Raw genomic sequence first — 72,089 nt, forward strand, 5'->3', positions numbered from 1 at the left:
AAAAGAAAAAAAAAGCTAAAGAATCTAAGCTAATGTAGAATTATGCAGAGCAAACTGCAATTTTGCCACAACATTATAAAATTTGATTTAATTCCTCCACTGATATTGAATTCATGTTTTCATTTCCCTATGAAATATAGTAATCTTAATTTTTGATGTTTAATTTGAGTACTGAGTGGAAAATACATACACGATTTTCAGTATTCGAAAACGATTGATGCTTTCAGTTGTTAGGTATTTTATCATAGTTAAAGACTTTAGAGGTTTTCTTTCACTGTTTAAGACCTTTCAAAACAATTTGATGATCTACTAATTAATATTTTTTTATGCTGGTCTCTACAGAACCCTAAGGCTTTGGTATAAATCCCTTAATATTTTAAAACATTATTATTTGGCTTGAAAAATCAATAGCATTTATCAGAGATCTATCACATTTTTAAAATATTCATTTGCATCACGATATTTCCTTATTGAGATTCAAATACTTGAATAAATAGATTAAGATGTTCTGTACTCTTCATTCTTATCCATCTTCTCTTAATTCTTCTGGAGAGAAATGAAATACAACATTGAAACACCCTTTATTCCCTAACACAATGATAGAAAGCCAACATCTAATCTACAATGTGCTGGAGAGAAATGAAATACAACATTGAAACACCCTTTATTCCCTAACACAATGATAGAAAGCCAACATCTAATCTACAATGTGCTAGTATGCAGTTTTTGGAAAGGTGGTTGATTTATCTAACCCTCAGTTTCTTCATCCATAAAATGGTAAGAATTATGGCTATTTTATAAGTTGCTGTATTACATGAGTGCACTTGAAGTGCTTTGCATCCTGTTTGGCAAACAGTAATAACTACCCAGCACATGTCAGCTTTTTAATTTATTATGATGATGATGATAATTATTTTTAGTTGGTTTCTCTATTATGAGTACTTTGTTGGTAGTTTGGAGTAAAACATGTCATGCCATGCTCAAATACCTAGGGTTTAAAATAAAGCAGAAAGAACAAATGATTTATAAAGTATAGTAATAAAGAAGTAGCATGAACATGGAATTACACATCACACTGCCTTTGTTTCTGCTGGATAAGTAGCAATCATGTGCCCTCTGCTAGGGTAGAATTACTGCCAACTAAATTACAGCTGGCAGGGAGCTGCAGCTGCATTCATCCACATCGCAGGGAAGATGCCAAGTGCCAATGAAAGAAAGAGACCTACCGAGGCTAACAATCCCAAGACTTTTCTTTCTACTTTTCTTTAAATCCCATTCCTGCCTATATTTAACTTCTTTTAACGTGGCAATGTTCCTTTATTTTATATACACAACACACACACATATATATAATACATGCCTTTATTTGACATTAATCCCCCAAATTAAAGTTTTTCCTACTTTAGAAATGGTGCCACTGTGAGGAGAGAAAAGTACTTATTTTAACTCATTGAAACAGAGTAGTAATTGGTTAATACACAAGCCTCCCTGAGTACCTTTGGACACTCATACACATATGCTGTGGGAAACATCAAGTAATTATATTGATATCACTAAAAATCAAGTTTTTAGGGTGTTGAAAAGGAGATAAACTGAAAATTGATGACATCAAATAGAAACTGTAAACTTGACTTTGAAATGAAAATATCAGTAGTACTCAAGTTGTATTTTTATCTTATAAAAATTATACATTTTGGGGCTCTGTTCGCTGAAAAGACTTAGAAATGATGAACAATCCAATGGCAATAATATCTCCAGATTATAGGTTGTGCTCTTTGAGTATTATTTCCAATTAAAAGGAATTAGAACTCTGTGGAGAAATGTCTTACTTCCAAATCTCTGATAGGAAGTCTACCTCATAAGTGTGGATTCATTTTGTCATGCCAGAAAAAAATGGAAGTTATCTACATTTTGTGTGAAAATGACTCAAAAGCCAAACTGAAGAAACTGTCATTGGTTCAAGACAGAACAATATGAGCATCAAAAGTGTTTAAAACCCTAAGTTCATAATGATTCAAGTAAACAAATAAACAAACATAAGCCTCACTGATCACCTTTAGAGGACACTTAGAATCAGTAAAAGGAACGATTCAAACATTCAGCTGTACCTCCGCGTAACCAAAAGTTGCTGACAGGAAGGATCTTTTTATAGAAGTATTCTAGCCAAAAATGGAGAAGAAATCTGAATTTTCAGATTAATGGATCTGGTAGATATAATTAATGACTAATAAAATTACAAAAAGAGAGAACAAGATGTTGGTTATCACCTGTTGGTGATAAATCACACCATCTGTGAAATAACCTAGCCCCAAAAGAGCAAAAACTCAATCTGTATACATCAGTTTACAGGATATGTAAAAACGGGCTTCAGTCAAAAAAAGAAAAGGGAAAGAAAAATTAAAAGAGAGAGAGAGAGAGAGCAAAAGAGAAAATTATAAGTTTAGAGCAAGAGACTTAAAAGGCTTACCAATAAATTGCAATGTGTATATTTTCTTGGATCCTTATTCAAAAAAAACTTTAAAAACAAATCATAAATTGTTTAGATAAATGCAAACACTAACCACGTTTTGATGATTTTATCGTTAATTTTGTGGTATTGATGATTTCATGATATTGTAGTTCAAATTTAAGGAGTCCTTATGTTTTAGAGATACATGTTGAAGTATTTACAGACAGATAATGAGATATCTGGAGTTTGCATCAAGGGAGTTCATAGAGTGTGTGTTGAACAAGCTTGGCTGTGTGTTCAAATAACTGAAGTTGGATGATGAGTAAATCAGATCCACTGTTGTGTTTTTCAACATTTGCATGTATGTAGAAGTTCAAAACAGAAACACGAAGCATCAGCTTTATATTTGATATATATTTTCTCCCAAAACACAGATGTAAAATATGAGACAATTCTTGGCCACTTTACTTTCAAAATTATCCCAAATCACTCCACTTCTGCCAATCGCTACCAGTGCTACCAGCCCAAACTTCCATCACCTCCTTCTGGCCTTCCCCTCGCCTCCCTGCTTTCTCTCTTGCCCCTTGACAGTCTGTTCTCAATCCAGGAATCTAAAAATGTAAGGCAGGTCAGGCAGCCTGTTGCTCAAAACTCCTTAAGAGGATTTTTTTTAAATCATACTTGGAATAAACTTTTAAACAGAGCCTTCAGTGATCCTGCCCCAGACTCTCTCTCCCACCTCATTTCTTACCACTCTTTTCACACTGTGCTTCAATCACATTCTGATTCCCAAACATCCGCAGGCTTTGTGTTTGCTCTTGACCCTGGAACTCTTTTCATCTCACTGTTGGGGCGATTTGCCTTGTTGTGTCATTCAGTTCTTAGTTCAAAGGCTACATTCTCAAAGATGACTGCCCGCCTACCCGATCTAAAAAAATACTACCTCACACTCTCCAACCACTTAATACACTTCATTTTGTTGTATCACACATTGTTGTCATCTTTTTGTTTCTGAGCAAGGTCTCTCTTTGTTTACCCCGAGACTGTCACCTGACACACAGGGAATGCTCAACAAATTCCTGGTGAATAAGTGAATAAATGGGGGACTTTTAACTGATGAATAGCCCATTGATAGAATTTGCTTAAGTCCCTGTTGTGTATCACCTAAGCAGAGTGTTTGATATTTCACAAAAACATCTCATTTGATTTACATATAAACTGTGAGCTAGGCACTACAATACTTTTTATAAATAAAAATATTGAGGCCCATGGTGTTGAAAGACACACTCACATAGTTAAAAAAAAAAAACAAAAACAGCACAACACATACTCAAACCTAGGTCTTTTAGTTCCAAAACATTTGCTCTTTTTGCTGTATCTTTTTACCACATAAAAAGCACATCAGGTAGGTGCAGGCTTTCTGAAATAAATATATCAACCCTCTGTTATTACAAATACTAACACCAAGCTTTCTGATCAAAAGGAACAAGTGGGTCTGGCTTTACCCCATTAGACATTTGTCTGTTTATTCACCACCATTGAAGTATTCTTTTAAAGCTGGTCTCTTTGGGGACTGTAAATCTCCGTTTGATATGTCCTTTCTATAAACCCACAAAAGAAACCGGCATTTACCTGATCCAAAATAATGGAAGTGCAGAAAAATCAATAATGGGAAAAGAACAGCTACCCTCAGATTATGTTTTTCAGCAACAACAGCAGTGAAGAGGAAAAAGACATGGCTCACTAAGTTGCTACTACTTTGTACTGACCTGATATTATTAGAATTTGCTCTCTGGCTAAAATTGACCTATTTCATCATTAACTTGCTGTAAGATGTAACCAAGGTTCACATATGCCTGTCTTTGATCTAAGATCTATAGGGGCAAGACACAGAAATTTGGTGTCCTGGGTTCTGGTCCTAGATAGATTTTCTTGTACTTTCTGAGGAATGGTGTTGCAAAGCCTATTTTGCTAAACAATATTACAAGAATACAATTAAATAAAGGGCCAAGGTAAAGTTCAGAGAATGAAAAAGACCTGAGAATGAAAGAGAGCGCAGATTTGGAAAAGAGGAGGAAAGTATAATATTTAATTAGTAATTACTTACCTTGATGATTTTTTTTATAATTTCCTTCCAGATAGTCATATGCTTATCCCCACACTTTATGCAAGGAACAATGAAAAGTGGATAATTTCATCATAGAACTAGAATTTTCATTGTTTCCAAAATCATTTATTCATTACAGATAATCTGTCTATGATTGTGGATGAATCTTTATATTACCCAATTGTAAGGATTAAAAAACGACACCATGGCTTTCGTTTTCATTCTGAAGATGATGTTTTGGTACAGCTTGAGTCCTCCTATAGGCAGATGCTAAGACAGAATGAGTCACACTGCAAGCGACATAGGAGGAGATGCCCTTGAAGGATAAATGGGAGATGGAGCAGGATGAGGTGTGAAAGGAGAGAGAGAGGAAGGAGGACTGACTGGGGAAGAAGAGCCTCCACCTGCAGTGCAGCTCTGGAAAGTCTCAGCCAGGCCCATGAGGAGTCCTCAGGCAAAGCATGCAGGTCAGAGGGGTCCTTGCACCAGCCCCCTCCCCATGTTCAGTTCTTCAGGAGCAGTGGGGAGCTTGGGGGGCAGGGGACCTCACTGTGAACACTGTTACAGGTCCGAAGGCACAGTTACTGGACACTGTTAGCCAACTGTGTTCCTTATAGCAGGTTCTCTTCAAAGGAATCTGAGTGCCGTGACTCCAGAGCCACCAGAAGCCTCAATGAACATGTTAATATCCAAGTTCTAAAAGTGACAATGACACCTAATATAGAGTTTTGTCTTTAGTTTACTATTCTCCACATTCTGCATTATTTTGTTCATAGTGATGATTTGAAATATGGAGAACAGTAAGGAGGTTCCTTAAAAAACTAAAAATAGAAAAAAATAGACTTACTAATATAATCCAGCAATCCCACTCCTGGGCATATATTAGAAGAAAACTATAATTCAAAAGGATACATGCATCCCAATCTTCATAGCAACACTATTTACAACAGCCTAGACACAGAAGAAAATGTCCATTGGCAGATAATTGGATAAAAAAAGTTGTGAAATATATATGCAATGAAATATTAGCCATAAAAAAGAATAAAATAATGCCATTTTCAGCAACAGGAATGGACCTGGAGATTATCATACTAAGAGAAGTAAGCCAGAAAGAGAAGGAAAAATGCCATATGATATCACTTATATGTGCAATCTTAAAAAATGACACAAGTGAACTTATTTACAAAATAGAAACAGACTCATAGTCATAGAAAACAAACTTATGGCTACCCGGGGTGGGGGGTGGTGGGGGGCAGGGAGGAATAAATTGGGAGTTTGGGATTTGCAGATACACACTACTATATATAAGATAGAGAAATAAGTTCTCACTGTACAGCACAGGGAACTATATTCAATACCTTGTAATAGCCTATAATGAAGAAGAATATGAAAAGGATCACTATGCTGTACACCAGAAATTAACACATCGTGAACTGACTATACCTCAATATAAATAAGTAAATAAATACATACATACATACTATATTTTTAGGCTTTATCTGTAAAAATATGTTAAGATTTGATGTACTACATTAATTGTTTTGTTTTAGCTAAGAGTCAGTCCTGTTGGATTCAGATCACAATTCCTGATCTGCACTCTCTGGGCAATTAATCCAATACTATTTTCATCTATAAAGCCTTTGCAGTGCCATTACGATTTTCACTGCTTATGCACCTCCGAGGTGCCATCCTGAAACATAGGCAATGCTTTTCACTGTATGTCAAATCTCAAAGCCTTTGCTGGCCTTCTTCTCATTCACATCAAGCAGGTGCAGCTTTGTGGGATTCCCAGGACTTCATACAGTGATTGAAAGAATTCCTTCTCAGGATGCCTCTTCTCCATGGCCCACTCTTGACTTTCTAGTTTTCAGAGTTCCTCCTTAGTGTCGCCTCTAGAAAGCCAGTGATTTATCCTCCCCACATTGCCTCATAGTAACCATAGCTGTCTTCATCTTGTAGCAAAGCACAAAGCAGGGAGACTGGAGGACCATTCACAACTGCCACGATCTCTGACCAGTGTAGGATAGGGAGAGACAAAAAGACTTTGCCCTGCTGGGGCAGTTTCCCATGTGCAGCAAGGAAGGAATGTTGCCCCATTAAAAAAAAATCAATATGCTGTTTTCACAAGGTAGGTTGAAAGAAGGCATATAACTACGCACATAACAACAGTGCAGTTAGGAGTTAAGCTATAGATTTGTGATAAAGTCCTAAAGGAAACGTTCTACATAGAGGCACTGAAGTGGGGACTTCTTACTGGAGAAAAGAATTTCCTTGCCTAGAATGAGAGAATGAGAGCGTTAAGCCAGGAAGAAGAAAATCAGGCACACAATTTTTCAAAGAACATTTAGTGTTGAACTTATCATCATAACGAGGAACTTTTTAAAATATGTACTTATTTATTTCTTAATGGAGGTACTGGGGATTGAACCCAGGACCTCTGTATGCTAAGCATGCATTCTACCACTGAGCTACACCCTTCCCTCGAAAGAGGAAAATTTTGAATGGAGTGAAAGCTACCTTCAAATTGTGAGAGTGATAAATACATTATTTGTAGACTCAGTGAAATGTTTCAAAGCTTTTATTTCTTAGTAAAAATGAGATCAACACTCGTGAGACACAGTAAAAGAATTCCATTGCCTTTTAAGACAGAGTTTTAGAAAAACTTGAAATTTTGTGAGAGATTAGGCAGCATTGTAAAATGATAATTTAGATTAGGCAACATTGTAAAATGATAATTTCCTTATTTTGAACGTTTCAAGAAGATAGTCCAGCAGAAGCTGGATGACCACCTGACAGGAATTACGTGAAAGGGACCCCCGCTCTGGGAGTAAGACAGACGGTAAAATCCCTTTCAGCCCTGAGAGGCTAGAATGATTAAACTATCAGAACAAAACCATCTGCAAGGAGGTCAAATTCAGAACAAAAGTAGTAACTCAAAAACATGTAAAACATTGAATAAAGAAATCTTAAAGAACAGTATTCCTTGATTTTCAAACTTCAGATTAATAGTATAAGTGAAAATTTCCCCACCTAATCCCTTAAATAAAATACAGGTAGTATTGTCTCTTACAAGCCAATGAAGTTCCATTTGGTTTATGAATAATAAATAATAGAGCACCTAGCAGGCTAAATTTATGTTAAGAAGATAGTTTCCATAATACACAGATAAATGTATTGATGATTAATTAGCTTAAAGACTTCTTTAACATTGCTGATTATGTGATATGTGAATTAATAGACGTTTATGTCACAATTTTTAATATATGACTAATATTTTTAAAAGCATACTCATTAGCCACTTCTTTTTTTACTTGAATGGCAAATAAATAATAATGAGTAATTTGATTTCATTATCTATGCAAACTGTCCTAATTTCTTAAAATTCAAGACTCTTCAATAGATGCCAGTGAATCTACTTAGTCTTCGCATTCCCATTAATTTCTAAGATATCCCCCTAGAATGCACTTACTTGCAGTCTCGCAGTCTTCCTTCTGCCAAGACTTACTGGCCACCTAATATATGCCAGATACTTCAATAAGCATTGGAATATAAAATTAAGCATATAGTCACTCTTCTCAAGAAATCGACAGCCTAGAATAGGTAGGCACACAAGTAAAAGTGCAGTAGTCATAATGATAATTATTTTGGCTTCCTAATGTGTGGATTACACTGTGCTGAAATATTTTAATGTACTTTTTAAATCTGAGGTCGCAACAACACTACAAGGTAGAACTTTCTTATCTAAACCGATTAAAAATTACAGGGGTCCGACAGTAGTACTACAATCCTTATCATCTGCAGTGTGTGCTGTATAAAAATTACTAGTGAGCACAATGAAGGGGTGTGTGGCAAATTCACCGTCCACCATTTTGGGGGCATGCCATTCTTTATGGAAAAGACAGGGAGGTTGGGACACTTAGAAACCTGAGTTTTCTGCTCTACCATAAAACTGGGATACTGTACAAAATTTAGTTTCCACAAACCAAATGTTCTTAAACAAGTCTGAAAAAGAACTGAATCATCTGCGGAGAGAGGGAAGAGGCAGAAAATTTCTACTTGGATGATGTACATCAGCAGAAAACGTGTAGTTCTAACACTAACAGCTTCTCCATAAAGTACTTAGCTTTCTAATCTGGCAGCCACCCAGTTACAGCAGACACGGCTTGTCCTGGAGCCAGCAGCCACGGGGGCAGTTTCCTGGATCTGCAAATCACGGTAGAGGCAGCAGCTCCCTTGACTTTGCTCTGTGCCCTGATTCTGGAAGTTTTCCTACAGCTTAGCTGGGAGTCCTTTTCTTCATCCTTCCTGAAAATACTGTAATCTCTTCCTAACAATAATGTGAGCAGTTCATAAATTCCTTTCTGCTGAAACGAGAGTGTTTCTACTATCCTATAACTAAACGTTCTGGTTAACACTGAGCACTCAACCCAGTCTGACGACAAGGGAATAGATATAAAGAAGGGACCCTGGAAAAGGTGACTTCTGTGGTGAACCTTGGAGAGAGAATCCAAGAAAAGAGGTCATTCCTGTAGTACTAGAGTGTTGAAAACGTGCAGATGCATCAGAAGACACATCCAGGGCACTACACGCAGTGGAATATTCTCTATTGACAAGGTATTGCCTTGAAGTTTTATTTTTGACATGGTATTCCTCCTTAAAATAGATGCAAAATATCTTCACCATTTAATTAAAGCTTTCTCAGTTGTGCTGGCATCAAAAGACTCAACAATAGAATCTGATCAATGTAATTATACTTTGTTTGCTGTATGATTAAGGATATGTCTATTTGACAAAAGCATCTCTGAAGTCACAAAATTTCAGGTCAAAATGTTTTTTTTCTTCTGCTATGAATTCCATTATATACTATGCAGATTATCAATAAAATCAATGATTTGCCCAAATAGATGGCCTTTTATCGGTCAACATGTTTAGACACATGTTCAAATGTATCCAGTTTTGTTCTCTCTCTTTTAACCATGATTCCCTGCCAAGTTTTGCTCTCAGAGTTCAACAGTTTATTTCCCTATTCAATTAACTTCCCTAATCTCTGTGCCTTATAAAGCCAACTAACAGAAGCCCCTAACAGCCCCACTCTTTTCCACACTGTGGAACACGTAGTCCAAAGGGTTAAACAATTTGCCCAATTCATGTAGAGTCAAAACCAGCATGGTCTGCATGCTCCAGAGACCTGACCTTAACTACTAAGTTACATGGTAACATTAACATCCAGGAGAGAAAAACAGGAAGATAACTGAAGATCCCTACAAAGAAGAAGCATTAAGAATGTACGTATTAGTAGCTAATCTGAATCAAACTAGTTATTCTTCTCTGAAAATATGTTCAACCAAGGATATATTGTTCCTAAAACAAGACGTATCTGACCATTAGACCCAGCACTATTAGCAAATACAACATGAATCTTTACATGAATCTTCTTATTAAACATAGTTTTATGATTTAAATGTGAAACAGAATGGAAGGATGTGCCAAAGGAAAGAAAAGCAATTGTTAACGGGGAGGAAAACTGGTTAAGAGCAACAGAATCTTAGACTGATAATAAGTCTTAAAAGCATTTGAAAATATAAAATGGTTGCTTTTTACTCATCACTATTTTTTTTTAATTCCAGAAGCATTTTGTTTCATTTTGGTTTTTTGTAACTTGTTATCACCTCAAATTCAGTGAACACTGATTCATTTTATGATAGCTTAAAAGTGGGGGTAACAATGCATTTTAGTGCAGCTTTTGGAATTATTTTTTAACATCTACTTTTTTATTGTTCTGCAGTGAATGTAATAAGGCAAAACTCTTCTATTTTCAGAAGAAAATAACATGTGAATATCGTAAATCTTTTTAAAGACATCACTAAGAAAATTTAAGTGTTTTGGAGTAATTTGAGAAAAATAGCCTTGTTCTTCCATAAGGTATCCTTGGGAGTTACTATCAAAGTAGAAGTTATCACAAAGGCAAGACTTTGCTATGTTCTCCTCACAGCCAAAAGATGGAAATTCTGCTCTGTCAGATTTCAGGTCGTTATTGGGTTGGATTTACAGGTAGGTGTGGTCCTGTGAGGACCTGCATTGATGCACTACTTGTGGTTTTGATTTCCTGCCTCTCCACAGCAAACTTAAACAGATCTGAAAATTAGACCTCTCTCTCTCTGGCCAGCTCCTTCACTCCACAGAGCAGCATCAAAAGCTGAGACAAAGTCACTAATTTCTGTATCCCTTAAGCAAGTGCCGCAAACACATCAGAATAGTACTTAGCAAAGAAGGAAATTTGTCTTCATATAATATATTTAAAGTATGACTATTAAATCCAATATAAATATAAATTTGCTTGTCTTTGATCTGTATGTTTGTGTTACTAAAAATGAGAATGGCTTAGAAAATGTTTTGAAGGTCTACACCTTAAAATAAGAATTAAAGATAAAAAAACACATTTTTCTATATAGCACAGGGAACTATATTCAATATCTTACAATAACCGTTAGTGAAAAAGAATATGAAAATGAATATATGTATGTGTATGCATGACTGGGACATTGTGCTGTACACCAGAAATTAACACAACATTGTAACTGAATATACTTCAATAAAAAAAGGAAAAAAAAAAAGAATTAAAATGCAAGAGTAATTCTGCTTGTGTTACTCTGAGCGAACAAATTCATGAAAAATAAAATCACACCTGCAAGTTCATGACTGCTTAATCTAGAGGAAAGTTACAACCTTCCCTACTCATGGGCTGTTTGCTGTGAAGCTACTCACGCTCTGAAACTCTAGCCACACATCAAATCACATTACGTTGAACTGTCATTTAGATTATTCCCTGTACCAGATTACCTCACCCACTTGTGAAGATACCATTTCTGTATTATTTTACATAAACGATACATAATGCGTTTTGTGTGGCTGGTCAAAGAAAATTCTGACAGCTCCCACACTGCAGATAAGAAGAACTCACGGCTCTTGATCTCATAGAGAAAACTGTGAGTTATCATTCTCATTTTGTCTTAAATTACAATATTTTTGAACCTTATGTGCAGTGTTACCCTTTGTTCACACGGGCAGCTTTCCAAAGATGTTCATAATTGTTTTCCTGAAATAAATAAATAAATAACTCTACTTTGGTTTAACGGTGCCCTGTGTTGTTTATAAGGCAGTGCTGTGAACTCAAAAGGACTCTTCTCATCTTATACATACATAGTAAGCTGTTTAACAAGACAATGAAATCCAGTGGTTTTAGGGTAAAGGTATGGGCAGTGTTCAAACTCTATTTTGTGCAAACTCTATTTTGTAGGATCAGTTTCTTCTCCTAAATATTGGAAATTGTGCTTTCCTAATGTTTTGGTTTTTTATCCCCTAAGGTGCTAATCACATTATATGCTGTTAAGGAATAGAAATATTATAGGTGGTTTCCAGCTGGAGGGAGTTGGAGGAGCCTTTAGTAAATTGTGTCAGAACAATATATTTAATACCGTATGAAAATCCCCCAGGGGATAGCACAGTGTGGGAGAAAAATATATTCCATTATTTATACACGAAAGTAAATCAAATACATAAAGGAAACATAAACATACAGGGGTATTTTTAAAACAAACAAAAAAATAGATTTAGAGGTAAAAGATAGCAATCATTCTTACCACTTCCAGAGATTCTTACCTAGCAGTGAGTCTGGAATACAGTCAAAACTTAGATTTCCCACCAGCTATCACCCTCACTGTCTTCTGTCATGTTGATAATCAACACCATGAAAAGCGTCAAGAAATCTCCAGCGAAGTTAAATCTCTAGTGCACACTCTGAGACCTATTAAATGATTTTTTACTTAATAGAGATGGTATGTAATGTTTTTCCTTTGGTGCATCATGTACTGGCCAACAAGAATAACCAAGAAAATGCCTCTCTTCTCACAGTCCAAGAAAGTATCCCAGAGTAGAACAACACTGAAACAATAGTGACATCTAGCAGCAAACATAGTCAGTATGATTTATTTCACATAAGCCTCTTTCAAATGCATTACAATATAATTAATTCAAGGCACCTAGCCTTTATTCAAGGTGACAAGTACAATAATTATTTATCAAATGCCCCTTTAAATAAATGTCTTTTATAAAGTAACCAAACACAAATCATATTTGATTTCTGTCTCCCAAACTACACCTCGTTTTCAGTATTCAAATGAGGGCCATGATTGGCTTTGATTTTAAGACGCGTTTTTACAACAGGTGCTGTTGTATTATTGAATCTATAAGCATTGCAGATTAGCTTTCACACGATGCATCTTAAAAAATAAAAGCTATCTCTCTGCTAGCATATTTGACTTGCTGCTTCTAAAGTGTAATTTATTTCACTCACATGGCTTGGAAATAAACAAATTTGATATCTACTTTAGAGAAATAGGATGTAATGGGAAGCACAAAATTAAATTTAAGATAATTTTAAGTAGAAAAATAATTTCTTGACTATTAACTGACAGATATTTAAAGCTAATCTAAGAATTTTATTCTGCAGCGTAAGTGGAGCAAGACTGTCTCATTCTTTTCTTTACATAAAACTAGAGTTTGAGCCATATGAATTGCCTACAGACTGGACAGTTTACTTGGTTTTTATTTTGCTGAACCATAGATGTTCCTTCTGATTAGTGTAAGAATGTGATTCCAAGTTGCTTCAGTGAAGAAGAAGAAAGAAATCTGGAGAGAATCCCTGCACTTGTGCCACTCTCCACTGTTAAGATCCCAATGTCGACAACTTAATGTTGTAGAAAATCAGACCTGGCTGACACTGGAGTTTATGTATTACATTAAAATATTTTCTAATTATCCCTGTTATTTCTGCCCACTGAGAAAAAGAAATAGTTCTTTCCTGTGTGGCAGCAAACATTAAACTTTCTGTTTATCAATACTCCATAAAGATAATAAAATATATTTTATTCTGCAAAAACTCACCAGAATAGGATGGATGAACTGCCAATGCAAAGGAAAGAAAAGGAAGGTATGAGCAAGCCAAACAGTAAAATTACGTCTTGCTCTTTTAAAAAATGCTATTTGAGAAGTCTGGGCAAAATTAAAAGAAAGTCTCTCCCTTGCAGATGATATGATACTACATGTGGAAAATCCTAAAGGCTCCACCAAAAAACTATTAGAAAAAATGAATTCAGTAAAGTTTCAGGATACAAAATGAATATACATAAAGTTGTTGCATTTCTATACACTAATAATGAATCATCAGAAAGAGAAATTAAGAAAACAACCCCATTTGCAATTGCATCAAAAAGAATAAAAATACCTGGGGATAAATTTAACCAAGGAGGTGAAAGACTTGCACTCTGAAACTAAAAGATATCCATGAAAGAAACTGATGATGGCACAAATAAATAGGACCTCTTGTGCATGGACCGGAACAATTACTATTGTTAAAATGCTCGTACTACCCAAAGCAACACACAAATTCAATAAAATCCCTATCAAACTACTCATGGCATTTTTCACCTAACTAGAACAAGTAATTCTAAAATTTGTATGGAAACACAGAAGACCCTGAATAGTCAAAACAATCTTGAGAAAGAACAAACTGGAGGCATCACACTTCCTGATTTCAGACTATAATACAAAGTTACAGTCATCAAAATAATTTGGTGCTGGCACACAAACAGGCACATAGATCAATGGAACAGAATAAACAGAATAGAGAGCCCAGAAATAACCCTACGCACACATGGTCAATTTACCTACAACAAAGGGGCAAGAATATACAATGGGGAAAAGACAAACTCTTCAATGAATGTTGTTGAGAAAACTGGAGAGCTACATAGCAAAAGAATAAAACTGGACCACTATCTTGCATCAGACACAAAAACTCAAAATAAAGACTTGAACATAAGACCTGAAACCATAAAACTCTTACAAGTAAACACAGGCAGTCCACTCTTTTACATTGGTTTTAGCAATATTTTTCTGGATCCGTTTCCTCAGGCAAGGGCAGCAAAAGCAAAAATAAACAATTGGAACTACGTCAAACCAGAAAGCTTTTGCACAATAAAGAAAACTATCAACAAATCAAAAAGCCAACGTACTGAATAGGAGAAGATATTTGCAAATGATGTTCTCAAAAGGGGTTAATATCCAAACTATATAAAGAACTCCTACAATTCAACATCAAAAAAAAAAAATTAAAATATGGGCAGAGGACTTGAATAGACATTTTTCCAAAGAAGACATACAGATGGCCAACAGATACAGGAAAAAGTCTAAAGAGTAAAAAATTTTCAAAAGACTTTAAGACTCAAATAACAAGCACTGGCTAACATGTGGAGAAGGGGAACACTCATGCACTGTTGGTGGGAATATAAATTGATGCAGCCACTATGGAAAACAGTATGAAGGTTCCGCAAAAAGTTGAAAATACAACTACCATATGACCCTGCATTCCAAGTCTAGCTATTTATCTAAAGAAAATGAAAACGCTAACTCGAAAAGGTATCTGTAACCCGACACTCATTATTGCATCACTATTTAAAATAGTTAAGGCATGGAAACTACCGAAGTGTCCATTGATGGGTGAGTAGATAAAGGAAATGTGTGTATACATATATAATATACACCACGTTTATTATAATATATATGTATCATATATAATATGCTTAAATAATTATATATTATAATTACATATTATATTATATATAATTATATATTATACCATATAATATACCATATCATATATTATATAATTATTATAACTTAAATAATTATTATACATTGTAATTATTTACTATATTATATTTATATATTTAATATATTAATATATATTTTATATAGTTAAATTATAATAGTATAATTTACATATTATATATAATACATATATACATTTGAATATCATTCCAGCATATGAAATAATAAAATCATGCCATTTGTGACAACATGGATGGACCTAGGGAGTATTATGGTAAGTGAAATAAGTCAGACAGAGAAAGACAAACATTGGATAATTTCACTTACATGTGGAATCTAAGAAAACAAAACAAACGATCAAACAAAATAAAACAGAAGCCATCAACGCACAGATATGAAGAACAAACTGGTGGTTGCCAGAAAGTTAAGAGGGTGGGGAGATGGGCAAAATTAGGAAAGAAGGTTAAGTACAAACTTCCATTTACAGAATAAATAAGTCACAGGGATGTAATATATAGCATAGGGAATATAATTAATAATATTGTTACAACTTTGTATGGTGACAGATGTAGTTAGACTTACCGTGGCGAACATTTTGTAATGTATAGAAATACCAAACAACTATGTGGTACATCTGAAATTAACATAATATTGTAAGTCAATTATAGTTTAATGAAAAATATGTAAAATAAATAAAAAGCATTTTTTTAAAAAGCAAGTCTACCCCTCTCTCCATTGTTTTATTAACTGAAAAGTAGCAAAACCATGTGAAGTTTCATAGTGGTGTGGTTTTAATTTTCGTGAATTTGGCAAATGCTGAGAAGCTATTTCATTGGAGAGGAAAAGCTTATTTCAAGTCAGCTGAGAAGAAAAGAAGGAAATGAGACCTGAGACAGATTCCAGGCTCCACAAGCAGCTCTTAAAGACATACACCATCTGAAGAGCAAGGCTGAATGTCTTTCCAGCGAGACCAGTTCTTTTCCTTGATCTGTTAGAACAGATCTTCAAAACTAGTCTGCACAGATAAGAAAAATGACTACACCCTCGGGAAAAAAAACCAACAAATCAGCATTTGAAAGGAAATGGAGGGGACCAAAGACAAGCGAGAGAAAACAAGCAGACAAACACATAGTAAATAAGCCCTATGACCAAAAAAAGAAAAAAAAGGTGGAAGAAGTGCATGACACTGAGAAAGAGCAGGATAAAATCCTCTAGACTTAGTAACAGTGATTATTGATTAATAGCTAACATTTTGGTACCTTAATATGGGCTAGAAACTCTTCTGTGAACTTTTACAAACTTTTTTTTTTACAATTTACATTTACAAACTCATTTTCTCTCTATCACAACCCTATTAGCTAGATGCCACTATTAAGTCTATTTCACAGATCAGACAGCTGAGATACAGGGAAGTCAAGAAAGTGACATAAATACATTCAGCTATTAGGTTGTGAAGTTAAGATTCATACCCAAGCAGTGCTACACTATTAACCACTGGACTAGAGTACATCTCAAATCCATCAGTTATTTTTGTGCGCCAGGCACTGATATAAGCAGGTACACCTGTTTACCTTACAATTCTATGAGGGAGGCATACGTCTCTATCTTACAGGTGAGAAACTGAGGCTTAGAGAAGAAAGCCCCAAAGTCTGGTGGCTTAACACAATTGCAGTGTTTTCTTCATACTGCATTCATAAAGTAAAAACAATGTTATTTCATGATTCTTTGCTTCTGATAAAGAACTATCATTAAAGAACTGAAATCCATCTCTGTATTTCTTGTTGCCATCAAACAAAAATATGTATTATTAAAAAGAGATCCTGTAACTAATGGAGGGAAAACAGATTTCAGAGCCTGATCTCAGCTTGCCCATGTCCTGGCTATGTACTCCTGGGAGAGTTTGCTAACACTGTTGAGAATCAGTTTCCTTAAGAAAATGGAAAGGATTGATACCTTTCTCATAGTATTGCAGTAACTATTCAAGATCAATTATACAATATGTTTATCCTATAGAGAGTGCCCAGTAAATGGAAGCCAGTTTGAATTTTTAATTATTTTATTTATCTGTGCTTTTATTCTAAGGATGGCTGTAATTTATAGGAGATCCTTAAAGAAATTTTAAAAGTTTCCAGGAAGAGTATGAAAGCCTGAGACAGACTGGCTGGCTGGTTTTCTAGACAGATATTCATCCAGTAGAAATGTTACCCTTTAATAAGCTATTTTGAAAGGCAAGGGCTCAACATAGGGAAAAAATATATAGAATATCCACCATCAGCATTATATAAATAACAATAAAACTGGACCTTCTGTCATAGCCGAAGAAAAGGTTTTAAGTATTTTTCCATGGTTTCACAACGTTGCTCAGTGCATCAGGGTCTTTCTTCTGTTGAAGTGTCTGGTGGCTGGAACTGTCTGCTCTAAAAATTTCATGAGCTCTACTCTTGAATATGCTATTTGGCAGTTTTTCTTTTGCCCTCCAAGCACAACTGAATTATCTCTTCTGAAAATCACATCTCTGACTCTTAGGCATCAGTGAATGAGATGGAGATTTAGAATACAGTGGAAGCCCACTTGCCCGCAGGAATCACATTAAAGAAAACCCTCCGCTGGCAAGAATCCATTTAAGCTGTTTCTCCCAAAGGAAGGGGTACAAGGCCCATTGCCTAAGAAAATTAAAGTAAAATTGAGGAAAGGGTTGATAGTTATTCTTCAGGGGATCATTCTGTAAAAGCAATGGCCTCCATAGGTATTGGCTTTTATGGGACAGTCTCGTTTTCCTGGAATTTTATATTTTTCAATTAAACCATTCTTTTAAATGCATAACTAAAGTGATTTTACTCCTACAATTTTTTAAGACTTTTAAGACAATTAGTTTATAATTTAAAAAAAATTACCTGGTCACATACTCTGATTTTAGGATCACAATATTGTCAATACATGTAAAAAACTAGCACCATGACAGGATATTTTCCTATAGAGTTAGTCAATTTTCATCCTGATCAGAAAACAAAAAGGAAATTATGCTTATGACTAGTCTTTTCAGATAAGTCCAGTGAGAAAGGAGTTTAAAATACTTATTGTTTATGCTGCTTGGAAACTTAACATTTTCTTGCCTTTTAACATTTTATATTTATGTTTGAGAAAATGACTTACAATTTCTTATTGTTGAATTGTCATAGACTGATAAACTGACTCAGAAAAATAACTTCAAGTCTCAAATGCAGAAACTGAAATTAAGCTACTATGCAGAGGGGTTTTTCTATTTCAATTTCAGTATAGAAATATTCTTAAAAGCTTTAAATCGAGCCCCTTGAATACTATGTACTGCCAGAACCAGCTCGAAACCAGAATTTTCTTTACAAGTTGAGAAAATCTTAACAAGAACTCTTCTTCATTCTCTCTCTTTAGTTTCCAAACCCAACATACTTTGACTTTTTTTTTACAGTCTTGATTAAAGAAAATTCGATAATGAGTTGAGCCATATATTTCTACTGTGGTAAAAACACTTAACATCTAAGATATACCCTCAGAATGAAGTTTTAAGTGCACACTGCAGCATTGCCAACTGCAGATGCTGTGTTCTACAGTCAGTCTCTAAAACATGTTCACTTTCATTACTGGAAACTTCACACGCATAGAACAACTCCTGGGCTCCCCTTCCTCCAGGCTCTGACAAGCACTGTTCTACATTATGAGTTGGACGATTTTAGATGCCTCATGTAAATGGAATCATGTAGCATCTGCTCTTCTGTGACCAGCTCATTTCACTTAGTATAATATTTGCAAGATTCATTCATGTTGTCGCAGATGGTAGACCTTCCTTCTTTCTTTAAGGCTGATATAAAATCTAAAAGAATAAAGCGTTACTATAGTCTACAGGCAATGTGGGTAACCTCACATGGAATAACAATGGGTGTTGTAACTAATCAGTGTCCTTAATTATATGCTGGTCATCTTGGAGTCTATGGGATAGCTACTGCTTCTAAATCATACAGTGAAAAGTGTGATGCTGGATTTTTTTTTTTACATTTTTCTTCCCCCATGGAAAGGCATAATTATCCAGTCATTCTTAGTGGAGCTCATTCTGATTGACAAATGTTACCATAAAACTCACTTTAATGGGCAGGTAGCAGTTACATCAGTAACATTATGTTTCGGTAGGAAAGCCTCATGGAGAAAAAGGGATTCCTCTCTTTCCTCAGCCAAAGAACTTATCCTCCAGCATTCTGGTAAGCTAAAAACACACACAAGGCAAATGCATCATCTTATCTGTAGACACTGTTTATGTATTTTTTCTCCTTAAAAAAAAGTTAAGGTGAACATAGGGCAAATTGAAAAACTGAGGCAAGTCCTCGACCCTTCAGATCATCTAGTACGGAGCTATCCCTCCAAGTTAGAGCAAATCAAACCATCTCAGACAGAGAGGGCTCTGGGAAAAGTCCTCTGCTTCACTTACCAAACTATCTTAATGCTTGCTCTGTTGCTCCACAATCACATGGCATTTTCAACTGTAAAGCATTTATTTCAGTTAAAACGGATCAGCCAGGAGATTTCTTATACCATCTCTTCTTCATTATGAGGGGAAGGTGAGTTACAAGCAGGAAGGAGGGAGATGTGGACTCACCCATCCAGAGGGTCGTGAGGGTTGAACTCATGAGACAAAAAGCAGAACAGTTTTACTCAATTAAAGACTAAAGGCATGAAAGTAAGAGTGAGACAGTGGGAAGAAAATAAACAGGGGATTTGTATGACCGAAGCATTGTGCTGTACACCAGAAACTGACACAGCATTGTAAACTGACTATACCTCAATTAAAAAAAAGAAAAGAAAAGAAAAGAAATAGTGGAATCAACAGATCTGGGTGTATACACGCATTCTGCCACCTACTAGCTGGGTGACCCTGTAAACACATTTTTCAAGTCTTTGCTTCCCCCTCTGAAAAAATGTATCTAATAACACATGAAGGATGTTTTTGAGGACTAAATTTTAGCAGCACAGAATACGAAAATGAATATATGTACATATATGCATGACTGGGGCATTGTGCTGTACACCAGAAACTGACACATTGTAACTGACTGTACTTCAATTAAAAATAAATTAAATTAAATTAAAAATAAAATTTAGCACCACATCACATATTATACAGCACAGACTACACACTTGAAAAAAAGTTTATCTTTGCTTTGTTCAACCTTTTTTGTTACAGAGATTCCAATGGTTTTAAAAGAAATTACAGCTTTTAGAACTATCTGTCTAACTATATTCCTAATTTCCAAACAGCCACTTTTGTTTTGGACAATATGAGTATCTTCTTGCTTCAAGGAACTATTTCTTCTGCCTGGATCTAAACCACCACCATCATCCATTCATCCCGTCCTCCTGGCTAATTATTTTTATTTTTACTTTCTCAATGTAACTGTTACTTCTCAAGGATCATTTCCCTATTGACAGACCTCACTATCTAGATAAATTTAACCCCTCTGTCACAGGTCTCACAATAAACTGAGTTTTATCCTCTCTGTTTATACTTTCTTCATACATTCATCCATATGTGCTGAGCATTTATTTTATAATTATAACTAACTCATGTATGTAATCTCTTGTTTCATGTCACCTCCCAAGCATTGCACGCACCTAGAGAAACAGTTTAGAATACTCTTTTTTATACGTCCACATCTAGAGTGCTGCTTGCTATAGGAGGGTCAATAAATACTTATTGTTTATGGACGTTGAATATTTTATACACACAACACAGAATTTTAAGATGATAAATCTTATTTTACATCATTTAACATCAATATTCTAGCCAATGTTTGATAATTAAAGGATCTATGGAAATAATCAAAAGCACAAAATTAGAATCATAATTTATTCCAAGTCAAGTCCTCAGAGATTAGACACACATTCTCAGGATGTTTATGACTAAGAAAAGCCCCTCTCTCATTCTTCTCCCTCCAATCTCTCTCTCTTTCATATACACATTACACACATATGTACAGAAAAGTATTAAGAGTATATACTTGGGGTAGATAATCATTGCAGCCTTCAGTTCTGTGCAAAATGTGCAGTTACAGACAGGAAAGCATCATCTAGAAGGCAACTAAAAATCGATGAGCTATACTGTAATTCTGAAGAGTTACTTATTAGAAACCCATTAGAAGAACCCATTTATTCTTAGACATTTTCTTAAGCCATTTTTATTACACTCAAGGTATTAAGACAAGCTCAAAATAGCCTTGTAATTAGGATACTGTATCAGTCATTAAAATAGAAGAAAAGATTTACAAATAAGAAATACATAAGTTGAGACAATTAATGGACAACTTGAATGGAGTTGCTTTTTCTTCTTTCAGAAATGCTAAATTTTCTTTACAAAAAAGGATAAATAAAATACAGTGCTCTAAAGATGTGTGACCATGAAAACAAGAAAAGCAGTCTTATAACACTTGTACTATTAGCATAACAGACGCTATTGCTTCTCTTTGACAACCTCTGCCAAGACGTGCCTACTCCCTTCCCTAGCTTTAAGGAACAATTTCCTCTAAGAAATACTAGTGCAGCATAACCCTTAAATAATTTTTTTTTGAAGTACAGTCGATTTACAAAGTTGTGTTAGTCTCTGGTGTACAGCATGGTGATTCAGTTATACACACACATACATATATCTTTTTCACATTCTTTTTCATTATATGTTATAGCTAGAATCTACAGAGAAATTAACACCTTGTCAATCTAGAACAATAATGACAACCATTCCTCATATGCATGTCTCCTAAAAAAAAGAAGAAAAAAAAAGAAATGACAGGATTTAACGTAGCATAAGAGAAATGAAAGGAATCCCATTTAGCATCTTTAAATTCTGCTTCATTTATTCCAGCACTCTTCTCACTTCTAATTAGAGATGATTATAAAACATCTTGGCCTTAGGCAAATAAGGCTAAATCTGATATTATTAAATGGCTTGTCTTCTACTCTGAAGGGAAACCCCAAACCCAAAATTGCTAAACCTGGTGAGAAAATTGGCAGACAGACTCAATAAGCACTTGCTTTGTGGGCAATCCATGGGATGGCTACTCAATGCTAAATTACCTTTATAAAGAACATAGACATTCTAATACTTAAATTCCTAAGATTATTTGACACAAGTGCTATTAATATAAAAATCACTCTAATTTCTAGACAATGAACAGCTTTAGACTGTAGTTCAGTCCACTCAGAAACTGATCTGCTTTAATTTTGTGGGTTTCTAGCATTTGGATTTGTGTTCAGGCTGTAAATACTCACTCATCTCCAACAATTCAACTTTGTTGTTTCACGTTCATTACCAGCTGGTGTTTTGTCCCTAAATCCCAGTGACAACTACAATAAGGTACAAGGTGGCTGACAGTTTTCAGGGTGAGATGGCATAGAAAAAATATTAGAAATTTTTTTTTAATTAAAATAAACCGATATTTCTTGGTAACTCAAGAAGTGTGAGGAGCATTTTGGGGAATATGAAGCATCCTAAAGGTTGCTAGTTATCCATCACAGCAGCTAATATGCTCTAAAGCTCAGCATTCAGGATGGCATTAAATTATTTAGAAGTAAGAATTAGAAGCATGTGCACAGTGGGCCAGAGGCATGAGTTGCTAAAAGCAATGCTAATTATTAAACACTCTCTAGGGTAGCAATTAATATCAGAAGATCAATTTTACTTTAAATACAGAAAAATTCTTAGCAAACTCTACATAAATAAAACGACCATTAAAGTCCTCATTTTGAATGCTGTGGATTGGGTCATCCGATATGGCCTAGCGCACATTTTTCACAAAATATGAGAACACTTCCGTCATACTGCAGAGAAAGGCTCCTCACCTTGTAAGATCCCACCCTTAGTGCATCACGGCTTTAACAGGATCCTTTGAAGCCACAATGGATTTAGGCTAATGAATCATTTAATATCTACACCAGGCTCAGTCACTTTCACACACAATCAGGCTTATAAAAGAAGCATAGCCACCACAAACCGAATCTGTATTCAACAGAAAGCCTACATACAAATTACATGCTAAGATAAGGATATACAGTGTGGAAGGATGGGATAAAGAGTAACTCTATGAGGAGAAACCGGGCAAACACTACCTCAGACAGGTGATCATCACTAACAGTGATGACTCACATTTATAATAATCATCCTTGACATGATGTGATCAAAATGGCACTTTGACATTGTGGTGTTCCCCACCCCCCCAAACATATAACCCTTACATAGTCATAATAACGCATTTATAAACATCCAACAAGTCCCAAGTGGGAGACATTTTAAAAATGTCTGAATCACAATCCTCAAAACTGTCAAGGTCATGAAAACAAGGTAAACCTAAGAAACCAACACATCCAAGAGCAGCCTAAGGAGACATGATGACCAAAGGTAATGTGGGATCCTGGTGGAATCCTGGAACAGAAGGACATTAGGTAAAAACTCAATGTATGGGCTTTAGTTAATATATAAATATTGGTTCATTAATTATGATAAATTTACCATCATAATATATGATGTTGACAATAGGGAAAACTCGGTGCCAGATATATGAAAACTCTCTGTACTATCTTTACAAATTTTTTGTAACTCTAAAACTCTTCTAAACAATAAAGTCAACTTTTAAACATCATACAATGACCAAGAGTACAAACAGCAGGAAGGTGCTGAAGGCAAAATGGCACGTGGGAAAGGTGAATCTGAAAGGCTCCTGGCGTCTGACAGGGAGTGTTTTCTCGTCTTAACAGTGCTTAAGCAGGTTAATTTAGGCCGAGGATTCTTAATACCAGCAGAAAATAATAATTTGAGAATGTCCGGGTCCACATTATAGAAGAAACTACAGCAACTGGGTTCATAGGCTATGTAGGCTTATACATATATGAGTTAAAGAATAAACAGAGCTGACCCAGCTAATATGCAGAGCCATTGCATTACAATAACAATACTTGGGATCTAATACCAAAATCAACTTAATTTTTATCTTCCACTCTCACTTAAGTTTATGTGTTTAGAGTAACTATTTCTTTCATTGACTCTAGATAAAAATTTTGGCGCCTCCATGCTTATCTTGTTCATCCTACGGAAGAAAACACACTATGGTCACTTCAAGCCACAGTTTCAATTATCACTTGTATTATACATATAATAAGCCAACGACACTTGGGCATACCCAAAAGTCTACTCCATTATGCTCTTTTGAATCCTTTTTCTTCAAATCTTCTTAGCATGCCTTTGGATTGGAGCTATAATACTTTGTTTTTCCCTCTCAGAGTGGTTAGTTGGATTCATAAAAAGCTGTCTCCGAAGAAAATTTACAAAAATTGTCACCAGATTTTCAGTACTGGATCGTTTTTTACACTCCATATGACTGAGTATTAAAGAACAGTAAATAGTAAAAAAAAAAAAAAATTTAAATATTTCCTTTGTAATTGCTGCATATAATCTAGTGCTCTTTTGGAAGTAATACTAATTGCCCACTGATGCCTCAACCAAAACTTCCACATTAACATCTTGTTATGTTTGCATGTGTGCATTACTTTATAAATAACTTACAAAAATAAATCCTTGGTGGGTTCCAGAAGAAACTATAAGAACTTATCCACTAAAACAATAGTTCTTGAAGTATCATCCTGAGAGTAGTAGAAACAATATGACATGTAATCAGAGTTGCCAACTAAAATGCACACTACCTTATTAAATTTGAATTCAGATATACAGTGAATATTTTTAGTAAAAATGTGCTTTAAATACTTCATAAAACACAAAGTATTTAATTTTAACTGCATTTTTATTTGCTAAATCTAGTAACACTACTTGAGGACGTGTTAAGGAGGCAGATTCCTTCCTAATTCCCCAAACCTACTGAATCAGATATTCTAGGCCTGGGTTCCAGAACAGCTCTGATGCCCATTAAAGTTTGAGAAACACTGCTCCAGGGTATTATGAATCTCTTAGCCAGCAGTCTTGATGATGCGCCCAGTCTGGTCCTTCTTTCACAAGCTATCAGTAGACTCATTCTTGCCAAGCCTCTGTATTAGTCATAAAAGCTTTACGCTAGTAGAAGGAGTCTAGAATGTAAGGGAGTCTGAAATGACTGATGTGCTAGACATCAGTCCCACTGGGTTTTAGGTTCCCTAGTTGTGAGAGACAAGTCTGCCTCGATGACATTTTACCTGTGTCCCTGATTCCTGGTTTCTAGACTGTTTTCCAGACAGAAAAAGAGTGGTTCATGCCAGATTCCTCCCCCGAGATGTTCTCATGTTTAGAGTCCTTGGAATTCACTGGGATGTATCTTCTTAATCTACAACTAAACTACGTGTTGGTAAGAAAGACTGCCCTCTAGAAACCCTGCTGTTCTGTACTTTTGTCCTTAACTCGGTTCTCTTGAAATGATGTTTTATCTTAGATTCATAATATAGCCCACTGAGAGGGAGGCTCCTCTGCTTTGCTCAGTCCTCTTTCCTACTCTGGCATCCTCTGTCCAGTACAAATACATCTTGCCCTCATTCCTTTTATGGAAAGGTCTGAGTCTTACTGTCTACAACTACATAAAGTTCAAATATTCTGACTTAACTACAGCAGCTCATCAACTGTATTTCTACTGCCTTACCTACTTCTGAGGCAAATTGCTATTGAACAAATCTTTACTAATGCAGGAAATTGAGGAGATATGACCCTCCATGAATACAAATGGATTCCACTGATATGCTCTACAAAATGCTTCCTGTTTAAGGTCATGGAAAGGGAAGAAATTGACATTTATTGAAAGTTGACTGTGTACCAAGAACAATACTAGATGCTTTACATCATTATATCTACATAGGTGGTTTTTTTTCCTGTTCTTATCACTCTCTTCTATTGCTTGAAATTTCTTAATTTGCAGAATTAGGTCTGGAATGATTAGAAAGGAGTGAAAAATCAACCAAGTGGATCTCAGTGAAATGATGAGGGGAAATGAAGAATGGATTTCTGAGAACTGAAGAAAGCAATAAATAATTTTTATTTGAGCTTCACAGGCTCCTATGTAAGAAGAGTAGAAACAAGAGACTTCATGCAATATCTTCTTGTCTTGTATGCGAAGAGAGACAAAGAAAGAGAAAAGGGGGGATTAAAAATGAGAGACAATAAAAGACAGAAACAAAACTGTGATTGTGCAGAGGGTTTCAAGCAAAATTTATTTTGGTTTCAAGGTAAACCAGTAGGTGGGCACTGTGACAACTTGAATGTGTAATGTCTACATTACTGATATAACATGATGATAAAACAGTTTTAGAAACACAGACATCCTACTACCAATTCAAACTAAGATGCAAAGTGCTGCCATAATATGATTATGTAAAGCAGCAAGAGAAACTTGCACAAATTATATGTTTTCACCCTTCAAGAAAAAAGAATAATACAAGGTTAATTATGCAATATGTTATTTTTAGAACCCTGCTATCAGACTAAGAGCATTTGCACTGAAGTGGCAAAACAGGTTTCCATTAGTAAGGTGACTGTGGAGCCCAGGGCCTCCTAGGGCATAGGAGTTCTTCAGTAAGTATCTGCTAAATGGATGGAAATGGGGAAATTATTTTCTATGAAGCACCTTGACTCAACTTGCTTGCATTTGCTTCCATTTTCTTTGGTTGTTCAGGGTAATAGTTGGGTCAGTCACGTGTATTGGAGAATCACTCGGAGGACTTGTTGAAAGCAAGACTGTTGTGCCCATCCCTAACGTTAATAATTCGGTATTCTTGGGGCCTGGCTTGTGGATTTGAATGCATAATAACTTCCTGAGTCAAGCTGATGCTGCTAGTCTGGGACTCCATTTTGAGAGCTATTGGTTTGTGTCTTCAATAAGTCCCCTGTGTTCTTTCCATAAATGGAATCAGGTGAAGGAAGAAAATCAGAGGAATAAGGGAGGAAAAACAAGGGAAAAGGAATCCGATAGTCTTTAAAACTGACAAGCAAACAAATGAGCTTATTTGCGAACAAAAACAGACTCACAGACATAAGTAACAAACTTATGGTTACCAGGAGGGAAAGGGTGGAAGGATAAATTGGAATTTCAGGCCTTGCAGATACTAACTACTATATATAAAATAAATAAAACAGCAAGACCCTACTGTAGAGCACAGGGAACTATATTCAATACCTTGTAATAGCCTATAATGAAGAAAATTATGAAAAGGAATATATATATACACACACATATATATATAACTGAATCACTAAGCTGTACAGCAGAAATTAACACAAAATTGTAAGCTGCCTATATTTCAATAATAAAAAAAACTGACAAGCAATATAAGTTAAAGTATGCTCTTTTGTGATAAAATACAGCTTTCTGATAAAGCCTTTTATGAGCCTTTGTATTAAAATTTCAGTTGCCTTTTGCACACATGGATTCATTTATTTAAAAACTATCTCTGAGGTTCTTGCAAGATGTCATGTGCTACAAGCAATACATACAGACAAACAAGTACAAAAAATAATGTTTCCACTCTTAAGAAAGATAGCCTAGTTTTAGCATACCAGCTAGATTTTTATTTCCTGTCTAAATACCACTTGATTTACAGTAGCTTCCTGGGGTGCTTTGTTGAGATATCAAGTTCCTACTGTCCAAAATTATAGCCATTAGCCACATGTAGCTTTTTAAATATGAACTAATTAAAATCAATTAAAAACTTAAAATTCTGTTCCTCAGTCACACACTTTACAAGTACTCAAAAGCGGCATGTGTTTACTGTCTACTGCACTGGGAAGTGCAGAATACACAGTACAGGACATTTCCAGCACTGCACACGACCTGATTGGAAAGCACTGTCTTAGGTAAAGGAGGAAGAGGGAGTCCGGATTACAGAAATTCTCTCCCCAAAACCCACTGAAAAACAATACTTGAAACTAGGGGGCGGAAATCACAGGCAGACTTTCTCCAAAGAAATGGGCAGAAAATGGCAGCTTCGCCAAAGAAATTTAGAATGCTCAGCGGAACTACCTACTCATCCTCGCAGAAGCGTTACAAAAGAAAGTGTGTAGACACAATCCTAAAAATGTCCAATAAAACTCTTCAAATCGGAAATAAGTTTACCAAGGACATGAGTGAGGGGCTCACAAAAAGCCTCTCAAAAGACCCTCAAACTCAGGGGAACTCTTACTAATATAGAACCTCAGCAGAGGCAGCACTGCCCAGTCCAGGGGACCGCTGGGAGCAAAGGCTGAAATAATATCAGCCCACGCAAGTTATCTTCAAAGTAAATGGGTACTAAGTGAAAAGAAAAAGAAGAAAGAAAGAAACCATCATCTCAGGGTTTCTAAGCAAGGGTGCTCTTAGCATTTTTGATGGAACAGTCCTTTGTTTTGCAAAACTGTCTAGGACATTGTAACTTGTTTTGAACCCTTGGGCTTTGGGTACTAAATGTCAGTAGCATTCCAGTCATTGAGAAAATCAGAAATGCCCTCCGTAAAATTTCCAGAAATCCTCCCAGGAGGCAGTACTATCTCCCCAGCTGACAACACCAATAAGTCTGTGAGGAAAAAATTGGGGTGCTGGGGTCAATGTGTCAGGGAAACTGAGAATTCCCACAGACTACTGACATAAGGCACTTGAGGTTTCCATTTCATTTCATCTAGGGCGACTGGAAATGCTTTCTGAGAAATATCTAAGACAATAAACTACAAATGGAGTAATATCTGAGGCAAGCAATAGAAAATTCTACTATATGCCATTAGAGATAGAGGTGCAGTAAGAGGAGAGAGAGGGAGAAGGACAGGGAGATGGAGAGGGAGGGAAGATACATCCCAGCTAACGAAAGAGCAGAAGAGGAGAAACAGATCACAAATAGACTCTTCAACACAGCCTCTAGTTTGTGTTCACTTTCCTCCTCCATACACAGCTGTGCTCTCAGTCTATGTAAAAATAGTATGTTGTGAATCTGGACTTATAATCTCAAAGGGGAAGGGGAACAGTTCTCATTCAATGTGGAAAGAAAAACATGGAGAAGCTACCTCCCGTGTATCAGAGGAGAAGGAAATTCTGCATAGACTATCCCTTCACATCATACAAAGACAAGATGAAAGAAATGACTGCCCAATAATTAGGCACAGTAAAGTTTTTAAAGTTACCAAAGATAAAGACAAACAATCCTCTTTCTATAAAAAGATAATTTAAGGGGAAAAGTATATTCTCACAGAAAAATTTACTCAAAACATGAATTAAATAAAGCAGAAACACAAATATAAAGTGATAGTGTCACTAAAAAGTAAATATACATTTTCTTTAAAATTAAGCAAAACATGTTATATTTTTGAAATACTGCAGCATTGCCATTTCTTTCTATCTCTGTACTATTGAGCCCCCGGGCTGTGGAAATAACAAAACACCATCATGAGAAATAGTAAATTGACCAGAAATGTTGGTAATTTATTAATTATATTTATCTTCGTCATTTTTTGCAACATTTTTATAGGCTTATGGCAGCATCGAAACTTAATTGCTAAGTTAATTGCTAAACTGGAACTAAATTCCTAGTGACTATACAATTTTTTTAAATTTATTTTAAGAATTTAGGGCATCAGTCAGGATCGCCTTATAATTCATGTTGTCCTCATAAAAGACAAGTTATAGTTTAAATTCCGTAATGGTATCCTATGACTGCATAACAAACTACCAAAAACTTAGTGACTTGGAACAATAAAGATTCATTAAGTTATGGATCTAGAGGTCAGAAATGACTCTCCCTGGGCTAAGATCAAGGTGTCAGCAGGCAGGGCTGCAATCTTCTGGAGGTTCTAGGGGAGAACCCCTTTCCTCGCTTTTTCCAGCTTCTAAAAGTTGCCCACGTTCCTTGGCTTATGGCTACATTGCTCCATCTTCAAGCTGGCAAAGTTGGCAGAGCCCTTCTCATGCTGCCATCTCTCTGGTTCCCTTTTCTGTCCCCCTCATACTTTTATAAGGAAACTTGTGATTCTACTGGGCCTATCCGATAATGCAGGATAATCTTCCCTTTCAAGGCTGGCTGATTAGGACCTAAATTCCCTCTACCTTACAACCCAGCACACTCAGAGGTTCTAGGGATTGGCATTGGACCTATCTGGGGGTCCATTATTCTGTCTACCACAAAAGCAGATTATTATCTATTTACCTAGAAAATTTAGGGCATTGGTCAGGGTTATCTTGCAAATCATTCAGTCTTAAGTGAGAAACAAGATATAGTTTGAACTTTAAAAATTATAAGCATTTTATGAAAATTTTTCATTTGATTCTAATTATGCAGTTTGGATAAAGATATTCTCTCTAGGAAAATTATCATAAAGGAGATCATTCCTGAATGATTTTGGAGAAACAAAAACAAAAATTGCATAACAGGAAGGAAATGGAAGACCCACATCTCAAGACAATCGTGTTTCCAGAGTATTGTACTAAGTAAGTTACCTGGCCCAAATCAAGATTAAGATTTTTATATTTTTGAAAAAGTGAACCTGAACTTATTTTTGCACTTTCAAAAATCTACTAAATGGAGTGTCTAAACATCAACATAGGAGTTAATATTATAAATTATTATAATATTGAATATTCAATTGAATACACATTAGAATATTCAAGATACTGGATTCCTAACTTCTAGTAGCTTAAATTGCCATGGGAAAAAAATTAGTTATGATAAGGATAAAGTCTGCTTGATCTTAGAACACAAATGTTGGCACTGTTGTATTTAATGCCTTCTAAAGCTACATCTAAAGATCTAGACTGGATTCAACTGTAGTGCCAGTAAAATATGTATTTTTAAACACACACTATCTATTTTGATTTCATTTTATTTTTTCTCAAATCCTGTTTCAGATATTTCATTCCTTTTTATACTTGTTACATTTCTTATCATTTCATTATTTTTATTACTAATATTATGCAACAATTTTCTATTAAATAGTTATCTTGAGGTTGAACAATCTTATTTGTTGTAGTAAAAGAAAAGGTTCCCCTTGGTATATATTTCTTTTTGAGTGTCAAGGGGAAGTTAGTTAGCAATATTACAAATATTATGTTTTGAATTTTTTTTTGTCCTTTAGTAAGATCACCATTTCATTTAACCTCTTTAGATGATATCTCTGTTTCATTTACTCTAATTTATGGTTATTGCTGTTGACTAAGTTATTTTTTAAAGCAGTTTAAGATTTCAGATTATTCTTTTCTTCATGGCATAGAAACTCAATGGCCAACAAATTAAAGAAAGTGATCTGTAAACTGTAACTTGCTATTCAAATGTTATGTGCAGTTGTAAAATGTGTGCTCTTTTCGAAATTCTATGCTTGGAAATTGAGAATGACTGCAAATAAACTTTGTGCTTCATTTGCAAAATATTTTGTCAGAAAACCATATTTTATCTGTGTTTCTGTTAAAATTCCTCTTGGGGAAAATGTATACAGCTTAGGATTTTTAGATAGTTAGACATTTTTAATACTTTTTTGAAATAAATATTTTCCAGTAAGGATTAAAGTAGTTTATAATAACTGAGGATCAGGCATCAAGCAGAAAAAATAGCATTGCCCCTTTATAAAAGTTAGTAATAATATGCAACAAATAAGCCCATCTCACAAACGTCGTCATCTAAGCCATGAAAATTTACATAGGGTTTCAATTATCCACATAGGGTTGCATCTTTATTGTGTTTTGTTTTGCTTATGTTTTATTTTTTTAAGTTTAAAGGAAACCCTCTCTTCTTAAGTACATAGCAGCTGAGAAAACTAAGAGAAATATCATGTTTGCTACCAAGTGACTCACGTTAAAGTGTCCTATCTGAATCATTAAATCAAGAAATAACCATCTCCAAATACGGAAGCCTCAGATATCAGGTCCGCAAAAAATGTTGAAGCCAGAAAATCAGAGTTATGGTTCAAGGGTAAGATTTTTGATCATGAGTCAGTGTCAAAAATTAGGATTTATTTTGAAAGAACTACTCCTCAAAATAAAATAATATAATGAAAACGAAAGGAGTAGGGCCGAAATAGAATTTCTGAGACAAGAGAACAAAGTTGAGATTTGGTCACACGAACTGAGAAGATTTACAAAGAATAAAACTGGGGTAAAAGATTAGACTAAAATTAGTTGGTAAATTTTTTCCACTTATATAAGGATAAGTCTGTCTACAGTTGGAAAATAAGAAAAACCATTTGATGATAAAGTGCTGCCACTAAGAACTACATTTGATTAGGAACTCAGTAAGTTAACATTTTGATGGCCATGCTGAATAACCATCAATATATGACCCCTCAGGAAAAGCCTGGAAAAGGCCGTTCCAAATGGTCTAGTCCTTCACCACCACACTGTCATAAGGTCATTCCTAGAAGGAAAGAGGAAAACATGAAATTAATTCATGAAAATGAATTTTTTTAAATGTGCGTGGGAGAGAGGGAAAAAAATGTATTTTGAAAACTCTTTCTACATCATCAAACACTTTAATTTTCTTGTTTCTGAGATGCTCTACAAATATCGACCAGAGCACATTTTATTATCTTTAATTCATGAATGAAGAGTTGGACTGACCTTACGTAACACACAAAGTATCTTGTATTAAGAATTTCTAAATCTCATAATGATCCTTTATTTAAAAAAGTAATACTCAAAATCCTTGTGCTTATTAATAAGATTTTTACCTAATAGTCCAATGTTGGCATAAATTAGCTAATTATTTGTCTCTATCACAAACAAGGAAAAATCATTAGGTGTCAGTGCTTTCCAAGTTTAATCAAAGCAATGCAGACATCAGCAACACTACTATTTTCTCAGTACCAGTTTGGCAAAGAAAAATTTTAAAATGTAATAGATGCTTCATACACTGTGTTAGACACTATGGTTAAAAAGATGAATAAATACAGAGCCTAACCTGGATGAGCATACAGTTAAGTAAACAGGGCAAACATGTAAATAAATCCTCAAATCACATTTCCAAGTGTTACCATAGAGATATGGTAATAAGCAATTGACTGTGCCCGAAGGTAAAGACAGATGGCTTCTTAGAACATATAAATTAGAAAGAAATTGTAAAAAATATTCAAGTAGAGAACTTTCAGTGGTGATTAAAATGTGTAAAGTTCCAAGAGAATATCGCTCCATCACTAATCAAGAGAGTAAGAGGAACAGGAAATGAAATTAGAGAACCCCAGAGTGCTCAAACCATAAAGTAAATCCACACTCACCTACCAATTCTTTTGCACAGGAAAAAAATTTTTCTTTACATGTACTTTACTGAATAAACTGAAGACTGGAGCTACAGTAAGAGCTGATAAAGCTTCCCTCTGAAGTAGGAAAAGCTATCTCCAAGTACCAAGCTGAAACCAGTTAAAAACTAGAGGCAAAACAGAGGACCTCAGAGAATGGTCCTGAAGCATTCTAGGTCTTGAGCGAGTATAAGGCGATGACGCTAGAGGCCTGGGAACTCAGAGAAATCTAGGTGACACACGTGCTTTTCAATGACACTTTGGAACATTCACAAGATAGACTATGTTATTAGATAATAAGTTTCAAAAATGTTCAAATCGTAGAGATAACACAGAGCATGTTTTTCAACCCCAATGGTGTCAGATTGATAATTAACAACTTTTAAGATACCTAGAAAATCCCAAGCATATGGAAAGTAAGCCCCACAAATCTATAAAACATGTAGCTGAAAGAAGAAAGCACGGAGCGAGTAAGAAATATTTTAAAGTACAAGTTTAAGGAAACACAACACACTAAACTTCAGAGTTAGCCACTATGGCAGTGTTAGAGTGACATTTATAGCTTTAAATGCCTATGTTGGTAAAGAAGAACATAAAACCAATGGCCTAAGCTTCCAAGTTTAGAAGATATAAAAGAACAGCAAGTTAAACCTATAACGTGGCACTTTTTTCAAGTGCTGTTAATCCCAATTGATACCTAGAAAAAAATAGTCTTCAGGGGAAATCAAGACATTCCCAGATGAAAGAAAATAAGAGATTTTGTTGCAACATATCTACCCTACGAAAATGACTAAAGGAAATTTACTTAACAGAAAGGATATGACAAGGGGAGGATGTAGCTCAAGCTTAGCATGCACGAGGTCCTGGGTTCAACCCCCGTACCTCCTCCAAATATGAATTAATAAATAAACCCAGTTACCTCCCTCATAAAAAATCATAATAGGTAAAAAGCGTTCAGAAAGGATATGACAAAAGAAGGAATCTTGGAGCATCAAGAAGAAAGAAGTAACAATGAAAAGAGGTTTTTTGTTTGTTTGTTTGTTTTTAAGGTATCGGCAATAGACTTTCCTTCTTAAATGTTTCAGTTATGTTTCATGGTCATCTATGTAACGTCATTTTTCTCTGGCTGCTTTTAAGATTTTCTCTTTACCTGTAGGTTTGAACATTCTGATCATGATATGTATGGGCAATATTTTGTCATATTTCCTTTGATGAGGTTTCATTGAGCTTCTTAGATCTGTTGGTTTATAATTTCCATAGAATTTAGAAAAAAATTTTTCCATAATCTCTAAAAATAATTTAGTGTCCCCACCTTGTCTCTAGCCTCTCCTCTGGGACTCAAGTTTCACTTATTTTAGGCCACTTGAGTTGCCCTACCTCTCACTGAAGCTCCTTTCTGTAATTTTTTAGTTCCATTTTTTTTTCTATTTCATTTTCAGTGATTTCTATTGCTATGTCTTTAAGCTTACTAAAATTTTATGTCTGTAATGTCAATTCCTACCATTATTTCTATTTAGAGTATTTTTCAGTTCACAAATTTTAGTTTTCATCACTGAAATTTGTGTTTTCGTATCTGTGTCTTTGATTAACTTTTGCAGTATCTAATACAATTATAATAACTATTTTAATGTCTTCATCTTCTAACATCTGAGTTCGTTCTGGAATGGTGCTGACTGATCAATTGTTCTCCTCATTGTGGGTTTTGTTTGTTTGTTTGCTGAGTATTTTTTTAATGTTTTAATGAAATATTGTGCTTTATTATGTAGCACTGTAACAAAATTACTGGAATCTCCTTTGAGCAATGTGGAAAGGTGACCACTTTATCGCTTACCAAATGATATGCGTTGATGAGTTTATTTTTTAAAAAGACAAAAAACTACATGTGACATGTTCAGAATTGCCCTACCTCTGATTCATAGGTCCTTGCACCTGTGAATCCCGGTGAATAATTCTAATGTAGGTAGCAGTAGGTTTTAATTTTATTGTAGATTCCAAATCAGGAAGTTTCTAGAACACATTAAAGTGAAGCCATGTCTCGAAGTATTATCAAATGTGTTTAAGCCCTAGAAGGAATCTTAAAGATGACAGTCTTGTCTCTCATGTGTACTTACAAGGGAACTGAGGCTTGTTTTGGTGACGTGACTTGTCACAAGTTGCAGTGCTTCGTGTTAAGATCTCAGTTAGGAACTTTATAGTCTTTACAATCAAGAAATGTCACTGGGAAAATGAGTAAATTCCTTAAAAAATATGTATGATGATTAGGACTATAAATTTCTTATAAAAAAGATTGATAAAACACAAATATGAGCTTTATACAAACAGAAATGTGCATTCTATTTGTTTGAATTAATCCCTATGAGTTTTAAGTAGAATGTCACTTTCAAATTGAGATGAAACAAAATTACATACAATATATATTTCCTCCAAATTAAATACTGTATCATAAAATAATGCATGGGAAATTAGCATAATTTAGTTGCACTGAGTATCTTTAAAGACTAATTTACATCTTGAAAATCCCACTCAAAGAATCCCATTTGAGAAGATCCTCATTAGAATATTATGCATTTATCACATTTATTTTCCTCCAATTTTCATGCACACATGTTTCTCTATTTCTCCAGATACCAAAGTCAGAGAAAGACACCAAAAGAAAAGAGAACTACAGACCAATATCCCTGATGAGTACAAGTACAAAAATCCTCAATGAAATCCTAACAATCTGAATCCAATAGCAATTAAAAGGATCATAACAAGGTCATACCGTGACCAAGTGGGATCTACCCCTGGGATCATATAAAAGTCAATTAATGTCACACAGCACATAAACATTATAAAGTGTAAAATTTACATAAAGTATAAAAATTACATGACTCAATAGATGTGCAAAAATCACTTGACAAAATTCAGCACTCTTTTATGATAAAAACTTACAACAAATTAGGAATAAAAGAAAAGTATCTTATCTGTGAAAAGCCCACAGATAACATCACACACAATGGTGAAAACGTGAAAGCTTTTCCTCTAAGATCAGGAACAAAGCAAAGATGCCCACTTCACCACTTTCATTCACATAGTGCTGAAAGTCTTAGTCAGAGAAATATGGCAAGAAAAAATAATAATAATAATAATAAACATCTAAATTGGGAATGAAGAAGTAAAACTGTTCCTGTTTGCAAATGACATGACTTTATGTGCAGAAAACCCTAAAAATTTTTTAAAAAAGCTGTTAGAGCTAATAAATTAATACAGTAAAGTTTGCTGAGTAATTTTTTATTGGATGCCAGACATTAAGTATTTGCTTTCTTGGGGGACAGATATTTTGTATTGTTATAAATATTCAAGACTTTGGGGGGATTCACTAAAGTCACTGGGAAGGAGTTTGATCCTCATAGGTCTTGCTTTTAATCTTTATATGGCAGGAGCAGTGCAACATTTAATCTAGGGTTGTATTCTCCTCATTCTGAGGCAAGAATCTGCCGTGTCCTCTACTCAATGCCCCAGTGAGTCATGGCGTGCTTCAGTCTGTTTGGAACGGACGCTTGTCACAGACTCGTTCAGGCACTAGACACTGTTACTTCTAATCACAGAGTCTGATACAGTTCTTTCTCAGGCCCTGTACAGTTTCCTCACTTGTGTGAGCTGGTCAGCACTCAGCTGAATACCTGAGGAGAAACTTCTGCAGATCTCCGAAGTTCCCTGTCTGTGCAGTTCTCCTTTCTCTGTCCTGATAACTCTAGCCACCTTTTTCTTTCTGGACACTTAGCCCCATCTACTCAGTTAAGGGGGTCCATGACTTCTGCCTGGATGCTGCCTCCCTGTGTCACTGCCTGCAAACTCATGACATTCAGCTAGGGCAACTGCAGAACTCATTTGTTTCTCATTTTTAAGGGATTACTTTCCTTTATTGCCAAATATCTAGTGTCAATGGATAAGCAAATCATTTCATTTTCGGTTGTTTCAAGTGGTAGCATTAATTTGTCCCTCATTACTCCATCCTGGCCAGAAGTAGAAATCCCCATTCATTTTATAAATGAGTGAAAGAATCTGGAGTCATAGTGATATAAGCCGAAGGAAACTCAGTCTCAGTCTCCATAGCCTAGAATAACAGATTGTAACATTTCTGTTACAGTATCTTAATAGTTTGAACATCCAGGCTGTATTGAAACCATCTATGGGCCCAAGTTCAGAATGTTTATCAGGGAATGTAAACCATCACCATCATCAGCCATGCCCTTTGGGCGCATGGAGAAGAGAGCACTTCTCCCCCGGGACTTCCACTGGGCTTCTAGGTCAAGACAAAATTAAGAACAGAGAAGTATAGGATTTAAGCAGTCTAACATTTCCCACAGTAATCTTTTCTTTGCTTCTTCATAAATGTTTTTCTTCTACCTAGTATTTGTTTGGTTTAGAAGAATGTCTTTATAATTATAGTATCTGCCTAATTTAGTAAGTGGGACTCCTGGGGGTAAATACTTTCTTCTTCATTCTTTAAAAGCTGTGTGCAGTATTACTCAGCCATTAAAAAGAATGAAATTTTTCCATTTGTGACAACACGGATAGACCTGGAGGGTTTTAAAGCTTAGTGAAATAAGTCAGACAAAGAAAGATAAATACAGTTATGTTTTCACTTATAGGTGGAACCTAAAAAAATAAAACAAATGAAGAAAGAACAAAACAGAAACAGACTCACGAACACAGAAAACAAACTTACGGCTACCTGGGGGAAAGAGGGAGGTGGAGGGAGGAGTTGGGAGTTCAGGATTTGCAGATATCAACTACTATATATAAAACAGATAAACAGCAAGGTCCTGCTGTATAGCACAAGGAGCTATATTCAATATCTTATAATAGCCTATAATGAAAAAGAATATGAAAAGGAATATATGTATGTGTATGATTGATCACTATGCTGTACACCAGAAATTAACACAACATTGTAAACCGACTATATTTCTATTAAAAAAAAAAAAAGAAAAAGAAACTATACAGTTTCCGGATACTCCATTGAACAGGTGAAGCAGGGAAAACCACAAAGTCAGTACATGCTGTGTTTTCTGTTCTTCTTCATGATATGGCCCCACATAGAATATCTATAAACTCACTAGGGCAAACTGAGAAACTGTTATGGGCTAGAAATAACCAACAAAGGGATCTAATTTTCCCAGACCCTGTCTGGGTGCACTCCAGCCTGAGGGTTTCAATCTTAAACCTATGTTTAAGTGACATATCTATTGGAAATGTCTGATCTATAAAACAACATTTTTCTTAGGCATTCCTTCCAAAGAGAGCACTGCTGGTTGTTGTTTTACTGTGGAATTACATCATGTGACCCAAAGGCAGCAATCTAGAGGCAGACTGGCAGCTATGAAGTGGTCCCGCCTGAAAACTGACAAAAAGAGCTATCTTCAACTGCACTGTGTCTGGCTAACTAAATCACAATCCCTCTTAAAGGGCTGGAGGGAGGACTTCCAAAGAATACATAAAGTGGATTTTTTAGACCGGGGATAGCCTTTAAAAGTAAAAGCAGTATGATTTACCAGGGAACAGAAAACGTGGGTAAGGAGGAGGCACGAGGGGGAAAAAGAGGAAGAAAATGTCAAAAGCTGAACAGGAAAACAAAGGAGTAGAAAAGAACCAGAAAAGGATAGATGAAGTTAGGGATGGAATGTATTTTCCTGAGGGGAAAATAACCTGTCCTCATTCTAAGGCACCAATGAGTCGAGTCATTGCCCCCGAGTCACGAGAACCGCCATCAGACCACGAGATGAGTGTTGGGCTCTGAGAGGCCGTGAGACCTCATGCTGCTCCCACACGGTCTCAGGGTCCCTTGTCAGAGCCCTCACTCTTCTTCCTCATCTCCCCTTGTATCAGACACGAGTTTATTTCCTTCCCTTGCCACTTGGAAAACATAAATACCACCACCCATGAAGCCAGTTCAGCACAGAAGCTCATTTCTCCACAGCCTTCCTCAGTGCCCGCTGCCACCACAGGAATGTTCCTCAGCTCTAATGAGAGACTGCTTTCTCACGAGTCATCCTCCAGGGTGGATAATAGTCTTTGGAACACTAGTTTACAAATGCCGGTGGGTAACTGTAAAGCAATTTGTCAGTTTCCTATTCTACAAGGAAGTATTTCATTTCTTATTCTTCTTCATAGATATCTTACTTTAGAAACTTTTTCATGACTTTTAGACACATCATCTAACATTTCTGTCCCATCAAACACATATCCCAGGCACAGCAAACTCCACTTCTGAGTACTTCATACTGTTTCCTCAAATTCCATTGTGGTAAATTCTCATTAAAAAAAGGAAAAAATGGCCATAAATTCATCCCACCCATTTATGCATGTCCATACACAATGTGAGTTTGAACTAACTTCCATCAAGAGGTTAAGTCTATTTCTGAACCCTTGAAATTTAATAGAGAGCAAGGCAAAAGAAAACAAATATACACATAACCACGTGCCTTGCTTCAGCGAATGGGCATTGGCAAACAGGACGTGAGGTAAGGCTTGAAATGTTCTTGCACATTTAGGCTCACATTCTCTTGCAAGTCTTTGGAGCCCTCTGATTGCAGTCCGGGGAGTGGGGAGAAAACGTACACACATACTAAAGGAAGAGACCACAGGGAGCCGAGACCAACCCACCCAGCTGCAGTCTTGCCGTGGACAGTCATTCTGTAAACTGCTGAACCCTATGCAGAAGGTTATTTTTGGCCATGTAGCCCTAGATGAGCTGAATCAGACCAGAAGAACCACCCAATCAACCCAAGGAGAATTAATAAATACGTGTTGTTTTAAACCAGGGGGTTGGGAAACTTTTTCTGCAAAGGACCATATAGAAAATATGTTTGATTTTGTGAATCATTTGATCTCTTTCTCAGTTATTTAACTCTATAATTATAGCAGGAGAGCAGTCATAGACAATAAATAGACGGCTATAGCAGTGTACCAATAAAACCTAATTTATAGTTCCAGTAAAAGTATTATTGCCTTAGCTTCATGACCCCTGTTTTAAACCAGTAAGTTTCAGGGTGGTTTGTTACATAGCAAAAGCTAAAAGAGACACTGATTTTATTGTAGTTTCCTCTCCCACCTTCCCAATCTAGTTCACTACTCCAAACTGCCCTTTAGAATTCAGCAGAAGCATTATTTCAGAAAGCCTGAATGTACTGATTTTGGAAACAATCTGAATGAGTCTTGATTCTACCACTTACTACATGTTTGAGACTTGGGAAAGTATTATCTTGTCTTGAGCTTTACTTTATTCCTCTACAAAATAAGCCTGACACAAAATAATTATTTATTTTTTAGGTAATTATAATATAGTAAATCATTGTATCATTGTATCCTTATTGTCTTCATCCCCAGTTCAGAATAGATGCTCTGCATGAACATGGTATCCTGTAACACCATCTACTATGCTATTAATTTTTCAACTCTTGTCATTATTTGACACAAAGGAATTAATTCACCATCAAGGAGAATGTTTCTTCCCTCCTCTGATGATTCCTTCCAGACGACACTCAGTCTCCCCTAGTCTCTCTCTATCATTTTAATGAACTCAAGATACTAAGTTCAGTTCCTACCTTGTTCTTCCTGGAGACGTAAATGCCCTCAGAGCACACACTCTCTTCTGCTCCAGGGAACAGCATCACACGTGGAAAGACCCAATCCTGAGCTCCTCGATCAGGTCCGACGCGTGTCTGGTTCTGAGAGAGAAAGCAAGAAGGCAGGGCACAGCCATGAAAAGAATGGCACGGCAGTCAGCACCAAGATGGCAGAAGAGTCAACTCCCTGTAGACCTTGAGCATACATTAGCATGCGAAATGGCACTCCCAGGGTGCCATGGCAGTTATACGGCTGCCCATAAAAGGTCCAAAAGTGGGTGATGGCCCAGTTACTGGAACTCCCAGCCCCTTCCCCAAAGTAGTTGGAATAATCCTCCTGCTCATTAGCATGTGGAGTTACCGAGCCCACGAAAACTAACCACCCCTACACCTCGTGGCCACTCTCCCTTCTGAGTGAGATGGACCGCACTCTGCCTATGGAGTGTGTACCTACTTTTACCTTAAATTAAACCCCCCCATGCCTCATCACTCTCTGGCCTTCTGAGACAGCCTGCACTCTGTCTACGGAATAAATCTCTCTTTACTCAACTATGGCTCGCTCTTGAATTCTTTCCTGCATGAAGCCAAGGGCCCTCACTTGGTGGGGCACATCCCAGGGACTTGACTGAGACCTGGGACATGGCCACCCTCTCGTGCTTCATTTTCCTGTATCAGTTATAGGGTTCGGTGTTAGGTATAGGACATATTTGGCCTTCACATGAAGACTATCTTCCAACCTTTGTCTGTCATTAAGTTTACTGCATTACATAACATTATATAATTATATAACATTAAAAGTTTAATTTAGACTCATTTTCCTGCTTCTCTGTCATATTTTTCAATTGGTTCACAGCTCATAGGGAACAGAAACAGTTTTTGTTGGGTCTCTTTGAGATCTCAACATACATACAATACACCTAGAACAGCTCCTAGAAAATAGCAAGCAATTCCTGTAGGAGAAAAAAAGTAACATTTCTTCCAAATCCTAGGTAAGCAGAAAGGCTCCCAGAATTAGATCATAAATATTAAAATTTGCAAGGGGCATTTCGGCTTCTGCTGGCTACTTGCTGAGCTGCAGAAATTTGTGTGGTAGCTCCTAAGAGCTTTTGAGTGGCAGAGACCTCACTGGCAGTAGATGGACAAGCCGCACCTCTGCAGGGGTTTGCCTGTGGGCTAAGTGTGACTGTAGCAGGACTTGAAGCTGCTTCAAAGGACTGGCCTCTAGGCATGGGCTTCCCGACAGAAAAAGAGCTAACGGCACTGCTTGACTAAAAGGAATTAACAAGGAACATGAGCAAAGCTGGAGAGTTGTCCATGAAGCTTGCAAGGAAACAAAGCCACGAGATACTCCTTACAGGAGGATTTCCAAACCAAGGATCTAGTGTGATGCCTGCAATGACAGAGGAATTCTACCGCCAAAATCAGCAACTGTTCACCTCCCCCTCCCAAAACCATACCCTGCTTGAAACAAAAAGGGAAGACCTAAGAGGAAGTCGAGAATGCATAATGAAAGAACAAATTGAGGACCCTTCTTCCTCTTACACCAGGAATTAGCTAGGGAGAAGGAAAAACCAAGTTCAAAATTTTGGTTAATTGATTAAATTGGTTAAATGGTTTAAACTTCGGTAGACTTATCTGATGGAGATACTGTTCTTACAATTAAAAGAGACAGAGTGGAATCCAAAAAAAAAAAAAAAAGCTGCTTTCTGATTCTACCCTGTTGTGTACCGTCCACCCAATAATCAATACCTATGTGCATAGAAACATTAATTATTGAATATTCTCTTTAAATTAGACTAAGCTGATGACATTACAGTAGCACAACAAACGCACTGCCAACTCCTTTACCAGCAGAAAGGAAAATCAGAGCTGGTTATGACAGGTTAGTTCAGTGAGGTTACTCAGTCTCAGGTAAACCATCAAAAATAATTTTTAAGCACTGTTCTATAAACACCAAGATTATTTGATCTTGCAACAAAACTAAAGCTCAGTCAGCAAGCCAGCCACCAACTCAACAGTGTTTATGTGTTTCAAGTAAAAAAAGAAAAACGAATGCATACCCTTAGAATATGGATAAGAGAATCAAGATCACTGAGCCTCCTGCACTCTGTAGAAGTAACAGTTAGACCTCTCCCTTCAGCACACTGTATTCTTTAAAAAACACGATAAGGGTTCTCCAGTTAAATAGCTGTTTCTAATCTACTTTTATTGTTAAAATATTCTGCAACCAATTTTGTTTTCTTCTTAATTTGTGTACACTTCTTATAGCACTGCCGGGTTAAACTTTTCACCACAATATTTTATCATTGAATTCTCGTTTAATACAAAGCCATATGACTGCTGAAAAGGTCTACAATAATTTAAGTGTCCCTAAGCACACCATTTCTCTGACTACATGCATTTTTTATACCCTAACTCTTATTGTAATGCTTATGATCAATAAAGATGCTTGCTCAGAAGTAGAATAAATCTGTGAACAATTCATATTTCATGCCCTGGACCTTAAATCATTGTCCACTCTTACCTAAATAAAGTTATTTTTTATTCTTAGTGGTGGCTTATGGAAACTGAGAGAGAAAAATCAACAAAATCATTTCTGTTCATAACAATATTAGAAAAACTACTTTTTTACATATTTATGGATAGAACTTCTATCTTACTTATTGCTGCTGAAAGGTCATTCTGAAGAGACCTATGTAAGATGTGAATAGCTTTCAAGGAATCTTGTACCTGGATTCCCACCCCCAAAAGTGCGAGGGTCTAGCTAATTTAACCAAATAATAATGATGATAATTGAATAGGGGGATATAAGAAAGTACAGAAGACCAATGGATGGAAATACCAGAAATTGAAGCCCAGAGGTTGCTAAAAACAAAAACAACACCTAACATATGACTGGCACACAATAAACATTTGACAGGTGAATTAATGAACAAATGATTTAATAAATTAAGATGTGGTACCAGCCAGATGAACTTGCAGAAGTCTTCGATTTGGAACTGAAGCACGATTATCTGACTGTATTCCATCACCTGGAAATACAAGTGGAGATGTCAAATAGGCAGCTGGTTACACGTAAGGCTTGAGATCAGAGTGTGATCCATGCTAGAATTGTACCTGTGGGAGTTTTCAGTGAGTACACGGCTTTTAAAGTCATGGGACTGGGGGAATTCACTAAGGAAGCGAGTGTCAGTAGTTTTTTTAAAAAGAGGTTGTGAAGCAAGTCTATAGCGCAGCAACGTTAAGAGATCAGAGCTGAGAGACAGGATCAGCCAAGGAGACTAAGAAAAGGCTAGTGGGATGCTGACACACCCAGGAGCGTATGAGGTGATAGAAGCCAAAAGTATTCATTTCCTGGGGTTTTCCGAACAAAGTATCACAAACCAGGTGGCTTAAAACAACAGCAATATATTCTCTCAGGGTTCTGGAGGCTGGAAGTGTGAAATCAAGGCATTGGCAGGGCCGTGTTTGCCCTGGAGGCTCTGGGGGGAAATCCTAGCGTATTACTCCCATTCCTGCCTACATCTCAACGTGGCCATCTTCCTTCTGTGTGTGTCTCTATGTCTGTTTCCTCTTCCTATGAGGACACCAGTTATTATATCAAGGCCCACTCTAATCTGATATGACCTCATTTTAAATAATTACATCCACCAAGATCCAATTTCCAAACAAGATTCCCTCCTTAAAGTTCCAAGCAGACATGAATTTTTGGACGACACTATTCAACCCAGTTCACCAAGAAAAAAAGAGTTTAAGGAGGTGGGAGTGTCAAGCTTTGCCCAATAATACTGAAAGTTCAAAACTGATGAAGACTAAGATTTACATTTGATCACTAAGTAACCACACAGAGGGCACTGGATTGCTTGACAAGGGCAGTTTCATGCTTAGCATGCACTTTTCATGCTTAGCTTGCACGAGGTCCTGGGTTCAATCCCCAGTACCTTCATTTAAAAACACAGACAAAAAAAATCTTTTAAAAATTTAAAAAAGAGTGTATTCTCTGATAATAGTGCACTTATACTATATATCAATAACAAAAATACAAATAAGAAATTCTCAAATATTCAGAGATTAGTAAGTACATTTCTAAATAATCAATGGAGCAAAAACACCAAAAAACAAAAAAGCATAATGGAATTTGGAAAATATTTTAAGTAAATAATAATGAAATACTGTATATCAAGGCTGGGATATAGCTAAGCCAATTCTCAAAGGAAAACTTAACGTAAAAGCATGTAGTAGGATAGCATAAAGGTTAAGAATTAATGAAGCAAGCATCCAGGGTGAGGTATTACAAAATAAAAGCAAAAAAATCTCAAAGAGATTAAAGGAGGTAAGTAATAAAGCTAAGAGCAGAAATTAATAAAACTTAAAAACACATACAGGATCAACAAAGAAAGAATCTGAAAGGATCAACAAGACTTGAATTCCTGAAATGCAAAACTCTACAATTTAACTGACTTTTCTTTATACAAGAAAGGGGTCCCAGATCAGCAGATTTTGCAAGAAAGAACTTGTGTGTATGTGTATGTGTGGGTGTGTTAAGCTACTGAGATTCTAAAATTTGTTATTTAACATCCTAGTCAATCCTGACTAATATATCCAATGGATAGAAAGACAGGAAACACTTCTCAACTATATTTTGATAATTAACATAGCCTCGGTTCTAAATGAAGAATGAATGCATGCCAACATCACCCTTGAATTTATTTATTTATTTGTTTGTTTGTTTGTTTGTTTATATTCCCTCACTGGTCCCCATGTTTCCAAGTTAGCTTTGCTGCAAGAAGAAATCCTGGTCAAAAGGTCTCTTAAGATGGGTCAAGAGTGAAATGGGAGTTTGAGGGACGAATGTATATGATGCAGAGTGTGTGTGCCCAGATGCGTGCCTGTGAGATGTCTCTCTGATTGTGTCCCCAATCATGTCAGAGAGACCAGCACTGGCGAGAACTTGGTCTGAATATATATACATATTCATACATATATATGTATGTACACATGCATAGAAGTATATGTATATAATTTGCACTCAGCACTAACACAATGCAAATAGACTATATAACCATAACCACATTAAGTCTATATCAAGAATACAGAATTGATTTCATATCAGAAAGTCAGTGAGAGCAATCTGACATATTAACAGCAAAGGGAGAAATTAAATTACTATCTCAGTATATGCAGAAGGTTTGATAAAATCAACAACCATTCATTTTTGAAGCAAAAATAATAGAAAAGAACCTTTTTATTCTGTTTAATGGTATTTACTAAAGACACAAAAGCACACATATACAGGTACATACACATATACATATAATCACACATATACGCAGTTAATTCTCATTAATTATGTTCTAGAAAGTCACTGTGAACGCTGAATTAGCAAATACTGAATCATCACTCCTAGGAAACATACATGGTTTGGTTCCTTCAAGCTTCTGCTCACATTTTCATCAACCTGTTGATACATAACCTTGTTTTTGGATGTGTTTCTTTTTATAGACAACTTTACAAATATATACTGTTGAATCGTTAATACTAAAGTTACAAACACCAGCACTATAATTTACGCCTGAATGAAGGTATCCAATATATTTTCTCCATAATGGGCTTATGGAATGCTAAACTGCACTTTAGCACTACACTTGGGGGCCATATTAAATAGTAAAATTACCAACAAAAATCACAAAAATGAGGAAAACATGACACCAAATTGACGGCAAAGGAGATGCTATTTACAGTTAGAGAGCCGAAAAAACAGGGCAGAGAATCAGCTTGTTCAGTCTCAGCTGGGAACACGCATGTTGAGCGACTCCAGTTTTTCGCAGCTCTGCGCATGTGTGGTCACAAAAACGGTGATCAGTGGAGCCAAGCATCGATTTGGGGGTTAAAAATAAATTCTAGTGATTAGGCAAATTTGAAATACAGAATCTGAAAATAATAAGGATCGACTGCACACGGAAATATACATGTACAGAAATATGCTAAGGGCTGAAATGACAGCTTTCTCTTTGAGATGAGGAGCAAAACGAGGTTGCTTGCTATCCCCACAGCTCTTCGACATTGTCACCATCCTAACCAGTATGTTAAGTAAGAAAAATTTAAATTAAGAACTGCAAATGAATAAAACAGTCAATATTTACAGATGATATGATTATGCATTTTAAAATCCAAACTTCAACTAAATTAGTTTACGAATTTTCCTAGATTGAATATACAAAAATTAGCTAATTTTCACATAAGAGATAAAAGCTAAAATGCAGTTTTAAATAGATGTCATTTATAATATCATAAATGATATCACATTCTGAGCATTAAATCTGACAAAATTTATATAAGATCTTATCTGGAACAATCTATAAAAATTTAATGAGAAAAATTAAAAGGTACACATGCTCATGAATAGGAAGATTCAACATTATAAAATGTCAGTTATCTCTAAATTGATCTATAGATTCAATATAAACTCAATGAAAATCCTAGCAGGGATTTTACAGTGAAAATTAACAATAATTCTTAAATATGTACATAAAGGGCCCAAAACAGTAAAGACTCAAAAGCAAAGGAGTACTTGCTCTATTAACATAATAGTATATTAGAAAGCTGCAGTGAGACACAATAGCACTGGGAAAAAAATAGACAAATATGCTAAAGAAACTGAATAGCAACCCCAAAAATAGAACACACATTTATGGACATATAATTTATGATAAATTTGGCACTACAGAGTGGTGAGAAAATAGTAGTATTTTTAATGAAGGAAGCTAAGACTACTGGAAGCCAACAGGATAAAAATACTATTGGACTCTTACTCTCTACATATAAAAACAAAAACCAGATAGACAAAAGCCTTACATATGCAAAGAAAACAATAAATATTTTAGAAGATAACAGAGGAAAAACTATAATTTTGAAGTAGAACATGATTTATTAAACAAGACACAAAAAGCATTAATTCTAAAGGAAATAAACTGACAAAATGGACTACATTATAATTAAGATCTTTTCCATCAAAATACATCATTTACTTAGTAAAAATGCAAGCTGCAGAACGGGATAGTTATTAGCAACATAACCTATGAAAGACTGATATTCAAAATATATAAATATCTTCTGCTGATCAGTAAGAAGATAATCAGCACTTTACAGAAGAGTAAATAGCCCATATACATATGCAAAGATGGTCAAACACATTTGTAATCAGAGAAATGCAAATTAAAGCTATAAAGAGATAATAAAAGAGGTAATAAAAAATACTACAGTGGCAAAACAAAACCAAAAAATGTCATGATGATAAAGCTAAAAAGTATGACAATTCTATATGTTGGTGGGGATGTTGACCATTGGTAATATTTGTAGAATACTGGTAAGAATACAGATTGCGACAACTACTTCAGGAAAAACATTTGGCAGTATCAAATAAACGTAAACACATTCATACACTGTTCTTTATTGATTCCACTCTCAGGTTGTAGCCTATTGAAAAGTATGATGTTTTGCAGAGGGATATATAATATATAAAATATATATGTGTATATATGAATGTTTATAGCAGCATTGTTTATAATAATCCCAAACTGAAAGAAACCCAAATGCAACTCTGTAAAGAAATAAAATATGTGTGATGTATACATTTAAGGAAACATTATATAGTAATGGAAACAGACTACACTAACAACATGGTTGAATCTTAAAGACTCAAGAAGGAAAAGTCAAACTCAACAGAGTAAATACAGATTTTATCATTCCATTACACTAATCCTAGATGGACTCCTTTTTTTTTCATTTTCCATCTCAATGATTTAGTTCGTAATTCTACTACTCTTTTGAAATGGCTTTCCTATCAAGAAACTGTTAGCAAAATCTTCTTTAAATACATCTGCAGAATAGGTAGCTGATTGGCAAAAGATCTTATTCCTTAGGTTTACGCCAAGCACCATTTAATCCTGGATATTATCAATTGGAGAAAACAAAACCATGGAAGTAGCTTTTTGTAGCTATGAGTTTTATTCTAAATATCATCTGGGAGATGAGGTGCTGTGAAACAATCGTATCAATAGCCTTTGTATTTTAAGCCCAAATGCCTTTCTATTATCTCGTTCTCAGTACAGTCCAGTATTTATTCTATTATATAAATGAAATTTCTGGTTTCAATAATAGAAACTGCTCTGAAATGACATGAAAGCCAAAGTCAATAGCACAAACGGCAAAGCAATAGTGATGAGGATCCTTTCCCTAAACAACACCAAAGTATGGGAAGGCACTGATCACCAGCACTGTGTGAAGGTCCAGTGGAGGAAGCAGCCCATGGACCAGAAGAAGGAGAGGAGTGATGACAAGTGTGACGAGAAGGAAATAGCATGGCGGGAAGAGCATGATCTTGGACTCAAGAGGGTCTGCATTCTGAATGGCAAACTTGTTTTCTGAACTTGAAGAAGTCATTTGACCTCCCTTGGTTTCAGATTCTCATTTGTAAAAGACACAGACTAGAATAAATAATCTTTATTAATTTTTCAATATCTTTCAGGATTTTCCAGTGTCAACACTGAGGTTTTATAAAGACTAAAGATAGGAAGGATATATGCTATGTGTAATAACTAGAAACAACACATTGCGTTAATTTTCTGTATTTTTGGTATTCACAATCTTATTATCCCTTATGTAGTGTAACTTAGCTAAAATTCCATAATTATAAAATATTGATCTAGGATTTAGACTAAAAGATCTATTATTTTAGACTCTAAAATTCTTATATTTTTAATAAGTAAACTGCAAAAGGAGGAAAGGTGAGACTACCACATAGGTAGCCCAGTCTGGGGGTCTTTATCATACCATGTCATAACTTGGAATCATTTCTTTCTTTCCTAAATTTCTGATCCAGATATTCTCTACAACTCTATATTGATTTTTCCCCAATAACCTTCTCAGCCACAGGAACAATTGGACAGTCTATTGAAAGTGAAGGTGAAATGAATGATGTTGGCTAATCTGTAAAGATCATTTGTAGGTCAGGTGCTTTTTAATTAGGGATCATCTAGACTGAGTATTTGTCAAGCTCTCAGCTCTTCATGAGGCTGTGTAAAGAACAAGAATCAGAAGGCACAGGGCTTGCAACTAATTTACAACATGTTTGGGAAGATCATAGGAAGACTGGAACATGGGAAGCCTGGGGACAGTGAAGAGATCATTTAAATGGCTTCAGAGAATCTGATGAGAAATTATGGAAAGGGAAGCCAAAATCCTACTCTAAAGTGAAGTGAGGTCAGAATTTTGGAAATGAAGAGTCATAGGGGTTTTCAGCACAGAAGTGTGATATGATAAAAGTCATGCTTTAGGAAGACCAGTCTGATGTATGGAGGTAATCTGACGTAGTGATGAGGAGCCAGGAGACTGGCAAGGAGACCGCTGGACCAACCTGGCTGTGGGAATGAGAGAGCAGGACAGGACTGAGAAGACATTTGCACTTGAGCATGCTCCCAGATTAACTGAAAATAGAACAAGCAGAGGTTAAGGGAACAGTCCCTTCTTCTTCCTGTGTCATGCAATCAGAGCTGATGCTTAAATCCTCAGACTGATTAACTTTGAGAAAGGAGACTTACTACCCCTTAAAAACATTCTACCAGATCAACTTTTTTTCTGAATATTAACCCAGAGCTTGAAGGGACTTCCAAAGGTTAGTCTCCCTGCCTCTTGCCAGAATTGCTTTCAAGCCATGCCAGACAGATGGCTGTGTATATGACAATTTAAAGATACCCTGAAATTTATACAAACATGTCACTAGAATGAGTAGGAGATGATAATCACAGGAAAACTTAACTATACCCAGGTAGACTGAAACGAAAGAGCTCTGACATTCTTCTAAGGAAAATAAAACTAAAATGTCTGTTTATCATACAGATAGGTGTAAACAGCATATGTCAGACTCTGAAAGTGTGATATCAAGAAAAATTCCCAGTGCACAGAAAATAAGCAAGGGCGCGATCTCATGAATATTATTACTATCTGGCAACTGAAAGAGAAAAATTGACGCTAACTAGGTAAAGCAGCCTAATAAAATTCATAGTACATCCATCCCGGCTCATTTGCTCTTCAGCACATACCAGCTGTGTAACTGACCGTGAGGGTATGGTTTCTTCTGTGTTTTGTTCAAGTGTACCCCACGTGTCTAAACGAGTGACTAGAATGTAACAGCCTTCAATATGTACTTTTTGTGTGATTGAATATCCTCATTATATGTGTTTACATGATATTTTATATATTCATAAAAGATTTTTTAAATTTTCACTTTAAATATTCAGAGGTAATGACAAGGCACCTCCCAGTCTGCACATAATATTCACAAATCCTACACAGCATGATGCAGGATAAAGAGTTTCAGAGCACTGGATTTGGAATCACAAGTTTAACTGCATTTGGGGCTGGGTGTCAGTGTCTATTAGTTATAGAGCTCAGATAATTCATAATATTTCTCTGATCTGCAGTGTCTATATGTATAAAATGACACAAAAAATATCCATGAGATTGGAAATCAGGTTTCTCACTGTTGAAGTGGAATATTATAGATAAGCAAGCAAAAGAAGTCTAGAATGATCCATTTATAATAAATAAGAGTTGGAGAAATTAGTACAAACATTTTAATAAAGATACAGGTGGTTATAAATAGATATGTGTTTATAGGAGTTTCTACACAAACATGTATTTCTTTGCTCTGTCCACTGAAATGACTTAGAATCAATGATACCAGGTAGCAATAAACACATCTAGCACTCATCTCCATTTCCAGCATCATTCTCCAATAAAAGGAACTAAGACTCCTTAGAGAAATAACTAATTATAGGACTAGAGTAAGAAATGCATAATATGAGCCTAGATCATCTTGTAAATGCCAGAAAGTTCTAAAAAAAAAAAAAACCACAATGACAGTTGTATATAAAACGGCACAGGAGCCAACTGAAAGAGTTTCCAATGGCCAGATCTGGAATAATTTTGCAATGAAACAGAGTCATATTGAATTATTACTCTAGTATTACCCTGCTGCGTTATATTGGTATAAATTAAGTATTTAATAAATAATTGGGGAGAATAAGTAAGCTTTGCATGCAAAAATTCCAAGTAATTTACGTAGATACCCAACTGTTAAGGAGGTGAAATACCAGCGGTGGACTGTGCCTAGTGACATTCTTCCCAAGAGTACAATGTGGAAAGGGGAGGGAAAAAGTAACTTCATAACGGAGAAACCTGACAAACATCACCTTAGCTAGGCGATCGAAGTCACCATCAACAGTGATGCCCTGTGTTAGAATGTATCGTTGATATGATGTGATGAACGTATCATTTGACTCCTGTGATCCTCCTCCCCAAAACTTACAACCCCGGTACAGACATGAGAAAAAAGAAATCAGGCCATCAGGAAAATTCCAATTAGGAAACATTCTATCAGAGATCTAACCAGTATTCCCAAAGCTGTCAAGAGTATCAAAAACAAGGAAAGTCTGAGAAGCTGACATCCAAGAGAAGCCTAAGGAGGTATCACAAGTAAATGTAATGGGATGTTCTGGATGGGATCCTAGAAAAGAAAAATGACGTTAGGTAAAAAACTAAGTAAACCTGAATTAAAAATAATAATAATGTATCAGTACTGTTTCATTAATTGGAGCAAATTAATCATACTAGTGTACAGTGTTTCTGTAAGTTTTCTGTAAATCGGAAACTCTCCTCAAATAAAATGTTTATTTTAAAAAAACAACCAAGTAAAATCTATATGGTTCCTATAAATTCAAGTAAGGTTAATATGATAAATATATAAGATGCAATGCAAATTGGCATTATATTTTAATTGTCATGGGGAAATAATGTAGGTGACACTTGAAGAAAATTGGAATTAAATTTCTAGGGCATCTCATTGTAACAATATCTTCTCCTCCTCTTGGACTCAGATAAAGATGTCTTAGTGGTCCCATTAAAGGTAGTGTCAACTCCTACTTCTGTTGAATCTGTACTTTACCTGAAATGGACTAACTTATGCTACAACAACAAATGTCTTTCAAAGCTCAGTTACTTGCATTAGCAAAAGAGTCTTTCTTATTCAGCATACCTTTTCATTGCAGTTTGTTCCACATTATCCTCACTCAGAAACATGAGCATACAGATTCCACCAACTAGCCTCTCACTGTTTTTATAATCTAACACTGTCATAACGGGAAGAAACATAATGAATCTTAAAGGTGCCTATGTCACAGTGGCACATTATTTCAGCTCCATTTCATCGGCCAAAGTAAGTCATATGACCACATCTTCAAGAAGGTGGAGAAAGACAATCCGAAGATATACGTGCAGCGAGTAAAATCATAAATATCAGTTAACAGAAAGGATGACTGTTACGTTCTTTGATAACAATCCCTAATGTATTCATTCATTCATTCAGCCAATAATAAAGAAACAACTACATCTATCCTTAATGAAATTGAAAATTTTGTGAATCAGAAATTTGTTCCCCCATTTCATAAGTTTTAGATTTCTCCTATTGGACAAGTGATTCTCAGAAGCTCAAGATCTCATGATCAAGCTGATGCTCAACACAGAAACCCTTTAGGTTATCTAATCTTTATGTTTATCTACCTGAAAAGCCCTGGGTGAAAAGAACACGCTGTTTTTTAATGTATCACCTGCTTTCAGTGATCAGGTTTGATTTTAGTTGCTTTCATAAGCATACAATGATGTGGCAAAGAGGAGGGAGACAGCAGAGACAATCAGCCCACAATAGTCAACTTACAGGGAAATTTCAAGATAAAAAGCACAGGCTTTGGTTCAAATTTCAGCTCTTCCATTTTTCTTCCCTTTTTCTTTGCGCATGTGCGCACGCACACACACAGTGAACAAACAAACCTGAGTCAATTAGATGTGCTTGCCATTGGGCCAGTTGCAAAAACAAATAGAAAGCAAATATATAACACAGCCTCTGCCTTTCAATAAACCTCACAGTACACTGGCTTATATCTGGTGGGTGTCTCTTGTATCTGCTTTTGATAAATATTTTGGGGAAAGATGGTGCATATTTGTCCCTCAGTGGAAACGTATCTCAGTCCCCTATACAGTTTTTCCTCTGATCTGTAAATCACCAATGTTCACAAATTACATAAATCTGTTTAAAGAGCAAGTCTCACTTCTACAGTGGTATAAGATGATAGTTTCCAGCAGAGCTTTCCAGAGGTTATTGGCATTGCCCATTATAGAGTCTAAAATTTCACTATCACAGAATTGTCTTCACTGCTAGGGGAGGGAAAACTTTAAGAACCGACAATAAATAAGTGTGAAACCTTAGGAAGAGGAGTACCTTAGACTTGCACTAATTAGAACTAATGGAAGTATCACTAGACAGTGCCGAGAGACCAGGACCTTGGAGCAATAGGTAATAATAAAGAGACCAAGAAGACACAAAATGGAAGAAACAGGAACTAAAAAAAGTTGAATATGTATAAATGAAAAGTCCTGCTGAATCCATTATTTTATCTAAAGCTAAACTTGAATAAAAGAAACAGTGATAATAAACATTAGAATAAAAGTTGCCTGCTGTTCAAGTTTTCATTTAATTGACAGATCAACCTTTTCAGCTTAATGTTTTAAAACAGCTTAATAAATCCTAAACGTGCAGTATTAACAAATACATTAACCAGGAAGAGGAGGTCCTAGGGAGAGAAAAATTTCTTCAAGTCATTTTCATGCCATTATTTTCAAGAAACACTGTAGGGTTTAATATAAGATTAGCACCAAAATCAAGACAGGCCATTATAATTTTTTTAAACATCCTTCAGATATGCTTTCCTTGGTAGATTCCTTTGGCCTCCCACTGTCATTCTGCTTGGAGACAGTGTTTGAAATCAGGGCTCCACTCTGCAGGCCATCTTGCAAGGAGAAATTAGCAAGCACATGGCTGGTGACAGGCTAGAAGAATCTATTCAAAGTCTTAACAAGGTAAACAGTGTGATTCCACTGACCAGATAAGTGGGGCAGTGAGGAGACTGAAGTGCCATGAAAATGTTTATTATTAAACCACATTTCAGGAGCTTTCTGCTCTTCAGGGGATTAATGATGAGTGGAAGCACTTATGATTAAAATATGAAGCCTGCCCTTTTTGTCAACAAAGCCTGTTTGATGCAACTTACTAGGGTGCATCTGCCCCCACAATGTGAGATACTTATCATTAATTTGTCCGGGAATGAATATGCAATTTTTCTTACAGGAAGCAATGTCATTACTTCAAGCCAATGGTCATGTTCTCAGGCCACTTGAAAACTAACCATGCATTCTTGTTGGCTCAGGACAGTTCCAGTTAATTCTGCTATCCTGATATCTTTATTAATAGTGCCAGTTTTACTCTCAAAAGCATCCTGATTTAGATGATAAATTATGTGGACATTCAACTAATAAGCAGCCTCTGTGACTGATTTGGGCTCAGTATAAACTGATATCAGCTTCACACCAGTAATGATCAATGAAGAAGTTCATTGATCATGTCATTTGGTTAGAGTGCTGCATTCATGCGGTCAAAATCATACCCCTTACCCGTTTGACGGCAGGGAAGAGTAAGTCCATTCCAACATCAAATAATTTTCTAACTCAGCTCACTTTCAAATACATTCAGGGATGTTGAAAGAGAATGAATGTTGTGACTACACACCCTTCCTTAGAAGGCTTACCAGCCATGCGATTTTGGTCAAGTTATTTTACCTCAGTGAGCCTCAGTTCTCTCATCTGCAGAACTGAGAGAAGAAACAGAACTGGATTTTATCATTTAAATAAGAATCCAAGAATTTAAATCATCATTTAAATAAGCCTCCCTAACGGTAGTCAGGTAAACGAGGATCACTGAATTTGGAATCAGAAGACATCAAATAATGATGCCATCGCTTACTAGTTGTGAGGCCTTGCATTTTAACCTCTCTGTTCTTTAGTTTCTTTATGTGAAAAGAGAGGTGATAAAAGTCTGAAGGTTCTTACTTGTGCAAGGACGGAGCATATACAGATGGTGATGGGACAGAGAAATTGTATAGCTGTATTGAGAGCCCACTGGGGACTACATGTTAGTTACCTCAAAGCTGGAGTCACTGCTAACGCTTTGAGATGAGGACAATTCTGTTCAAGTGGATGTTTGCAAAGCAGTTTCCACTTTTTAGAGGGAAAAATGGCATTTATTTGGGGACAGAGCTTTTCTTCATTCTTAGAAGCATTGAATTGCTGGGCTCCCCTGTTTGTGAAGATGTGAGACAAATACTTAACTCATGGTTGGCAAGAAAAATTTGTAAGTTTGTGCAGCCTCCCAATATTGGTGCTACATCCTCACAGGTAAACATATAGCTTGATAAAGTAATTTGGATATATCAGCAGGATAAGACTTTGGCATAATTAGAAAAATAATTGTTTTTTTTCCTAGAATATGAATTTAAGTTTTCTTATGCCTCAAAATTATTTTCTGGGATATGTATGTGAATTTATGTCCAAACTTTTGCACACAGGAGCAATCAAGAGTCAGAAGTAGACTACAGAAGGAGCAAGAAATGTATAAACCCTAAACTTCTCATCAATTCATACAGGAGAAGAAAATTAATAATAATAATAATAATAATAATAATAATAATAATAATAATAATAAGTAACACAGTTCTTATTATACAACAGCATTTAGACTCCAGTGCTAAATACAATTTAAGTAATTCTCATACATTAATCTTAATTCTTCAGTAATTCTGTAAAATAGGTATTATCATTATCCCCAATTTACAGATGAGAAAACTGAGATGTTAAGTAAGGCTTCCATTATCATACACCTAGCACATAAATCGTAGAGCTCGGATTCAAATCTAAGTGGTCAGACTTCATAGTCCTTTAACTTTATCCAGTGTCACCCCCGAAACCAGCTTCAGTGTTACAAAATTTATACAGTAAGGTCTCATATTTGGCATTATTTACAATTTAAAAAGTTCAAGGTTAATTGAAGTGCTGGCAGACAATTGTTTCTGGAACTTGTGAAGCCAGATTCCACACTTGTGAGAGATGATGTTTCCCTCTCATGGCTCTACCATCATCATTTTGGAAAGCAGTGAATTCTAGATTTATAACAGAGCCGGACCTTAGACTGAGGGGAGGATGCTCCCCTCTTCAGGTCTAAATGGGTCTGGAGTCTGGGGAGTGGAGGTGCTGAAACTTTTTGGTAGTGACTTGATTTCTGCCATGTGGGGACATTTCAGAAGCTGAGCAAGAAGCCAGCCTGGTGCAGAATTCTGAGGTCAGGTTTGAGCTTATGAGTTCTAAGTTCTACTTTGAATAGCAGTTATAGGTAGGTCTTTAGGCTTTATTTCTATTATTTCTAACCCACATGTTAAGTCTTTTCATTGAGGCAAAATGTGGTCTTGTGAGTTCTGTGGGAAGATAAGAGCATCAGTATTCCCTGAAGCCACAGTGGGCTAGGAGCAGAGGTGGCCTGCAGAAGACAGCATTGTCCAAGTGAAAAGCAGTTTCTCTAGACTCTTTGATGGCTGTGGCAGAGGCAACCATGTAGGGGTGAGATGGGTTTCTGGGCAGAAGATGTTTTGAGACTTGATTAGGATTACCTTTAGGCAGTATCTGAAAAACTCAGAAATTACTTGAGGCAGGCACCTTTCGCAGAGGTAGACCGGAGAAGCCGGTGACATTTGGGTTGCACAAGAAAAAGTAAATAAGTTAAATAGCCTAAGAAATTGTTTTAGAGCCTGAGAGTCACTGGATTCAGTTTTTCCAAGACAGAAGATGCCTGGAGAAAGAAAATGAATAAAGTTTTCAGGGTACAACCTGTGTGTGGTAGTGACCCACTCTTCTATGTGTAATTTACAGTCATAACCCCACCCTCATCCCCCACAAAGGGATCTGTTTAGGTAAGCTTATCAATACACAGTATTCTTTCAAACTGAGATACACTGCAAGTGTAAAATACATGTATGATTTAAAAGACTTTGTACAAAAAGTAGAATTAAAAAAGTTAATAATTTTTATATTCCTTACATGTCAAATTGATAGTAGTTTGGATATATTGGGTTAATAAACTATACTATGAAAATATTTTTTAAAAATCCAATATTGTTATCAATATCCACTCCACCTTCTCTTTACTGATTTGGTCATATTAACCAGGTGAGGTAACTGCTAAAGGAATATACATCTGACTAATATTCTCTCTTCCTTCTTCTTGTCTTCTGTGTCACTCCATTGCCAAGGCAAAGAATCAAAAGACATTGAAGACACCAACTTTAACTATTCTCTCCTGCTTCCTCTACCCTTTTTCTGTCAGAACAAAAAAAAAACAAAAACAAAAACAAAATGATAGGAGCACCAGCCTTGTTGAACCTGGAGAAGGACCAATAATTATATACATATATATCTGACCCTAAAACAAGTAAAAATTTTCTATGTGAGACACAGACTATGTCCAGTCAGAAATGAATCTCATCAGAGGAGCCTGCAATATATGAGACTTTATCAAGTTTTGCCCACTTTGAGTACCAGAATCTCTACATGCCAATAGACATACACCATCCATCCAGCACAGATATCTGACTGTAACAGTATCTCAGAAATAAATGAAGACAGACTTAAGGACTAATTGAGACTATCTGATCTCCAAGAAGTGATCATTATGTCTAGTTTTCTGTATAATTAATTTACACAAAATTATATGAAGCAATTATAAACTGTATATAAAGGAATTTTTATATAATTTTCTATTCTTCCTCCGAACGATCAATGAGACTCTTAGAGGAGAATGTTTGACTGCCCACACCTGTTGGCCCTGTTTTCTCTGTTTCATGTGTTTTGTGCTGAAGGTTTGTTCTACAAAATTCTGTGCTATAGATGCCTCTTAGCCTAATGCTGCTCACTACTATTTGTTGAAATTTTACTGATGATTTGCAATTGCTTAAGTTTTTTTTAATTTAGAAACATTATCAAATACATTTGATCCTTCAAATAAGCTCCACAGAATGCCATCACTAGCCACATGTTAAATGTTTCCAGAAGTGGTCTTTCTGCCTACTGAGCTTTGGTCTTTCTGCCCACTGAGTGCTCTGGATAATATCTCCTCTCTTCTGCATCTCTGCTTTAAATTTGCAAATGGGGAAGTGATGCTTCTTTTTCAATGGTCTAAGCTACAAATTAATTCCTCTCCTAATAAATAAAAACACATCGATGTCATAACACTTCTTTGTACTACCATCGAATATTCTGTGAGACAGCATCAACTTATGGACTTTATTCTTTAGCTATTTAACACTAAATAGCACATGCTTCCATGTGTAGTTATCAGAAGGATTGGTAATTACATCCTCATATCTTTCAGACAATGTCACATACATCAAAAGTACTTTTGGTCAGTAAATCCATGAACTGTATTTGCAAAAAAATGAAAATACATTGAAACTCATTGCACTTCTGTATTTATCAATAGCCTAACCACTGCCGTGATGCAGCCAAGAAGGAGACGCTGCTCCCTTCAGAACTTCCTTGAAACATAGAACTAGTGTCCTCATTTCTTTTTAGATTGTCAAGGTCCCATCACCATTATCCCTCCCTGTACAATTTTATCTACCTTCCAGGCCTTATCCCTTAAATCTACCCCTTTTCCAAAGAGAAAAAATAGTTTTCCCATGTTACTTTTCATTTGCTGCAGACTAGTCACTCCAGCCAATGACATGTTTCTTTTTGTTTAATATGACATGTTAACAAACCTCTATTTTTAATAACAATTTGTAATTCAAAATTACCCTATATGCAAAATTTCATCTTTCTTCAAAGTAACAATACAGAAACTTTAAGTTCCATTTTCTATATAATGAACAGAATATACTTCTTTTCTGTGGAAAGTGCCTAATTACTTTTTTTAACTGAAGTATAGTCGATATACAATGTTGTGTATTTCTGGTATGGAGCATTTATACATATATATATATTCCTTTTCATATTCTTTTTCATTACAGGTGTTTCCTTATAATAATAACATGATGTCACTGTTTCCAGATCCTTTATGTTAAGGGTAATTGTCTTCAGCAGAAAGTACTAACAGTGTAATAATGATCAAAAGTAATGGATTCACAACAGTATTTAGGCTGGGCTGGGGGATAATGGGTGGTTTTGTGTCCTTTGGCTCAGTAACATAATTGATTGCTATTTATTCATATATCAAGATTGGGTTACACGATCCAACAACCAAATACTTTTTCCATTTGTTCTTCTTAGATATAGTACTTTTTTCTTATTAAAAGAACAATGGTAGAGAACAATAGAAAACAAGTGCTCAGGAAGTTTGTCTAAATGGCATAGTGAGCACAGGGGCTTATCTTTCTACCCTCTCCCAAACCTAATTGAAATCGCAGGAGAGACATAAAGAAATCGTTAATTTACAAGGACAGAGAGAATACAAAGATGACCACAGGTGAAAAAGAAAGACCTGGGATCTTTTGCTAAGGGAGCCAACAAAGGAGAAGAAAAGTGACTTCCCAGGACAGCAGTTGCACTCTGGAATTAACAGCAATCTTTCCAGGTTCGCTGCAGGCGAGGAAGGGGAGGGGGTGAAAGCTACCAAGAGAATGAAATTTAAAACGCTGACTTCTGCGTTTGGGCATTGGAAAAAAAAATATTATGAGCTATTGAAAGACTGAAGTATATTGGAGGCAATACCAGCTGATGTGCAAAAATTAACCAATAATAATAATAATAATAATAATAATAATAACTGCAGAATAAACCAAAGCAATTCAAGAAAGAAACTATTCTCTGGTTATAAATATATGCATAATTATAATACCCTAAGTGCTAACTATCACTACTACTAAATAAAACTTTATAGAGTATAGTGAGAGAATGAAAAAGACAGAAGTGGGGATGGTCTATGTATGCAAAAAAGAGAGCCTCTCAGCTCCCATAAAAGGAAGATATATATAATAGAATCTACCTAGATAATTTAAGAAGTAGCAGTAACCAGATATTTTGGGAGACAGAAACAGTGGGCAACAGACAGCTGTTTTTCAGAGAAGTCTTTCAGTATTACATGACTTCTTTAAACATGTATATGTATTGTTTAATAAAAAGTAAACTGAAAGACAAAAACGACAAAGCAGATACTTGGTCGATTCCATTTTGATTTGTAGGAAAAGATGTTTCTTGTGGTGACACGTGCCAGCACTCCAGACTTTTTAATCAGTCTTCTAATGATTTTTTTTACACCTCCAATAACTTAGAGTCTCTAATTAGAAGCACAGAATTATGTGAAAATAAGACACTGATGTAGATAAACTGGAGCTAGAGAACAAGCACACAGCATATCAATTTCTTACTCATGACTCAAGATTTTAAAAACTCAGTTTAGAGTAATGTTTTAAATATGAGAAAAATATATAATATTTGTGAAATTTCCTGTTACTTAGTCAAATGCATAGACTATAACTGAACAGTCTGATAATTTTGCAAATAAATTCATTTCAAGATATAGAACATTTAAATCACAAGAGAAGCTTCCCTCATGCCCCTGCCCAGTCAGTCATGCACCCCTCCAAGGACAAGCCCTGTTAAGGTCTCTGTCACCATAAATGAGTTTTATCTGTTCTAGAATTTAAAGGGTAAAATCATAACAGATACACTATTTTACTATGAATTATTTTGCTCATTATTATGACATTCTACATATTGCTGGATGTATCAGTCGTTCATCCCTTTTTTGTTGATAAATATTATTCTTTTGTATAAATACATCTCAATGTTATCCATTTTCTTGTTGACTAACTTTTGGATTATTGCCAGTTCTAACTATTCTGAATAAAATTTTTATGAACTTTGATGTTGAAGTCTTTTCGAGTACATTTACTATTCTAATTTATCAATAAAAACACACATGAATTACTGGATTGTGAGACAGATGTATGTATGACTTTACAAGAAATTACCAGTATTTTCCCAAATCAGTTTAGCACTTCAGCAACCAATGTATAAGAATCTCAGCTGTATCACATCCTTGCCAATAATTGATGATATTAGAGTTTATTTTTATTTTGTTATTTTGTCTTAGCAATAAATGTATGGTACCTCATCAATTTTAATTTGAATCTCCCTTACAACTAATAAACACTTTTCTGTGAGTTTATTATCATTCATATAAGTCACTTTGTGAAATGTCTGGTCAAGCACTTCCCATTTTTTGAATAGTTTTTATTATTAACATTTAGGAGGATTTTACTATATTCACTTAATTCCCAGTCCATTGTCATATTCATGTATTGAGAAAATTTTCCCGTGATTTGTGGTTTTGTCTATCCACTTCTAAACAATGTATTTTACAATAGTTTATTTTGAATGATGTCTAATATATTATTTTTTTATGGTTAGTGCGTTTTTTGTCGTGTTTAAGAAATATCTGACTACTCCAAAATCCAAAAGATAATATCCTATGATTTCTTCTAGGAACATAATTGTAGCCTTCAAAGGTATGCCTGTGATCCACCATATATTAACATTTTATATTATGTGTGATAGGGGCTGAGGTTATTAGATAGCTGATATGCTGGAGCATTTTGAAGAATCATTTGTCGAAGAGACTTAGATTTATATCTAATAATTTTATGTGATTTTCCACTATTTTAATCGTATGATTTTTACTACTTTATTGAAATATAACTAATATAAAAACTACACATATATAAAGTGTAAATTTTATAAGTCTCAGTGCACATTTATACCAGTGACAATGTGATGACAATCGAGTTAACTAATGTATCTATAAGGCTCAAATTCCCACTCTGCTTCCTGGACCTGGATATCTGTTTCCTTCTTCAGGCTCAGGATTTTTTCAGCCATATGTTCACTAAAGACATTTTTGACATTCTTTTCTCCCTCTTCATCCCCTGGAACCCCTATAATGGGAATGCTGGTATGCTTGATACTATCTCAAAGATCCCTCAAACTGTTTTCATTTTTTAAATTTTTCTTTTTGCTGTCCTGATTGGGTGATTTCCATTATTCTATCTTCCATATCACTTTTGTGTTCTTCTGTATCATCTAGTCTACAGTTCGTTCCTTTCAGTGTTTTTCATTTCAGCTACTGTATTCTGAAGTTCCGACTGGTTCTTTTTTATACTTTCTAGTTTCTTGTTAAAATTCTCATTGTGTTCTTCTATTCTTTTCCCTCATTCAGTTAGCATTCTTATTACTAATGCTTTGAATGCTTTATCTAGTTAATTTTTGTTTTATTTTTCTTTAGTTGCTTTTTCAGGGGTCTTCTCTTGCTCTTTCATCAATTGAGACAAATTCTTACTTCTTTTCATTTTGCTTATCTTTATCTCTATGAAATTAGGTGAAACAGTTTCTATGAGGTCTTGAAGAGTGTCCTGATGTGGGAGCATTCATATATAATCTGTTGTGCCCAGCGGCTTTGGTGGGAGAGCTCATTTGCTGTGAACACACGTCATGTCTTTCCTCAGAGTGTGCCAGCAGCCATAACCTTCATAGGCAGCGGGACTAGACAAGGAGGGGCTGGGATCCAGCTGTGGGCAGGGCTTCCCCTCTGCTCCGTGGCCATCTCTGCTCCGTGGCTATCTCTGCTCTATCAGGGTCATGGTCTGCTGCCCAGTTGCTAAAGCAGAAGCCTTGAAGCCCTCTCTATCTCTGGTAATAATCCATGTTTTAAAATATCATTTGGATATTGATACAGGCACTCCAGATTTCTCAGAGTAAGATTTTTTATGGTACATCATTTTTATCTTTTACTTTTGATCTATTCATACCTTTAAAATTAAGATGTGTCTAATTTGAGAAGTAGTTAAATTTTGTTTGTTATTATCCAATCTGAAATCTCTGACTTTTATTTTGTGGCATTAGTTTATTAAATTTATTTCGTGAGATTACTTTGATATGTTTAAGTGTAAACCTATTGTCTTCATTTATTATTTGTTTCATCTCTTCTTGATTCTTTCCTTTTTTTTGTAAACATCTTTTGGGTTATTCATTTTTTAAGACTTTATTTTTTTAGATCAGTTTTAGATACACAGCAAAATTGAAAAGAAGGTACAGATACTCCCTAAATACTTCCTGGTACATCTGTCTTTGAGATCACTGGTCCTTTCTTCTACAGACTCAAATGTTCTATTAACTCAGTCCAGTAATGTTTTTATTTAATATTATAATTTTTCAGTTCTAGTATGTCCAAGTCTTTTTTTTTTAACAATTTCTACACCCCTGCTGAGATTTCCCATCATGTCATATTTTACTCTAAATCTTTAAATATTTATAATAGTTGTTTTAAATTTCTTTCTTGATAACCCTAACATTCTTGTCATTTCTGCAACAAATTCTAGCAACTACTTTTTCCCTCCTATGTATGGGTCATTTTTTTTCTGCTTCTTTGCATATGTAGTAACTTTTACTGCAGTCTGAACTCTGCGAATGCTACGTTGCTGAGTACTCGCATTTTTCAGTCTTCCTTTAAAGAATTTTGATATGTGTTCTGGCAGACAACTTGGTGGTATACCAGCTTGATCCTCCAAGGACTGTTTCTAGGTTTTGTTAAAGCGTATATAATAGAGTAGTCCTATTGCAAAGGCATGGGCTTTTTGAGCTATCAACTCTATTCAATGAAATCTCTTCTCTCTGCTATTGAGAAGGCTAAGGACCCCAAAAACTGTGTGATCTCCGGAATACCTGCTTATCAGAGCAGGCAGCAGTAGCTGTTTTCCTCTGGGCCTCAGAATTTTTCCCAAGTATATGCAGCTTAATATTCTGACAAAATCTCAAGGGAACCCGGTGCAGATTTTGGTGTTACTTCTCTGAGCCTCTCCCTCTTCTCTAAAACCCTGTCCCCACAAATTCTACCTAACTCAGTAGTCCCGAGCTCCCATTTCTCTTCACCCAGACAGGCTACTTACTGGTATCTCTTTGGGTTCATGGTTTTGTGCCATGGGTTTAGAAAGTGTCCCTTAGGCAGAAAGTTAGATTGAATTTGAAACTCACTTTATGTATTTGCCTTCTATTAAAAATTATCGCTCTCTGCTATCTGTTGCCTGGTGAGTGGAAAACACTCATTATTTTTATTTAATATTGTATTTGTTGAAGTCTGGAGAGTAAACCCAATACCTGTTACTCTCCTATGGCTAAAACCACCTTTCTTTTTTAAGAACCTAAAATTTTAAATAAATAACTGGAGAGCTTCTCCTAATAATAACACAATAAATGTGCATTTATTTGAAGGCAATCCTTCATACAAAGCCATTGCCAGGGCCGAAAGGGGTAAGGAAATTGGTGGTAATTCAGAAGCATTCTTTAGTCCACTTGTTACTTTCAGTAGAAAGTGGCTCTAACCTGATACCAACCATGCATAGCCACGGTGAGCCTAAGCCATATTTCTCGTGGCTTTTCTATCTTTACTTTGCGTCAGGATTTTTGCTTTCACAATTTATTTGATTCTATTCACACTTCCTGTATGTTCTTGGCGTATCTTTTTTTTGTAATGCAGGGTAATTTCTCACCTCGAGTAAGTTATATATAAAATATTTCCATAAAAAGCAGCTTCCATCTCTAAGGATGATGCAACTAATAATTTGTACACATATTTGAAACAACCTAGACTAGTCCTGCTAAATTTAAAAAGCTTGTAAAGCAAGAGGAGAGACATGGCATTTTAATTCTCCTTGAATTTTAAATAGGGGCATGTGATAGTTTGATAGTATGAGTGGCCCAAGTCTTAAAGATCTAGAATCTAGAATGTACAGGTATACTTACAAATGATTAATTACTGTCAATGTGCTAATAATGTTGAATTCACATAAGACTGATACACCAAGCAAGATAAATTCATTAACTTAGTATGTAAGATGACAGGTACAGGATTGCCTGTATTCTATGTCTCCCTATCGTGGACACTGGGGCACATACATCAGAAGAAATTGTCTTCTCTGTAACATATTTTCCTAGGCTAGCTACAGTCTTTCATTGATTAATTTGTCCTTTAATTTGGTTAACATCATCAATAAAAACTATTAATTTAAGAAAATATTCCAGGCAATCTAGTAAAAATTTTGTCTCCTCCTACTACAGATTTATTTAAACCAGTTAACTCCAAGAGAAGTTTTTAAAATCTCTCCAGGTTCTTGGAGCTAACCATCTTCTTGGAGCTGACACTCCCAGTATGCCACCAGCTACTCAACTTAAAAATCATCCATATAAGAACTTTGCCACAATGAATACAATTTGGGTCTTTTGCATGAAAAGATATACTAGTGTTCAATAATGTGACATTACAAGAGGGAACTGGAATAAAAACAAAGTAAGACATAGATCAATTACTCTGAAGATTTTTGCAAACATTTCAGGATTCAGAAAATTGGAGCTCCAACTGTCAACGAAGAAAATTCTTCTCCCTTGCACGTTATAGAAATCGTTGAGGTTTGTGTACTAGATTTTCTTAGTCACATTCTAAGGAAGATACCAAAAAGGTATCACTAAAAAATTATCATATTTATATATTAAGAACATTGCTCAGCCACACCTACATAAATGAATTTGTTCTTCAAAATAAGCTATTTTTTGTAGTAAGTATTTAAAAGATGAAAATAAAACACCAAAACCCCAAAGCTAAATTTGAGACAATCCCTGTGCATTAAGAGGGGGACACAACTTCCAAAACATGAAATAATATGTCTATACATTTTCCTATTTAATGAAACATCACAGAAATCCTGACCAGGTTACAGCCAAGTAAGTTTCCTAAAGCAGAAAGAGGGGCACTTTCACTGTTACAAGCTCAGAGATCCATATGAATGAGACTGAAGTGACAAACAGAAACACAAGTCCTAAAAGCAGGATGTCAGATTTTTTTGGCCTAATTTATAGATTCAGAGTAAATCTTCCTGTTTTCATCGCTAAATGTAACTCCAAAAAACAACAAACGTGTTTATTTTCCACCCTAAGTGGAGTATGCTGGATAGTCCGATATAACATACTGGAGTTTAGTAAGGCACAGGAACCAATGGCTCTCTTTCTTCAGGTTTTAGAGCCTTTTTTAACTCTAAAGAATGAAGACAGGAAAAGCTTGTATAATCTATTTCCATTACTTTCAATAAGCTATGCTATAAGAATTCCCTTCTCCCTTTGAAAATGACCCCAAATAGGGTAGATTATTATAATTCAACTTAAATCACATTGTTTGTAAAACATTAATATAGCAAAAAGTTACATTAAATGTTTTTAAAACAAGATATTTCACTGATATTTTCTCTTTGTAATCACCTGATTTAACACACTTCAGACATAGTTCCAGGTTATTAATTTATTCAGGCATTTATTTAACAAACAATTATAAAGCACCAACTAAATCATTTAGAAATAGAATCACCTTTCTAATTTCATTAATTTTATGCAAGTATATGGTAATAGAGGACTTAGGATATAAATGGATGTTCTTGCTCTCTTGGCTGACTGGTAAAGAGGAAATTAAAGAAATCAATTAGAGAAATAAAGCTATTATTTGGAAAATTAGGTACAAAAAAATCACCAAACTATTGTTTTTAAAATATGCACACTATTGTAATGAAGTTCCATTTGTTTGGTACTCACAAACTTACTGCTAATTATTATTATAGACTCAATTAGTACTTATAATGTCAACCATATTATTAAGTATATGCACATACTAGATTGTAAAATATCTTTAATGAAATTCAACAAATATTTATTGAGCACTCATCATATGCCCATTAGTATTCAAAGATAATGATATGGAAAAGAAAATGAATATACACACACACACACACACACATATATACGTATGTATATGTGTAACTGAATTGCTTTGCTATACCCCTGAAACTAACATTGTAAATCACTTACACTTCAATAAAAAATAAGAATTTAAAAAAGATAATGATATAAGATGAAACATGTGAATATGCATGTAGATGTGCTTCAATAAGTAGTAATCTTTAAATAGGAGAGGCCAACCAAAACACGATGATATCATGAAATGGATGCTACAAGAGGCATGAACTCTTTGGGGGAGCATAGTGAAGGGAGTGATTCATTCTAGAGGAAGCACTTGGCTTTACAGCATGGGTACCTTTAGTACCAGATCTTGAGTCATACTTACAGCTTCACTGAATATGGATGATGAGATAGAAGAGTATCCTGGAAATGGGGAATTAACATGTAATTCCTGGGAAGAAGGAAGGTTATTTCTTGTCTGGGAAATTGCAAGTATTCTCATCAGGCTCTTACATTGAGTTTAATGTCTTATGAGAAAGAACCTGGGGCAATAATCAGGGTCCAATTCTGAAGTATCCTGAGTGCCATAGCAAGATATTTTGACTATCTTTTTTTGAGTATTTTCAACACTGGCTGTGATTAAGAATTACTTGTGGAGCTGCCCTGTTTGTCCCCCGCCAAGATCAAATGGGAAAGAATCTCTGTGGGGAGACCCATGAAAATAATATATTGTTAAGCCTCCTAACTTCTATTTAATGCATATTAAACTCTGGTTTGAAAGCCTCTCTGTGAGAGAAAGGGAGCTTTAGGCTTACAAGCGGGAAATTGTATGATCAACCCTTGACTAGGAAAAATAATTCCCGCCACTGGCTGGAATCAGGAGAGACAAATTAGGAAGGGGCTGTACTACCCCTGTGCTGGGCATTTCATTTCAGGGGTAAATAAGACAGAGACATTTCCTGCTCTCATGCAGCTTACATCTTCGTGGAAGAGGCAATAATACACACTATTTTTGTGCACTATATGCAAATTAGAGACCCATACACAATATTTGAATAAATAGATGAATATATGATGGGATTATTTTTCAGTACTTTATTTCGCTTTGCCTATAACCAGCAGTCAGCAAACCTGGTTGTGCATCAATAGCAACAAGGGATCTTATTGAAAATACAGGCATCAGAAGCTACCATGGAGTTTGAGGTCCATGGATCTGTATCGTTAAAAAGCATCCCAGGCAGCTTTTGAAGTGGTCTCAGCATGCATTTGCAGGGTGACTTCGGACATATGGGAACACAGAACTTAAACACCCAGACTTACTAAGTAATCTCAGTTCTGTACTTCAATGCTATGCTTTGTAAAAGTGTCCTGAGAATTAGCTGGGAAATACCATTTAATTCAGTTTCAAGGTAACAAAAACTGTATGCCAGGCACTTAAGGTTAATGGGTGGGTGGACTTGGGTAAGGATGCTTTCAAGGACTCCACACTTTATAAACCCCGAAAATAGATCCATAACTGATTATAATACAAGGCAGAGTTAAATAATAGTAAAGGGAAAGACTAGTTGTGTGCTGTGAGAAGGACAAAGAACTTGTAATTAATTCTGTCTGGTGGAAGTAGACTGGGAGTGGGGGAGGTATGGAAATTAGGGAAGCTTTCACAGTGAGGGCTGTAGCCTAGTAGCAGGATTTTGCAAGATAAGATGAATTTCATAAGGGGATGGGGATGATATTTCAGTATATATTAAAAAAAAGCATAAATTTAGATTCCGAAAAAGTTTTGTTTTAACATGAATAATTTTGCTTAGCATTCTCAAGGGGCAATGTTTTCCAAAATTCTTGTCACATTGAAAGACAAGTGTCTGACTCCTTTGTACTCATGCAATTTGCAGGATAAGAAATGCACATTTCAAAAACCGAAGAACTAATCTTATAAGAATAACCCTGAGCATTTGACTCTGATTCTTTTTCTGTCACAATTTGCCTGGTTCACAGAACTCTCACAGTCCCTTAATGCCTTCCCTGCGTTCTCTTTCTTGGTTTCATTTTCTTCCTTTGAAGAGCATAGCAATCTGCATAATAGGCTACCTGTCTTAAGAAAGGGAGAATGACAGCAAAGTAGACTGTCTCAACTCCCATTGAAACCAAGGGTCTTAATAAAAGTAAAATGGAGAGGAATAAAAAATCAAATTAGAAGAACAGAGAAAAGTATCAGGTAACTCTCATTCGAGAAGAGTTTCACCATCAGCATGACGCTTGAAAATAGTTTCACTTGTGAATTTATGCTCAATGTTTCTTTTGGTCACACAGTTTCAGGATCATATTTTTTTTCCTTTCGTTTCTTCTATCATTATCCCCCTTCTCTCTTAGGGCTGATAAGCAGACTAGTACATAACACAACATATGTTAAAATATGCCAAGGTTATATAATGAAACATAAATCGTGTCTATGTAATATCAGTTATTTTAAAATTTTATGTTAACATATGAAAACCACTGATTCGCCCCTAACGTTTTAGTGTTTGACCATGGTAAATAAAGTTAGCTCTAGCTTTATATGATACAAGCTAGGAGAGCTGGGCTTCCTAACATTAAATGTACAGTGTAAATAAGGTCAGATTATTTCATTATAAAATGTGGTAAATGCTTAATCAAAAAATGCAAAGCAATTATCTAAAGTGCACTCATGGTATGTTTCACACAGAAGAAATGCACAAGGAAGATTTTAATAGGAAAATCAAGCAACTAGCCCAGTTAATAGATAATCTGCTGTTTCTAGCAATGAAATAATGTGAAATAATAAAAAAAAAACTATAGGTTTTAGCATCAAACACATTTAGGTAATGATCCTGTCTACACTACTTTAATAACTCTGTGACCTTGGACAAATTACTCAATCGCTCTAAGTCACATTAACTTACCCACAAAATGGGGAAAATATAACTAAGCCTCAGAATTACTCTTAGGAGTCAGAACAATATAAAATAATATTAACGTATAGCACTCACTAAGTGGGGTAGGCATTCAAATATTGAGAATTGGTAATAAAAGGAACACAGAGGTCCATCGCTTTAACTTTTGTAGTGACAAATATCCAGACAGTAATTCTGTGACTTGCGGGTGTTGAGTTTTCTTTTTGATTCACACTGTAGAATGTTTGACTTGGTTATTTCAAGTTACTGCCATTAAACCACTGGCTCCTAGGATGATGCTTACAATACTTCAGATTCCATGGGTCCCTATTCTGCCCACATGATAGAATGCAGCCGTTGGCCCAGCATTCCTTACTGCAGGACTACACAAAGATCCACTGTGAACTCGTGCTCTTAAAACAGAAAGGGATTCCTCAAAAAAACTAAAAATAGAGCTACCATATGATCCAGCAATCTCACTCCTGGGCATATATCCAGAGTGAACCTTAATTCAAAAAGATACATGCACTCCAATGTTCACAGCAGCACTATTTACAATAGCCAAGACATAGAAACAACCCAAATGTCCATCAACAGATGACTGGGAAAAGAAGTTATGGTATATTTATACAATGGAATACTACTCAGACATAAAAAATAATAAAATAATGCCATTTTCAGCAACATGGATGGACCTGGAGATCATCATACTAAGTGAAGTAAGTTAGAAAGAGAAAGAAAAATACCATCTGATATCATTTACATGTGGAATCTTAAAAAAAAAAAAGACGAACTTATTTTACAAAACAGAAGCAAGTTTACAGACATAGGAAACTTATGGTTACTGGGGAAGAAGAGGGTGGGAAGGGATAAATGGGGAATTCGAGATTTGCAGATACTAACTAATATATATACAACAGATAAACAACAAGTTCTCACTGTATATACAGCACAAGGAACTATATTCAATATCTTGTAGTAACTTAAGGTGAAAAAGAATATGAAAACAAATACATGAATGTTCACGTAAGATGGAAGTATTATGCTGGACACCAAAAACTGACACAACGTTGTAAACTGACTATACTTTAATTGAATAAAAAACAGAAAGGGAAATTATCTGTTTCAAAGAAGGAAGGTGCTGCCCAGATATGCAGCGTGCACACAATTTAACACCTAGTTTCTCACGTCCTGAAGCCTGTGTCGGAGGTAGGGCTCTTTCCTCTGGGTTTCCTCCCAGCAGCATCCACCCCTGCTCAGTTCCACTCATCCCTGCCAAGTACTCTGTGAGCCAGTCAAAGGGACTTAGTAAATTATTGCTATTCTGAGCTCCTCGTCAGCAAAAGCAGACAATGTCAGA

Source organism: Vicugna pacos, chromosome 10 (assembly GCF_048564905.1).
Source record: "Vicugna pacos chromosome 10, VicPac4, whole genome shotgun sequence".
NCBI lineage: Eukaryota > Metazoa > Chordata > Mammalia > Artiodactyla > Camelidae > Vicugna > Vicugna pacos.